This window comes from Cupressus sempervirens, chromosome 9 (genome assembly GCF_028749045.1).
Source record: "Cupressus sempervirens isolate cs-2001-9-10 chromosome 9, ASM2874904v1, whole genome shotgun sequence".
In the NCBI taxonomy this organism is placed as follows: domain Eukaryota; kingdom Viridiplantae; phylum Streptophyta; class Pinopsida; order Cupressales; family Cupressaceae; genus Cupressus; species Cupressus sempervirens.
In genome coordinates, this window is record NC_143126.1 from 154,347,005 (window position 1) to 154,419,093 (window position 72,089).

The window sequence follows — 72,089 nt, forward strand, 5'->3', positions numbered from 1 at the left end:
GACATATTTAAATAGTTCTCCATTTTTAACATTGCTTTACTTCCTCCAATTTATTTGAATAGTAGTTCCAAATAACTATTATGCACAACGATAAATAAAGTGAAATAATTTTAACCTTATTTCATCCTTCAATACATTCCCTTCTGATGTGAGCAAAATTGTTATTTCTTGAAATCCTTCAAATGATTGAGGTTGGTTATAATTCTATAATTGTAGAGTTTCAAAGTGCAATTGAAGCACTCACTCAAATAAACTATTGCTTGAAAATTTACGTATCCGTCAATTATGGATCATTTTGGTCAAGCTTTTATCTAACAAAATATTTTAAAATATTCGTATATGTCTCCATTAGACACATTGTTTGAACATGAATATGACCAAACAACTCATTCTCTTCTATCAGTGTATAATATAGTGCTCTTTTGATAATTTAAAAAACTTGAAGGGAAACATATTTGACTATCACACATCAAAAGTGAAATATTCATCTTTCAATACTTCAACTCACCCTGATGTATCCATTTAGATGAGACCCACCAACAAGCATTAGCATGTATTTGATAAAGATTTATAATATCTTCAAAATTGGAAGTATTAACTCGTATAAAAGCATTAACAACGATGCACTTCAAATGTTAAGATGCATTGATAATTATGCATTATTAATTTAAAACACCTCAAATATTTGAGCAATTTGTAAATAGTTAATGTGACATCACGATCAAAAATGTTTGGTAATGCTACATGTAACACATATTGCACAAGCATTGATGAATAACTATGTTAAAATATGCAGGAGCGAATATTATCACTTGCATATACAAATTTATGATTATGTTTTCAATAATTGTAACATACTACAAAGTTACATTTATCAAACTATGGCAATCATGTGATTTTAAGCCTAACAACCTTGATCCATCTCTTGTGAATAAGTTTTTTAATAGCACACCAAATTTAAATGGAAATCTTATCATTTTCATTGTTTCGATGATGTTTTCTTTCTCTTTTGACATAAGAATTCATAGAGCATGACCATGATATTGACAACTTACAAGTCCTTTACCAACTTTTGTGTGCTTAAGGTTTATTATATTTGAATGTTTACATAAGCATTTTGTCACATTTTTCTCAATCTGCATAGTATTAAATAAGTGAGATATTGGCATATTATCAAAATATGCTTATATTGTAAAAAATTAAGCATCCTCATTCCTAGTGAAAATCTCATTTTTTCCTTTTTTCATACATTGTTTTCCACCTAGCAAGATTCATTCTTCTTGACTTCCTCGTTTTCACTTCTCCTTTCAACTTAGGTTTCTCATGCAGTCGATAGCAATGATTTTATAGTAAGAAATAATTATTCATCATATACAATTGTATTGAAACCTTTTGACTTCCTATACAATGTTTTCAGCCAAAATGATGGACACTCATGTTTCCCCTTTATTAGGGGCCTTAAAAATACAAATGAAAACTAAAGTTAGTAAATGGTACAATGAACAAAATAATTACAAAATATAATTCATCATAAATTACGACATCAAATAGAGAGTCTGAGGGCATCATGAATTGTACAAATAAGAATTACATCAAAGATAAAGTTTCTATCATTGATAGGTCTTAGTACATCATACATATTTACACCATTTCATAATTCACAAAGCTCACTAAAAAGGGGCACCATGTATACATCCATATCCTTTCCTGATACTTCAGGAAGTAAAATAACAAAATTATTAAGGTTTAATAGAATTGAAATATTTGTATATAATCTTCAAAAAAATATTGCATTCACATGTTCTAATAACCAATATGCTAAGAGTTAACATTGCATGCTCATTTTTCATTGTCATCCCATGGCGTAGATTGTTGTTAATGATTTAAAATGGCCACACAAAACATGTTGTTCTAAGAACTCCAAAAGGATTGACACCATCCATTGCAATAAAAATCATTCCATTCATTGGCTCATTTCTTAAATGTGACCATTTTCCTCAATCCCTTTCTAATATTTACAATATGATGTTAGATAATTGAGAGAAGATGAATCAGTTACCAATTTTCAACAACTTAAACTCCCGATAAATAAACTTGGTTACTAGATTTAAAATTCACAATAATATCCAATTCAATCTTAACCAGTAAATTGTTAGCTTATATCGATTATCAAAGAAAATAATTGTAAATTGTATACTTCGTGTACTAACTTGCAGCAATAATGTAAGACCCCTTCCCTGGTACCTTATTTCAAACCCTAAATGTTATGGATATGATTAGGTTTTAGAAAAAGCAAGGACATAAGATGATATGTTTTAGCTCTCGTAAAGAGGATGTGAATTATATATATAGTTATCCTTACATCTTATGATAAAATGAGGGTATGAAGGTTTTAGAAATTATGTATGTCTTGAGCGATAATTTACTTATCAATAATGAACTAGAAGATGTTGCTTGCTTGAGATGGATATAGATTTTAGTTATTGCTAGGTTAAATAACCTATTTAGTTGCATTAGGTTGATGAGTTAAGACCATATGGAATAAAGGTGCAAAAATTTATAATCTAGAAACTAGGTCAGTGGATTCATGGTATTTTATGATCTATTAGGATAATGAATATTTTTTTTAAGAAAGAGAAATCAACGCCACCCTTGTAAGAATTACCAATAATGTAGATGGAAATTGTTATCAAAATTGGATAAGGGTCCACACGATAGAACTCGGTGTAATATGAACATAATAAGCCATTTATTGTAAAAGTGGTATTAGATGGATATGTTAGGGTGAACGATAAGATATGATGTTTCATGTGGATAGAATATATTGACTAGCAGGACGTAATGGATGTATCCGATGATTGATTTTGAAACTATGTGACATGACTATGCAAATATCCTAATTACTTGACATAATTGATACAACTTATGGTGTGTAGTCTCATAATGATAACAAGATGTTGTTAATAATCACACTATGTTTAATTGAACCAAACGATACTAGCTGTGATGTTTTACATTTCGGTGATTTTCACCCAAGATATGTATCCGGAACTAATTTCCAGGTTGGCTGATTTAACAGTTATAGAATTAGTATTTCACCGTTATGATAGGAAATGGATTTTGATGTGATTTAGAGTATAAATTTGATCGTGATGGGGAAAGATTAATGTTGATATGCAAATTTTGATATCTTAATGTCTTGAATGCTCTTTATATGAAAATGATTAGAAAATAAAAATTGATTATGATTTATATGAAATTGTCATGCACCTATATACATGCATTTTATACGATTTTTCATTGGGCTACTGATGTTCGAGTTTTGTGTGTAGGCACATATCTTAATGTTTTGAATATCTTAATGTTTTGAATGCTCTTTATATGAAAATGATTAGAAAATAAAAATAGATTATGATTTATATGAAATTGTCATGCACCTATATACATGCATTTTATATGATTTTTCATTGGGCTACTGATGTTCAAGTTTAGCATGCAAGCAATTAAACCATGTAATTTATTTGGGGGAAACAAGGTCCAAACTTATGTGGACACAGTTTAGCCAAGGCAAATCTTTGGAAGATTCAAAAGCCTCGTTGTGATGTGTTTATTTCGTAAATGTAAGCTTGCATGTGTGTGGTAAATTTAGTCTCATAAATACATTAGGGACATGTAATGGTGATGTGTAATATGTTCTAAATGTGTCACTTGACACTTGTAATTATTTATGTGTTGATGACATGTCACCTAGGGTTTTGGTCATAGCAACACTTAACCTTAAACTAAATGCCCTTCAAAAGATTTAAGCAAACCCACTTGGAGAAAGGATAGGATGGGTCACCATCAAGGGGAAATTTCGAGTTCAAACTTGACAAGGATTTTAGAGGGTCAATATGTGGTCCCAAAGTGTCATTTCTATGAAAATAAGCTACCCATGTGTTAACATAACATGTTAGGGCCCTAAATTTGACCATTTTATTGCTTAGCTAGCCTAGGGGACCCCTTAACCAATGCATTCTTCCACCATTTCGAAAATTGAGTTGTTCCACCAGTTCACCCCCATCTTTTCACTTAGTCAAAAGTAGCAAATTTGGTGGACAAAGTTGTAAGTGATAGTGGCTTGATGTTTTTGCCAAAAAGAGATAATGAGAGAGTCTTTTTAGAGAACTTTGACAAACTAGTGGAGTGTTCACCCACTCTCTAATTTTAGAGACTCTTAGGGTTTGGAAGCTAGGAGGTTGCTCTGCTACAACCTTTCATTTTCATTTTGCAAAGGAATTCAAGGTTGGTGTTTATTTCCATGTAGTTAATTTCTTCCATTTTGAATTTGAATCTTGGTATTACATTCATGAGAATGTGGGTATTGAGAATGCCATTGTGAGAAAAATGTGTGGTATCATATTGTATCATTGTGTTGTGTTGTGATGAGCATGAAATTTGGATTTTCATTGTTCTCTTGCTTTTGATTTTCCATAAGTTTGTGCATGAGTGTTGTTATGGGTGTGAGGGCTTTACTCATCCTTTGGGAAAGGAAGAGAAATCCAAGGTGAAGGGGTTAGTTGGGCTTGAAAGTGTATTTTGAGAACCTTGGAGTGTGGGTACCATTGTATGACATAATCATTCATATCTTGTTGGGGGTTATAAGGGAAGTATGGTGTAGAAATGAAGGTTATGGAGTATGGGCTCCAAGGAAGTTACAACTGATGGTAGTGTGTTTGGAGGATGATTGTGAAAGCCTCGAAAGGGCATGGAATTTGTTGTTTTGTGATAGCCACGAAAGGGCATGAAATTTGTTTATTGTAGATATTGTTTGATATGGCAAGTCTCCATTTGAAAAGCACACTTTCACCCTATGTTCATGGTTCCATTGGTGAACATTGTTCAAATGTTGTAATGTGATGAATATGCATATGCCTAGGATGGGAGGTGAGCCTCCATGGTTCTTGGTTTTATGTTTTTGCAAGTTTGTGAGAATGGAATCTGTGAAGAAGTTAGGGTTTCCCCTTGACATTGTTGGAGAGCCAAGTTTGTGTTGAGGCATCTTGTAGATGAAGGAATCAATCATTCCCATGTTATTTTGTAATGTGTTGTGAAGGAAAAATCTCCATTGTGATTTTATGTTTTGTGAGGGGGGACTTACATCTTATTGCATATTAATGTGAAATTGTAAGTTGTGGTTGGATGTTATGCATTTAAATGACATTGTAGGAAGAGAGGATATCGTGTTCATAGTTGTTAAGAAGGAAGGAAATAGTTCATGTGTAAAGGAATATCCATTTGTTGTGAAGTCTAAGTTGAAGTTATGTAATTGAGTTACTTCTCCTCGTGCAAATTTATGTATCAATCGATAGTTAGACTTTATAGACTGCTTAAGTGAGTGCATTGTAAGATTACATGTTATGTATTTGGATACAATGGAAAGAAAATTCATGTGTTGCAATAGCCATTATTTTGCTATATAGGGAATGATCTAGTTGAGTTCATATTTGATCTTGACAAGGAGTATTACAAGGATTGGATTTATTCTTGCAAGTGATTAATATGTACAAAATGTTAAGTCTTGTTAATTTTAAATGACTACAATAGATCCAATAGAGTTTTCAATTGATGCATTTAGTAGAGTGTTAGTATTAACATCGATTTCCTTGACATAACCAAATTCCATGACACAAAATTTTAAGGAAAAATAAACTAAGTAGAAGCTACTGCACAAGCATGCATAAGCAAAATAAATCTGAAGTGTGTATTGTAGTCTCTGGATTTTGTATGGAGTTTAGAAAGTCAGCCTCTGTCAAAAGACCAATTCATGCCTATTAAAATAATCAAATATATTCCTAAAGATTCCATGTAATAAGAAACAATAACATGGAAACGAATTTGCTTAGCTTAAAGGGGGTCCATGGAAGAAATCAAGGAATTCACGTGACTTATGTCCTTTATTAAGAATATATATATATATATATATATATATATATATATATATATATATATATATATATATATATATATATATATATATATATATATATATATATATATATATATAATGTGCTTTACACCTAACCACCTACAAATAATCATGCCTCATTATTACATTAACTTTCTAAATGCCCCATCGATCCCCCTCATGTAACGACTCCTTCACAAAACAAGGTACGAAAATATTAATATTTTACGGACTTCAACCTATACCCATGAAAAAAGGGGGCGCCTAGGGAAATTGACCCATCTGAAAAAGGTGGCAAGCTTCAACAAAGGAACTAAACAAGAGTAATGGAAAACTACACCACTTTAAATCTTTTGGGAAGTGACCTCCTTGAAGGGACTAGCCATCAACCGCCCATCTTTCTCCTTATACAAAAGGACCTAAGGATCGACTACGGTGAGAAGCCCTAGGCATAGATTGGGTTAGCATCATCATGAGTCTGATGGGGATAGGCACATGGAAGGAAGTGATTTGGACAATGGAAGACTATACTTGGAGTTAGCGCTTGGGTTGGGCACTTGGAAAGGGGACCACGTGGAGTTAGGTGGATATGAAATGTGGAACTTGAAAAGAAGTTGGGGAAGGGCATAGAGATTAGGAATTAAGAAAAAATGTATAGCTAGGCAAGTAAGTAATTAAATTAGGATGTAAGTTGGGTAGTAGTTGGTAATAGAAATAGTTAGCCATTAATTAATGTTAAAAATTTAGTTAGTAAATAAAAGTAATAACTTATTTAGTAGTAATGGTTGTATATTAAATAGTAGTTAGTGCAGATTAGTAGTCAATTCATACGTAGTGGCATAAACTATGTAGGGAGTTAGTAGGGTTATGTGATAATAAATTGTTAGAGAGAATTAAAGGTTAAGTTGTACAGTTATAATAAGTAGATTATTTGGTATGAAACTATATATATATATAAGTAAATTTAATGTTTGTAAGTAGATAAAATTGACTAGTAATAACCTTGATAGTGGATTAATTGAAGAGCAAGTCGTAGATTGATCATTAATTAGAACTAGTGAATTAGTAAGATAGTAAAGTTAATAGGACGGTGGTTAGTTGATTGTGGAAATTAATAATTAATTATTAAGTTACTTAGAGATTTGTATACTAAGGATTTATTTATTTAATTGTTTGGACATTCAATTGTTAAACTCTATCATTGACACACATTTCTATACAATAATAATACTTAATATATATACATGCAACGTGATGAAGAGGCAATGTTGCCCATGTACCATGTATATGACAAAATCCAAGAGGTGTAGGAGTTATTCTTAAGAGTTGTGATCCAAATGTCTGTGTTGAATGTTAGGGTTACATTATATAGTGTGAAAGAAACCATATAGAGTTCAAAGGCAATATGGATAAATACTTTCCTATGTATACTCATTTTAATACAATTTAAATTATAAAGCTATGGTCAAAAGAGATCTTACAGATACAATATCCACCCACAAGGATAGGTTGATAATAGACTTGTATGATAAGGTCTCATAGGCAAGTGTACCCTTAAGGGATATGCTAATAACTAGCCATGTGTTAAAACTCAAATCCTAATAAATGTTAATAGAGCTTCCACTAAATTGTTATGTTGTGATACTAGAGTATTGGATGAAAATGAATCTTCAAACTCGGTCACCCAACTAGAGTTTTACATCCAAGTTGTTCACTAAACAGAAATGAGGGTATCCATGCCTATTGATGTTTCTGAATCCTATAGGTATATGCATCATAATTATCGACCACATGATACCTAAGACCTGGTTGAGATGTAATGCTCCCTAGAAAGTGTTAACTATTCTTCTCTATGATATCAATCAACTTAAAGGATCACTTTCAACTTATTGATTGAAGTATGTATTTAATTGTAGCTCAAGAATCATGAGTAGATGTATCTCAAACACATTATAGCTCGATAGATTATTCGTAACATACATGGATATGTATGTGATTTTCACAAGTTACCTTTCAAAAAAAAAAAAAAATAGTTGTGTTTTTGCCTGGAAATTTTGGGCATGACAAATAAACAATAACATCAAATAAGCATGAAATAACATGTAACACAATCATCCACACATTTTGACACAAAGATTTTAAGGTAGAAACTTTAAGGGAAAAAACACCTGGAACCAATAACTCAAAATTTTCACTCTTCTGGAGTGAGCTCAGTTAGGAGCCAACCTTGTTAAAGTTTACATGCACATGGCTAATATGGCCCTATTAGGGGATTTGTACCAAAGATCTTCAAGACCTTATCACTCCTTAATTGAGTGGCCTGAACTAAAGGACTTACAAATATTCAATGGAATGTCACCTTAAAAAGGATTTACAAATATGACTGCTAAGTACATTCAATTAAGAGGTTTTCTGCTACAATTAGTAGAGAGTAACAGTGAAATAATCAAAATGAACATGATGGAGTTGGGCAAAAGTGCGTGCAGTGGGCAGCATTTGAAATCAAGCACTAGTGCTTCGAGGGTTTCTGGAGTTAGCAGATCAGGCGTTGTAGGAGAGGAGTTGAAGGATGATGATGATGACCCGGATGGATGGTGGAGCATGTCGTTGCCGAATTCCCTTGGGCTTTTTGCTATATTTGGCTTGGAGGCTGATGAGGCCCTCATTTTGGGTCTTCCTTTCACATGACGCCTGCAATATTGGGCTGCTTGGTGGCCCGAGACTTTCCTCTCTCATTCTTTGTTCTACTACGAGATGATTGGATGGTTTATCACTCCTAGACTAGATGGTTTATCACTACAAGATGACCAAAGATCTTCTAGACCTTATCACTCCTTAATTGAGTAGATGATTGGATGGTTTATCACTACGAGATGACCAAAGATCTTCTAGACCTTATCACTTCTTAATTGAGTGGTCTGAATTAAAGGACTTACAAATATTCAATGGAATGTCACCTTAAAAAGGATTTACAAATATGACTATTAAGTACACTCGGTTAAGAAGTTTTCTGCTACAATTACTAGAGAGTAACAATGAAATAATCAAAATGAACATGATGGAGTTAGGCGAAAGCGTGTGCAATAGGCAACATTTGAAATCGAGCACTAGTGCTTTGAGGGTCTCTGGAGTTAGCAGATCAGGTGTTGGAAGATGGGCGTTAAAGGATGATGATGACGACCCAGATAGATGGTGGAGCATGTTGTTGCCGAATTCCCTTGGGCTTTTTGCTATCTTTGGCTTCGAAGCTAATGAGACCCTTGTTTTGGGTCTTCTTTTCACATGTAGCCTACAATATTGGGCTTCTTGGTGGCCCACATTTGGACACTTTGTCTCCGAACACAGTTTGACTCTTTTAGACTCTCTAGGAGATGCTTTGTTGTTCCCCTAATGTTGTTTAAGGGGTTGCTTTGTTGCAGGACAATCCAAATCTGGGGGCATGACTATGTTTTCAATAGGGGGTATTATGGGCTTGCTCATCCTGTTATTTCTCTAAGTTTTTTTTTATTGATCTACTTGTCGTTTGGTTGCTCCTTGGTTTTGGGTGGGCCTTGGATTTTCACTAAGAGGGGATTTGGTGCTTTTTTGGTGATATGGCTATGCTAATCCTCAGTTGTTATAGATTTTCCATCATTTTGAGAGTTTGGAAGTGTCATTCTCGGGTTCTCAAGTGTGATTTGTTAGTCCTTTGTCAGGTGGATGTTGGAACTTCAAAAGGGCCATCCATGGATCCTCGTTGTTTTTGGTTAAGGAAAAATGCTACTAGTGGGGGCTCCCTCTTAGTAAAGTTCGAGGCTTTTTCATATCTATCATTCGGTGGACTTTGATCTATCTTTTGTATCCTCCCCATGATACTTCTATAGAGATGAAGTTTCCCAAGCCTTATTGGCTTAATGGGATGGTTTCAGAAGTGGTGGGACCCCTTTCTATTGAGGTGGAAGGGTGTTTTGTTGGGAGAACTTGATTGGAGAACTTTCTCTCTTAATGGGTTCAGTTGGTTAAAGAAGGTGTATTCTCATATGGTTGATTAGGATGTTCTCAAAAATTTCTACCATGTTTTGGGATGGGGGTAATTTCCCCTCTCTACCCCATGGTTTATCGGACCATGTAGGGTCTTGATTTGCCCAGTTGGGCTTCTGAATGCAATCCATGTGCTATTATTTTTCTCTTTCTATTGTTGTCCTCATGTATGCCTCTAGATGGCTTTTGTCTGAGGATATGTTGTTGAATATCTTTTTACAGCATTTTGTCTTTGAGTTGCAGATCCCTGTCAAAATCTATTTGTAATGGGTTTCAAGGCCCCATCAAAACATGTTTTCTTAATCAAAAATAGTGAAATGAATCTCATAAATAATGCAACTACCTCTGTTACTTCAAATCTCCATTTCGCTTATCCTTTGTCCTAGTTTATTCATCTTCCGCTAATCCAATTACATAATTCACACTCCACTTCTTTGATCTTGCAATACAATTTTGCTCAGTATCCTCTTATGTCTTCACCTTCACAAATTACTCCAATCAGCATCTGTAAACATTTCATTCATCCCTTAAATAGACAAAATATTGTCACTTAACCAAATATTTTGTTGTTTAATCACAACCATCTGATCATTTTCCATCTTGGATACCTTTAATCTAGACACTCAGTCAACACGATTTGTCTTTGAACTTTGAACTTATCTTTTGATGATTGAATATCCACCCTCAGATCATGACATATTCAATCCCTTTACTAAATTTGCACATTTACTTCATCCTTATCTTAAAAACTTCTTGATCAATCCATATTTTTACCAAATGTCAATCTTAAATCAATTCTTCCAAAAATCGTTCATCTTTCTCTTGTTTGGTTAATACTACACTCGCTTGGTTCATACTAAGCTCGGTTAACATTATACTAGCTCGATTAGCATTGTTCATTCTTCAATTATTTCACATGTGTTTAGTGACTACTACTCCTCCATTTACTGACCTCATTGACTAACTCGGTGCAACTCATTGTTCTTTGTCTTTCTACTTCATAACTTATTTCCTTAATTTCTAACCAAAGTAACATACTTGTGTATCATCTCAACACTTGATCAAACCATGTAATGCAATCAAACCAATATTTTCTTGCCAAAGTCTAACTCATCAAGTGCCCATTCAAATTCACATACTCATCAACACTTTCCTCCATTTAATTTCCTCCTCCATCATTCAGTCATCAGTATATTTACCAAACTCTTCATCAATCAACACTACATCCTTCAGATGATTCGGCACCTTATTGAATTAGCATAATGTCTTACCTTTTTCCAAGCTTGACATCAATGACAACATAACAATTGATCCAATTATTTCACATACAGTATAGTTATGTTATTGGTGCTAACAATCTCCCTTACCTTCACATGAACAATTGGGGCTTAACATAGGTAGTCATATGCATGACACCATCTTGGCTTCTCCCATTTTGTGTGATAATTCATATATTTCGCTAACTTCTTGCATTTAAACATTGTCTCAAACCTTGGCTTTAGTGGAACATATTGTAGTACTTTATATCATAACCTTTTTGGATACTTGATCTTGGTGTTACCTACTTGTGTGACACACCAAACATTGCTTCAAATTGACATTCTTTCTATAGTACAATATATAGTCACTTGGACACACATCATATGTATTGTACTTCATTCCAATATCTTTCATTATTGAAGATATCTCTCTATGAAAAGAGGTAACTTAATGTTCTTTGAAAGTATTTTGTTTAGACATGAAGCAAATGATTTTCATAAGTATACAAAACAATAAAAAAAACTAAGACATCAAAGAGAATTGATTTATAGAAATATTAAATCCTATCTTAATATGTCAATAAAGCACATATTTGTCAATCCATGTGTAACCTTCAAGATCAAAAACAACACAACTATCGTCAATATAGAAGCATCTGCATTTAGGAAAAGAGACATCCTAATTTGTTGAGCTATGGTTGAATCAATAACTTGTTTAGAAGTTGTATAGAAGTCTTGGATAAATTCATTAACACCAACCTCATTAGTCTATGAAGTGGTTTCTCATTCATAATTGTGTCTTTCTCTTCATCTTGGGATTGATTATCATTAGTATCATTCATCAGTTCTTCAACAATATTGAGAATTATAAGCGAACTTTCATCAAAAAGTCTATTGAAATGATCAATAATATTTATTAAACAATATGTATATGAATTATTTATTATAAAATATGTTTATTATATTGTACCTCTTCTATATAAACTCTATTTCAATCTATGGATACCAACAAGTTGTCGCTTCTTTCATTTCATGTTTTGCCACCTTGTCCAAGTGCACTATATCATTTCATTGAAGTATGCATTTGTACCTAGAGCAAGTCTTGGTGCTCATTTAAATGATGAAGATGTCGTATTTTCATGAATGCACCATGTACTATCAACAATAATTGTGCTTTTAACTTACATACCACATATTCTTCAAGAGAACATGATTACAACTTGAAAAATCAAAACTTGTTAAAGCTAGTACGAATAATTGTATGTCTTTACATAATTCGAGATAATATGTTGGAACAGTTTGTGATGTCATTTAACACAATTCTACAACAAAAAAGAGGATACAACCATAGGTAATCAGTCACTCATAATATGACCTTACCTAAGCACCATCTAACAAACATGATTCTCTTCAAAATCTTTCACTCAAAACTTTATGATTTTCTTGGCTCAATATCCCATTAGTAAGATTAAATAATTTTACTTATCTATTACCCCTAATGTTGTTGTATGGTAAGATTTTTTAAAGGTGTTTTCTAATTTGAAGGGTTTTATCAATATTTTAAAGGCATCTCATAAATAGTGTAAATTATTCTAAGACATATATATTATCACTAACTAGTTTAATATTTTAATCATATTAATGATGCTATGAAACAATACTCTTTGTGCTAAATATTAAATAGTATTTTAGTGTTTCATTTCATTGAAATGATATAATGAGTACAAAAAATAACTTAAATACCTGATCTCTCAATTTGTGTAGACTCTAAGAAGATATCCCAATAGCAAGCTGCAAAAAAGGATTGTAGATGTTAGTTAGAATCATTACATAAATAGTTGTCAAAATATAAGAATCGTGTAAAAACCAAACACTACTCAACAAGTTGTGTCATATTTTGGGAATCTATGTCAAGAAAAATGTCATGTCCCCATTTTTGGTGACAGTTCGATTTAATTAATTTAATTAATCTGGTTGTCCAAAATAATGAATATTTTAAGGACGACTAATTAATTATTTTAATTAAATAAATAAATATTAAAAGATAACTTTATATTTAATAAAGTGACTTGGATTATAAAAATATTTAATAAAGTCACTTGAGGGATAAGATCAAAAATGTTCTAGAAGTCTCTGGAGAGGATGGAGAGAAAAGAATAAATAGGCACCCCGGGGCTCCATTCGAATCAGGCAGTTGTTTAATCTCTCTTGTTTTTAGATTGTGATTCAATCACAGGTGCTTTGTGGAACCTAGGGTTTTCTGCAATTGTCACAGTTGGCCATTGAGAACGATAACTCTCAATTGGTACGCAATTTTGAGGGTGTGAAATATCATCTGAATTATTGCAGATTGGAGGTGACATTCAGTCATTTCATCGGGGCCGAATTTGTGGCCTAAGGCCAAATTTGGAGGATCATCCTGAGAATTGATTTTTAGGATTTTAGCTATTCGCAAAGGTTTGGAGTTCAGCATCTTATCCGAGCGAGATCTGCAGCATCTAATTTGGATTGTCGAAGTGACTTGGAAAGGAAATCGCAGGGTTAGCAAAGCAAGTGATATTATTAAGTTGCGGCAGAGAGTTAGGAGTTAATTCCGAACCCAAGCCGGAGCTCACTTAGCGGCAATTTCCCTTGAGAATCAAGGCACTTTTTCTTTAGGTCGGGTGAAGGTAGTAAGAAATCTGGAAACGGAATGCGGCTCAGATTATGATCTTCACCCCCGAGCCGGACAGGAGCGATCTCTTCAACAATTCATGCGGGAAGTACAGTTGAAAGCTTCTAAGATCTTTGCCAAACTCATTGGACTGGACGGCATTATTCATTGGGTCTTCATTTAATTGAGAGTTGTGTGGGATCTGCCCTCTCAGCCTCAAGAGACTGTCTGCTAGAGCATTGTCTAAAATATGTATATGTCCTGGACATCATTGCTCATAGCTGAAGCAATTCATTTATGACCAGCATTCGAGCTAATTGGGAGTTGTTGGTGATCGAAGGGGCAGTGTTTTCATTGGATAAATCTGCTGCTAGGTAATTGGAGGTTTTGCATCTCGTCTTAGACCATCAGCTTTTCAAATTAGGCTGCTAACAAGGATGCAGAGGATTCTTTGATGACCATCCCTCTGACTGCGATCTCACCCGCCCAAGTACCTGCTACGGATCGAATTATGCATCCACATGTTCAGGACGGTTCATGGATAATCCGCAAACTCTGGGGCTGCGCTTACATAGCAAGGTCTGTGATCGGTATCTCGGTATTGGGAAATGAGGGGTGCATTTTCTTCATATCTGTTATGGCAGTGCTTTCCAGGTTCTTGATATTTGATTAGGAAGTTAAAGAGTGCCATGTTGTATTTTCCTTGTCAATACAATTCAATACATTCCTTAATCAATCACTGTTATTCATTAATTTGATTGTTCTAGTTAAGGAATTGATTATAAGGGTTAATTATTACCATAAGACATTGTATTGTAATCTGCAATCGGCATGAATGTAACAGTCCAGTCATTAGTAGCAGGTGGTAATAGGATTTACTGAATATTGCTATTAGTACTAATATTGTTAGTTATATTTCACTACCTACTGAATCCATTGGGAACACTACAAAAAGTCTTCTACTACAAGCCAAGTGTTTGACGAAATGCTAAACCACTAAACGAGTTTTCTGGTGTTAAAAGAAGCAATAACACATGGGGGTTATTTCAAAAAATGTCACTCAACCTACTATTGAAAATTTTAAGATATCAACCAATAAAAATTTGGAAGACCATACTTTAAATAAACAACATAGTACTAAAGGAAACAACTCTTTTATTCTAGTTGATCACATATAACAAGGTTTGATTGGTATGGAAACAATGAGTCTTTGATTGAAGAAGTTGGCTCTTGTTAAAGATTTTGGATCAAAAATTGTATTTTAAACAGCAACTAAGATAAAAATTTGTAGATTTTCTACCATTGTGGTAATGCTTAACAAGCAGAGGATGCTTAACATTAGGGACTCTTATGTTGTTGAGATATTTCCCAAACTCGGAGGAAAACTACTAGAAATCTTGATGATTTTCAAAGAAATAGAGCTAAGATTCAATAGCTACTCATACGGATTGGGCCACTATACCTTGAATTAGCAAGCATCATCTCTTGAAGCCTTTTGATGCTCCCATACTCAGTTGGCAAAGGAGAATACATTGGATTGTTGTCCATTATAAAGTATTGGAGGCTTTGTAAGTTGGCTACAGTTATTGCTTGCTTTTTAAACACAATTATCCATTACTAGAAATGCAATGTAGTAGTAATCAATTTCTTGTTCTTATTTTAAATCTTGTTTATAGTTTTGATTACTAGTTGTTATTTAATCAAAGATGTTTAAGTCTGTTACAAACAAAGTATTATTTATTATTGTACCATGTGCCACTGAATACCTACTCTCTTTAGTATAAGTACTTTTAAATCAATTTATGGTCAAGATAATACACACACACACACACACACATTTGTTTTTCTGTGAGTTTCCCGGTTTGGTTTTTTCTTCCAATTTATTTTCTATAAACTATTACCATTGTTTATTAGTTCTCATTTTTGGCTTCTATTTTAATCATATTTTTTTATTGTGCTTTCTTAGTTTATATCTTTTATTTCTCCCACCTTGGTTGTTCACTAATTCCTATTGACTTTTGCACCCCTATTTTACTATTATTTTATTTTTATTTATTTTTATTTTTATTATCTTGTTTATATTTCATTTATTCTTCTCTTATAGCTCTTGAGCAAGGCTTATTCTGCATCATTTTACTATTTATAACCTTGCACTCTCTCGTCCTGATCATGGATCATGTAGTGTGATCTGAAAAAAATTGATGCTAAAAAATACACAATCGAATCCAGTGGATTTTTTGAAATCTAACAATGTTAATTGTTTGCTTCTTAAATGCAAGAAGCCATTACTACAAATGTAATGTAGTACTAATCAATTTCTTGTTCTTATTTTAAATCTTTTACAGTTTTGATTACTAGCTGTTATTTAATTAAAGATGTTTACATATGTTACAAACAAAGTATTATCTATTATTGCACCATATCCCACTGAATATTTATGATCAAGATAAAATTTATTTTGTGAAGCTTGAAATCAAGGATGTAAACAAATTAATTAATAAAAATTATACATTTGTTGGTAAACAGATTGTTCTTTCCAATGTAACTCTTACACGCCCGAACCTGTGAGAAACAATTTGATACCAACAGTTGGATAATCTATCATGAGATTGATAGATTTCCTCTGAATTGAAAGGTACAGCTCCCTTATCAATGATATTCAATGAATTTGTTTGTTCCTAAACTAATTGGGTATGTTCTTAACCCGAGAACGGAAGAGGAAAACCAAGCCAACCCTAGACAGAACTAACTCAGGCAGATTTTAACTCCTAAATCTAGCCAATGCCAAGAATCCACAATTCCTATGACTTCTTGATATCGGTAATGCAATATAGATGAAAATTATGTGAATGCAATGAAGAAATGAAGATTTAATATTCATATTTATGCAATAGGAATACGTGTAAATACTCTGATCTACAACACATTCATTATTTGACGCAAGATGCAAGATAATGTCCAAAACTGAACACAACAATACTCTGATTGAATATATTCAGAAAATAATACTCAAATTCTCTGATTTGAAGCAAAAATCTTCTTTGTTTTGAACACAACAAATACAATGCTCTAATTTTTATTTGCCTGCAACTCTGGCCAAATCTATTACAAAAATCAATGCATGAAATGAAATGCATAAAATAAACTACTGTCTTCCCTCTACTCTAGCAATACCTACTCTTGCAGAAAAGAAGCCCCTCTCAATGGAAAAGGTTTTACAATAAATACATTCTCCAGCAACCGTTTGGTTTCTTCCAATGACTTTTCAATTCTATAACTGATCTTGTCTCTTCAACTTCTCATATTTTTCCTTTTGAAAACTGATATGCTTATTAACTTTTAAAGTTAATAATAATAGATATTAACATATTTAAATTATATGTTAACAATTGACATTTAAAAATGTTAAATCAATCTCAAAATCTTTCCTTCATTGAGTGGACAGCAAAATAGATAGTTTTGCCAGGTAAAAATGAGTCATTTTTCGTAGGGCATATATTTTTATTCCACCGTTGGATTGAGCTCATTTTTGGATATGTTCTTCCAAACTTAGTTATCTTCATCCTGACCGGAGCGATCGAAAAAATAATCAATGAGTAAAAAGATATGAATTTCTGAATTCTACTCTATATGACTGCAACAAAATCAGAATTAATAAAATAAAATTTCCAGCTATTGTTCTTTCAATGCTCTATAATCCATGTCTTCAATCTGCAATAATGTTAATTCTCTGCTAAAATTTGGGAGAAATTCTCTGGAATTCTTATAGCGGAAATCTGACTCTTGTCTTCTCCCTTTGGTGGAAAATTCAACTTTGACTGCGAAAGTCCCAGTGGAAAATGAATTTTCCATTTTCATGTAGTGGGCACAATTTTGATGTAGATTGATTCACAAATTATCTTTCTGGAGTAATCTTGATGCTAGACCCCATATACCTTCATCTTGGATTGAGATTTGTCGTTTCTCTCCTCATGTGGAAAATTGGACTTTGCCTGCGAAAGTCGTAGTGGAAAATGAATTTTCCGCTATGCATTTCATTTTTCCTTTGGTGGAAAATCCCAAGTTGACTTCTCCATTGCGGAAAATCAGAAGAGTGCTTCTCCATGGAAAATTAGAAAATGACTGCAAAATGCGAAGCAGAAAATGAGTTTTCCATTACACATTTTTCCTTTGGTGGAAAATCTCAAGTTGACTTCTCCATTGCGGAAAATCAGAAAAGTGCTTCTCCATGTGGAAAATTAGAAAAGTGCTTCTCCATGTGGAAAATTAGAAAAGTGCTTCTCCATGGTGGAAAATTAGAAAAGTGCTACGAAAGTCGTAGTGGAAAATGAGTTTTCCATTACACTTCATTTTTCCTTTGGTGGAAAACCCCAAGTTGACTTCTCCACTGTGGAAAATTAGAAAAGTGCTTCTCCATGGTGGAAAAATGAACTTTGGCTTCTGTTTGCTTCCGCATTTGTATATTTGGACCCAGAAATAATTCAATCCTTCATAGAAACTTTGTTAAGCATACTGGGAACAATTTTTGGGAAATTCTTTATGGTAGGCAACTTTAAAAGTTTTTAAAAAAATGGCGTACTGAAAGTGCACCTACAGCTGGCTCTGAATGGGGATTATGTGCTACAAAGTGCATAAGGAATCCAGAATCTCTAGCAAAAGACAAGTGCCTATCCATTGGGTTACAGAGTCTAAGCACAAAGAAGACCATCAAAGAATTGCTTGCCAGGAGGGCGGAGGGGAGTAAGGAAAAACCAAAACTGAGAAAGCAGGAAACACTAAGCTATGCACACCAAAACTGTGTAAACAAAAGCTTATTTACAAATACAGGTGAGGAGACCTCACCAAAAGAAGAGCAAGCAGGAAGAAACTCACAGATGGCCATTAACCGGAAGGGAGAAGTATGAACCTTTCCAAAAAAGAAAATTCCACTCCAACAAGCTGCAACAAAACCATTTCCTTTCCATGACTTCATCATTGTTGAAAGTGAATCTGAAAACATGCTGAAAATATGTGACCCAAAAATATTTTCCAAGTAACCATGCTTTGCCATAAATTTCTGATTCTTCTTTATCCTTTTGAATGCAAGATTTAGAATCATTCCCAATCTCAAACTGAAACTTAGACATCTCCATGAAAAATATATTATAATCTTTATTATCCAAGCGCTTGAGACTACCATAATCAAAAGATTTTCCAGCATCCTTGGTGCTCTCAACATACAAATTTGCTTTTTTAGGGTGAGGATAAATCTTGACTAAGATAACTTTGTCACCCTTTTCTTTCATCAAATCTAAAAATATTTCATTTAAAACAAAGATATAGATTTGATCAATAAATAAAATCTTGATAGGAACATTACCATTAATTGGCAAAGAGAAGTATGAGCCTCTCTGGTAAAGTGGGTTATGTTTTGCAAGGCTGAACCAAAACCAAGACCTCCAGGAAAACTCTTCATGTCTAAATGCCACACTAATATAGTGTTGGAAACTAGTGAGCCAAAAACATTTCCTAAACAACTGTGCTTCATCATAAACTTCATCATAAATCTCTGATTTTTATGTTCCCTCTTGCACATCGTTGATCATACATTCTTCCACTAGTCCTTGCTGAAGAGGAAAATAATCACAAACTTCTGAAAATAGGATTGTAACATATTCACTCTCACATTCTTCAACTTGATCATTTCTAATAGAAACTTCAGAAGATAAATCAGGTTTGACAAAATCAGAATTTTCAAGTAATTCTGGAAAAATTATTGCATCATGTTGACATTCACCATACTTACTTTCAGGGGAAAACTTAGAACCCAAACCAAAACTTAAAAAGTATGGATCTTTACCACACATAGGATCATCCCAAACTGAATTAACTTCTTCATTTTTTGTAGCAATCAAATCTAAAAATTCTTTATCCAAATTTAAAACTTCAATACTTGAATCGGTTGTAGAAGAAGACTTACATTCAGCCGGCACCAAAGATTGATTAACTTCCATTTCATGACAAAGAAAAATATAATCTGGCTCTTCATCATCTTCATGATGCTGCAACACATTGCAAGGTACTGAAGATCTTTGTACAAAATCTGTTCTTACACCCTTTTCTTCAACTAAAATTTCAGACTTAATTTGATAATCATGGAAACATGATCCAGCCTTTCCGTCGATACATAGTTTGTTGGGAACGTTTAACTTTGTACTTTCATCAAAAGAAAATGATTCTAATACAGGATCATCATAAACTTGAGAAGATCGAAAATCATTTTTAATATCATCTTCTTCAAACTTAAAAGTTTCATATTCCGCTTGTGTGCAAACCAAAGGATGATTTTCAAAAGAAACTTTATGTAAAAGATGATCATCATTTTCATCAAATTTGAAACTTGTAACCTCGAGAACAAAAGAAACCATAGACAAATCCTCATTTTCTATTTCACTTACCATTTCCCAGCCGCTATCAAGAGTGTCTTTGCCCATTGGAATTTGTGCCTTTGGAAGCTGGGGTATCTCTTGCTCTCCAAGAACTGAACAATTAACTGACATTGGTTCTTGATTTACTGGTTTTTCTTTAGGCACATTTGCTGAAACATAACGCCCCTTTCTTTGGTCTTGGACATTAAAGTACCGCTGGTATACACACCTTAACAACATAGTGGATTGATGATCTTCGGAGAGACTTAATCTCTTCTTTTCAGCTTCAGCAATGCTTTGTTTAAACGCAGTCCAAAGAAATTGTAAATTGAAATCACTTTCAGCTTCTATCTCTTTGAATGTGGGTTTTCTTCCGGTTTTCTTTCTTGGTTGAACCTCTTGTTCGCTCAGGACCGAAAAATTATAGGAGATGTGATGGTGCGGAACTTCTGTAATCTCATCATTATCTACCTTCAATTCTTTTCTCAGTTGCAACACCCTCTCTCTACAGTGGTGCAATAACTTTGATTTTATTTCCAGCTCCTTTAATTTGTGATACCTGGCACAAACACTTTTCCACAAAAGGACTGGTGCATGATCTTCTTCAATGCTCAAATTCATTTTTCTTCCATGGGTAATGCTTTCTCTAAAAGTATCAAAAAGATCACGCAAGACTGGATCTTGAGTTTGATGAAGTTCAATCAAAGAAGGATCTGGCCTTCTTCCTTTCACAACTTTAATGGGCATGGTCTTTTAATAACAGAGTCGCCAATCTCCTGCAAGTAGAGATAATAATAATTCTGAAAATGAAAGCACTGGACTCTTCAACCAGAAATGATGAGAATCAAAATAGAGTCACCAATCTCAAGTAGAGATAATAATATAATTTGAGGAAGTAAAACTTCAGCACTAATCTTCTTTTCCGCTTCCCCAGCAGAGTCACCAAAAATCTATTGGTAAACAGATTGTTCTTTCCAATGTAACTCTTACAAGCCCGAACTTGTGAGAAACAATTTGATACCAACAGTTGGATAATCTATCATGAGATTGATAGATTTCCTCTGAATTGAAAGGTACAACTCCCTTATCAATGATATTCAATGAATTTGTTTGTTCCTAAACTAATTGGGTACGTTCTTAACTCGAGAACGGAAGAGGAAAACCAAGCCAGCCCTAGACAGAACTAACTCAGGCAGATTTTAACTCCTAAATCTAGCCAATGCCAAGAATCCACAACTCCTATGACTTCTTGATATCGGTAATGCAATATAGATGAAAATTATGTGAATGCAATGAAGAAATGAAGATTTAATATTCAGATTTATGCAATAGGAATACGTGCAAATACTCTGATCTACAACACATTCATTATTTGATGCAAGATGCAAGATAATGTCCAAAACTGAACACAACAATACTCTGATTGAATATATTCAGAAAATAATACTCAAATTCTCTGATTTGAAGCAAAAATCTTCTTTATTTTGAACACAACAAATACAATGCTCTAATTTTTATTTGCCTGCAACTCTGGCCAAATCTATTATAGAAATCAATGCATGAAATGAAATGCATAAAATAAACTACTGTCTTCCCTCTACTCTAGCAATACCTACTCTTGCAGAAAAGAAGCCCCTCTCAATGGAAAAGGTTTTACAATAAATACATTCTCCAGCAACCGTTTGGTTTCTTCCAGTGACTTTTCAATTCTGTAACTGATCTTGTCTCTTCAACTTCTCATATTTTTCCTTTTGAAAACTGATCTGCTTATTAACTTTTAAAGTTAATAATGATAGATATTAACATATTTAAATTATATGTTAACAATTGACATTTAAAAATGTTAAATCAATCTCAAAATCTTTCCTTCATTGAGTGGACAGCAAAATAGATAGTTTTGCCAGGTAAAAATGAGCCATTTTTCGTGGGCCATATATTTTTATTCCACCGTTGGATTGAGCTCATTTTTGGATATGTTCTTCCAAACTTAGTTATCTTCATCCTGACCGGAGCGATTGGAAAAATAATCAATGAGTAAAAAGATATGAATTTCTGAATTCTGCTCTATATGACTGCAACAAAATCAGAATTAATAAAATAAAATTTCCAACCATTGTTCTTTCAATGCTCTATAATCCATGTCTTCAATCTGCAACAATGTTAATTCTCTGCTAAAATTTGGGAGAAATTCTCTGGAGTTCTTATAGCGGAAATCTGACTCTTGTCTTCTCCCTTTGGTGGAAAATTCAACTTTGACTGTGAAAGTCGCAGTGGAAAATGAATTTTCCATTTTCATGTAGTGGGCACAATTTTGATGTAGATTGATTCACAAATTATCTTTCTGGAGTAATCTTGATGGTAGACCCCATATACCTTCATCTTGGATTCGGATTTGCCTTTTCTCTCCTCATGTGGAAAATTGGACTTTGTCTGCGAAAGTCGTAGTGGAAAATGAATTTTCCGCTATGCATTTCATTTTTCCTTTGGTGGAAAATCCCAAGTTGACTTCTCCATTGCGAAAAATCAGAAAAGTGCTTCTCCATGGAAAATTAGAAAATGACTGCGAAAGGCGAAGCAGAAAATGAGTTTTACATTACACATTTTTCCTTTGGTGGAAAATCTCAAGTTGACTTCTCCATTGCGGAAAATCAGAAAAGTGCTTCTCCATGTGGAAAATTAGAAAAGTGCTTCTCCATGGTGGAAAATTAGAAAAGTGCTACGAAAGTCGTAGTGGAAAATGAGTTTTCCATTACACTTCATTTTTCCTTTGGTGGAAAACCCCAAGTTGACTTCTCCATTGTGGAAAATTAGAAAAGTGCTTCTCCATGGTGGAAAAATGAACTTTGGCTTCTATTTGCTTCCACGTTTGTATATTTGGACCCAGAAATAATTCAATCCTTCATAGAAACTTTGTTAAGCATACTGGGAACAATTTTTGGGAAATTCTTTATGGTAGGCAACTTTAAAAGTTTTTAAAAAAATGGCATACTGAAAGTGCACCTACAACATTTTAAAGTGGAAAAAGACATGTCCATTAGACACTAGGAATTTTGTGAGCTGAACTAAATATATTTATAAAAAAGCTATAATGGAATTTTGTGAGCATATTTAGTGGATTGTGGAAATCTAATAATGTTAATTCTTTGCATCTTAAATGCAAGAAGCCATTACTAGAAATGTAATGTAGTACTAATCAATTTCTTTTTCTTATTTTAAATCTTTTATAGTTTTGATTACTAGCTGTTATTTAATGAAAGATGTTTAAGTATGTTACAAATAGTATTATCTATTACTGCACCATATGCCACTGAATATTTATGATCAAGATAAAATTTATTTTGTGAAGTGCAAAAAGACATGTCCATTAGAGCTTAACTAAATATATTTATAAAAAAGCTATAATGTAATTTTTCAAGCAATATCAAACAACTTTTCCAATGATTATAAGATTGTACGAGTTTTATTCTCCTAATAAATTCATTAAATATAATTTCAAACATTTTCAATAAAACTTAGAATAAAACATGATGAAATCAAATTTGTGATGAATTTTTACCTGGAGTGGAAAAAACTGAAAGCAAGAGCTACTTGGGAATCCAAAACCACCTTCAAAGTGATTGAATGCTATTGCAATCTTGAGTATTCTTGTCATTATGACTGAAGAGCATCACCTGTGTAAAACACAACAAATGAATTGGGGTTTATGAGTGTTAAACAATAACGAATTAGTTGTATTTTTTATTTTTCTATGTTGGCCTGCCGAGTCACGTCCTTTTGTTCTATAGCTATTGAATAAAATATTTAATAGCAAACGAATGACTTTTAAGTCTAAATTTAAAGACCTCTTTGTGGTTGCAATATTGTATTTGACTGCACGCATGGCTCAATAGGCAGTACCAAATTGTTGAGTCATTCTGATTTGTTTGTTTCTTCTTTATACTCCCACCCCTCTGACAGCAGAGACCTGCCCACTGTAACCCTTACCATGGGGGTAATGAGTTGGAGGGGAAACTGGACTGAGCTGGGAGATAATATATGGTTGTTGAGGGAAATAGACTTTTCCTATGTGCAATCTAGCCAAAACCTATATCAATTAATCGCTTAAACTCAGCATAACTTAGACTAAATATAAAATTCAATATCTCTGTGTAAACCCCTTAAAGTTGTGCATATTTCCAAACATGAAAGTTGCAGATTTAATGGAAAGATTGAGTGTACTCCCGAGAGCTTGGAGTGCATGCACAAGATCCTATTCAATGTTTTTGACAAGGAAATTTGTGCAACTTTGATCTCTTCCATTCATGTGGGCATATGTGGGCATATGTGGCTCTGTATTCGATGCTAACATACTGAAAATAAATGGAAGGGGAAACTGAGCTAATTTATTTTCAGTTTTTTCCCTAATTTGAGTTGAGTGTACATGTCAAACATTGGACACAAGTTGTAATTTTTTTCAGTTTTTTCTCTGATTTGAGCTGAGTGTAGCAGGCAAGAACCAACCAATTTCTACTAATATGCTGTCAAGTTTACTCTATAGATGGTTTTGGAACACAAAGGCTGCTAACCCTTCCATTTCTGCTTATGTGCTTTCATGTTTACTCTGACACATATAGTTTAGATTGCAGATTTCTATTTTATTTGCTTTATATTAATATTTTAAAACTACCAAGTAGGATGATCCACATGGTACCTATATGCAACAACAAAATCGTTCTCAAAGTACTAGTGTAACCTAACAATATCTAAATAAGGAGTCTTTTCCTGAAAATATCTAAAGAAGAATCCCCACAACTGATAATGGATTTTGATCCGGTAGCACATGTAGCCACTATTATTAAGGCTAGTAATACTATGCAAGATTGTCAAACTGTTGTGCTGGCCAGCTGATATACAAATTCATCTTCAAGAATTCCAGAACATAATCCCTTATTTCTTTTTAGAGATATCTACTTCATATTTAGAACAATTTGGTTTTACTTTTCAAGACTACTGGTGCCTACTGATGGCTCATTGACTTGTAATGAAATGGCTGCCCAAGCTTGGATTTTTTGAACAAATAAAGAAATGGGGTTTTAGAATTCATGGAGAGAAAGATGATACAAGCCATGGAGAGAACGATTGAATAAAGATTCTAGGATCCTCTTTGAGCTACAACATGTATGCTGCTTTGTTTTTTAATTTTTCCTGTACAAAAGAAGGAACTCACATTTAAGTCAATTTGATTATAGAGGCATTATTGACTAGGATACCTAAATCATATACATAAGCCTCCTGAAGTTGTGCATTTTATGCAAGATTTTGTCTTATTAAAATAACATGAATCAATCTCTTACTTCTGAAGATATTGAAATTGACTGGCCCAAATACCCAATAATTGATTTAAGAATCACTTGCCCAGCTTAAAACGATGTAAATGCCAAAATATGGGAAAGAGAAAGCTGTCATAACTCCATTGATGTGATTCTTTGTAACAATTTGAAGAAAGGGGGTGATAGATATAGGTTTTCCTGTGCTCATGTGTATGTGAGAAACTTAGATCTGAGCCTTGCTACAGGGAATCGCAGAAAATGGGCTGAAATAATTAAAAAATAAACAAATGAATTTTTATGAGAAAAATAATGTTATTAATAGAGGGGGGTTATTCTAGTCGTGCTCCAGTCGGATGGGATGAATATATATGCAGTTACTTATATAATTACCTGTTCTCATAGCAGCAATGATTAGAAAGTATGTACAAAATGGATACCTTATTGAAGGTTTGGAAGCTTACAATTAAAAAATTAATGTCCACAGTCAGCAACATTTCCACTACCCTTTGCGGCACCCTCCATGTTTTTGCATCTAAGGGAGTCATGAATAGAATGGGGATCTTCATTTGAATGCATAAAGAAAGAACCATTCAAGATGTTACACACAAAAATAACATTGGAAGGGCTTAATGAAAGAACCATTCAAGATGTTACACACAAATATAACACTGGAAGGTCTACTAATAGCGGACTCACAATAGTTTTGAATTGATTCATGAGAAGTATATTGAATATGGTAAGCTTGGTCTTCAAGATAATGTTGCACATATTTGTGTTATTGTTAAAATATTTGAGCATTGGTCATTATTTGAAGCTAGCTATGTGTAGTAATCTGTAACATTCAGATACTTTTTGACCCAAAGGGAGGCAAAGTTAAACTAAGGTCAGAGTACTTGTGGAGTGTGCACAAGTTGTTTCAAAGAGGCAGGGTATAATCTTGTTGTGATTGCCGGTTATTTCATCTCTACCCTAAAGTTTTCATTTTATGGATATTAATCTAAATATGTGTTGAATATACCTGCCCTGACATGAAACAAAAGTCACAGGACAGATAGAGAGCAAGCTCTCTTTTAGACACAGTCCTAGTGTTCAACTGTTAAAATACCCTGAATAACTTGATAGATACATCTATTAAATGCCCATCTTTGCCAGTAGGGAAAGATCTAGTGTCAGCTGGCAGTAAAAGTGAAATTATTCCAACAATGCCACAATGCACTTTAGAATGTAATCAAGTTGTTTCAAAGAGGCAGGGTAATGATCTTGTTGTGATTGCAGGTTATTTCATCTCTACCCTAAAGTTTTCATTTTATGGATATTAATATATATATGAGTTGAATATACCTGCCCTGGCATGAAACAAAAGTCACAGGATGGATAGAGAGCAAGCTCTCTTTTAGACACAGTCCTCCCAAAAATATTCTAGATCTTGCAGGCATGTCAGGTATAATTCCTCAAAATGTGCTGGACAATGAAGTGGTAGCCAGTCATGAAGTTGACACAAATTCTCCAGCTTTAAGGGATAGCACCTAGAAGAAAATACCCTGGATGACTTGATAGATACATCTATTAAATGCCCACCTTTGCCAGTAGGGAAAGACCTAGTGTCAGCTGGCAGTAAAAGTGAAATTATTCCAACAATGCCACAATGCACTTTAGAATGTATAAATATTTCAATTATGGATGCAAAAGTCACAGATGGAAGGTTAAAAAACAAGACAATGTCCAAGTGTACTAGAAACTGTTAAGGGAAACACGTCACAGACAAAGGCAGGTGTTGACCACAGTTCTTCAAAAGTGAAAGGGACCCAGTATAAGAGATAACCCTCTAAATTTGAAACACTAAACATGGAATGGTCAGTCAGTTCCTCGTGGGGAAATTAAAAGGATGTAACTTCTATAGGATATTGCCCTGTGTCGAATGCAAATTAGGTGTCAACTATGGATGCTTGGAAGGTCCAGAAAAGGAAGTCACTAGATTCCCCTCCACTGACAGACTTCTCACAGGAAAGAAACCAAGTGTAGCATCAAGTGATGCACACCAAAAAAACAGGCATTTACTTAAACAGAAGAATGTTAAAGAAACTACAAGCAAAGAGGAGAATGAGAACATTTTAACCATTTCAAAAGCAAGAGCATAAAGCAGCAGTAAGGAAATTTGAAACAATAAACATGGAATGGGCAGTCAATTCCTTGTGAGGAAATCATATGGATGTAACTTCTATAGGATATCGCCTGAGTCGGTTGCAAATTAGGTGTCAACTATGGATGCTTGGAAGGTCCAGAAAAGGAAATCACTAGATTCTCCTCCACTGACAGACTTCTCACAGCAAAGAAACTAAGTGTAGTATCAAGTGATGCACACCAAAAATACAGGCATTTTGCTTTAACAGAAAAATGTTAAAGAAACTACAAGCAGAGAGGAGAACGAGATCATTTTTACCATTTCAAAAGCAAGAGCATAAAGCAGCAGTAAAGAACCCCTATCAGAGTACTGTCAGGGCGTGAATGCGGTTACTTAGAATATTGCAGTTGGAATTTTATCAAACAAAACTAACTCTCTGTTCAAGAAAGTGGTTATTAAATTATTTTGGAGGGCAATCGAGAAAATTATTGACCTTAATGCAAACCATTCTGCAATACAGAGAAGTAGCTATTGATGCTTCGGATGACTGTAGCAGGCACTCAATAAGTGCAAATTTTGGCTTACTTTCAGTTGTGGAACCAATAGTGACATCATCACCAAGTAAGGAATAGGAAACAAAAGATCTTCCAAGCCAAAAAGAGATGCTCAAGAAGAATTTATGTGTGATGGGTGAGGTATGGCATTGACCCTTTGGATGTAACAAACACCTTTAAATTCAGCTTGAACAGTGTCCAAAAGAAGCTGGGAGAGAACATGTAGGACAAACGGCTTCCCAAGATAAATTTCAACATGTTGCAACAAAAACTGAGAAAATTCATCTTTGTTAAGTGACAGTACAAAAAATAACACTACCACCTTTAGTAGAATGGGATGAATGTAGGTACATACTTTTGCAGTTGAAAATAGAACTGCAGAAAGAACTCTAGCTAAACCATTTGGTAAATGCTGTCTAAACAGAGGCATCCACATGCCAGCACTTACAATTTTGACTACAATCCATGTTTTATGAAATTTGACTACATAGTAGTGTGAATCCAATGGCATTGAGCTATCAAACAAATCATGTTCTAGAAGATATGAAAATTGATAGAGATCCATGTTAAATAATTCTAGTAATCAAACCACTATGTGAGCTCAACGATAGGTTGTCGAATGGGACTCTTAAAGAACAAAAAGAAAAAACTTTTTCTGTACAATATCTCTATCAAACAATTTGCATACTCTACTTGTCAGGGTTATTGCAGCTACAACTATCAAATACATCATTTTCTCAATGGAGGCTTCTAAATGTGTATCACAATCACTCTAGTCCTTGTGATAATATTCTATGAGCTGTTTTATATGATAGTTTATTTGTTTCCACATCATGCTTTCATTTGACAAAGCCTCCTTTTATGCTATCAATGGTACCCATGTCCTATTCCATGGCAGCACAAGCAAGTGGAGTATTTGTAACAGGCTAAAACAATTTATGGGAACGGAATGAATTATAGTTCTCAATCATGAAATGTATGATAGAATTGAGCTTTTACCAAACCACTTTAAAATATCATCAGCAACTAAGTTACCAGTAAGAAGCACCCCTTAACTAACACACTGTTAATGAAATTTGAATTAACACTTCAAAAAATGGTTGGCATTTGAAAAAAGCATACAGTTTATGGGCTCATGATATGTTTCCAATATACACTATTGTATCTTATATTTGTAAGAACACAAATTAAAGAAGAGTTCTTATTGAATTAGCTGTAGAATACCTATCAATTGACTTGTAATTCTAAAATTCTGCACTAAAATATTAACTTTGCCTCTTCCTGTAACAGTACTCAATTCTAAATGCAAATTGAAATCAATCATATTTTCTTCTTCCCATATTCATGCCTGTGACCTTGCCTGTTCAGACTTGGAACCCTCAAACAATTTATGCATCATTACCTTCCCCAGAATCTGGCAAGATTTAGACAGCATTACTCTTCATTGCATATTAGATGGCACCCGTGTCTTATTGCATCACAACATAGACATAAAGAGTGTAGGAAAGTGGCTAAAGCATTTTAAAACAAGAGACATAGCGCGTCAAAGTTCCTTCCTAAATGTGACGGTAGACAAAAGTAGAGATGAATATAATGGGGAGGTGTAGGGGGAGAGAGAGAAAGAGAGAGAGAGAGAGAGGGAGGATGGAAGAAGTAATATGTCAATGAAGATGAGATGAAGATATAGATGGTGTACATGATTATAACTGAATTCTATCAAACCATAGAAATTTTATCGATTTGGTGGGTTTGTGCACAACATTTATCCACCATTTTCCCCAACCCATTCTACTAGTTCAGTCTACATGCCACCACTAGGTTATAGCCATAGGTCACAAGCAAAGACATTCAGAACGCTGATTCTGATCTGCGCCACTGGCATACACATTAAGTTAGTCATTAAAGGCTCCATTAACATATGAATAGAATTTCAACCCCTTTCCTTTGACAAGCTTGAATATCCATAGTGATCTCTTATAATGTTCAGGTAGTCAATGTGGTTTATTAATTGCTCACTTGCTGATAGCAATGCCATAAGGGCCACTGCCCAGAGAAAAGAAGTTGGGTGTTCATGATAAATCTTTTCCAGTGCTTGCAAGGACTGAGACGGAGACCATGCTAGTTAAAAATGAAAAGACTCTGGTTATGATGATTAGAAAAACAATGCAGACTCCAAATATTCTATTTCAAACATCTCCATGATATAAATCGCATTCATTTAGAGTAGGTCAGATTACAAAAATTACTTGACATAACAACCTTTTATAGGTGCAGATTTGTTTACTAAAAAATCCATTTAATAAATTAAGGTAACAACAAAGAAGCACCCAATAGTCTTGTAGACACGAGAAAATTATACCAAGTTAAGTGAAGTTTTAGACAAAAATAGTCAGATTTTGGGAAATATTTTGAATTTGACCAAAGCATCATTTTTGTTTTTTAGAGCAAATAATTTCTTATCAGTCATCAAATAGATTAATTTAGCCCTTAAATTTTGATATTGAGATGGAAATGGTAAACTAGATATGGTCAACTAAGTTACCGATTCAGCTTCAGGGTCGTATTCAAGTTCGAGTTCGGGTTTGTGGGTTTGGGAAAAAACAAAATTCCCATTTGGGTGCATGGGTGGCTTCATGGGTGTGTCTACACACACAAACACAAAACAAAAGAAAAAATGTGCATAATTGCAAAACTTAGTCATTTCATCGTATGAATATATGTTGCTTAATCATTGGTCAATGCCAAATGTCAAAGATAAACATTAATGCCAGCTCATTAATCTATGTTCATAATTGTAAAAAAATCATACACTGAATTTCTAAATTGCAAAATGACATTTCAAAACATAGAGTAGTTCATTAAATAAAGTTTGAAACATAATGATAAATGGCACGTGTTTAATAGTTTATCAATGATCATAGCATCAAATGCCCTTAAGAGTCAAGTGGGTCATTAAACAATGAGGGATCAATGGCTTCATCTCCGGCCGCAACTATATCTAGATCCTCATCATTGGAAATAACAATCTCTACAACCTTCTCTTAAACTTGCAAATTGGGCACACCAAAATGAGAGATATGAGTAAAATGTTTTTTTACTAGGCTCCTTTTAGGGTACCATAGAAAAAATATTTAAACAAACATTATTTTAAGTTGTTTTATTTCATTTTTGGGACCTTACTGCTGCGGGTCCTTTTGGGTTTGCCCGAATTCGTTCCAGCAAGGACCCAGACAAACCCACAGTCTGAAATCCGGACCATGCCCGGACCTGCAGTGAGTCTGAATGTGAATCCGGACCCGAATCCAGGCTGCAAGGTGCAAACCAGGTAATGTAGATGGTCGACTATTGTTGAAATAAATGGTCATAAAAATAGACTAATAATAATGTTCAAGCATTGGAAATTGTTGAAGTTTGTAGCTGCGATAGAGATCTTCATCTCTGATTTTATGGGATAGAAATATGTTTGTTATGACCATTATGGTCATCTTCAGCTGAAAGAGATATTTGTGATTATATTTAAATTAATATTATGCAAAAGACATGTGTCTTACATCATGCGAAGAGGCATCCATATGGAAATGTGAAATGTTAAATATGTGGAAATATAAAGGGTCTTAGTTTAGGGACTCAAAGTGACCTTCGTGTGAAAGATGAAGAGTCTTATGCAATCTATTTATACGATTGTTTGGTCTATTATAAATAAGTCAAGTGAAAGCCTTGTACTATGAATAATTCAAGTGATAGGGTTTTCCATGGATAAATGTTTTGTGTCCTTTGTGTACTGTCTATGCTCTGTTATTGTTGTTTATTTTTAATTCTGGGTCAAAACTTTAAACATGGTATCAGAGCCAGCTCATACAGCAATATATTAGTACCAATGGTCTGAGTAGCTGAGAGTATATTTATATATTTTAAGGATTCAATTGGCATCACAAGCATGAATCTCTGGAAATGGAAAGCAAGCCTTAAGCGTTTATTGCAGGAACCTGTATTTGGAGTCTGCATCTGTTCAAATTATTTGCAAATATTATAATCGATGTCAAATAATTTTTGTAGTATCTCAGAAATCAATAATTGTCTGTCGATTTTCGTGTTTGAGCCCTAGTCTAGGCAGTTACATTTGTGAAGGATGAGCATTCACAGGACGAGAATCAGCATATTGTGATTAACATCTAGGCTGTGCATTTTCATACTATTCATCACATCCCCAACATGGGTTTCTTGCTGGGGATGCCATCAAATTGCTTGCATATATTGTTGATAAGATCATCAAAGTATAAGTCAGTAGCAACTGAAATATTGTCAGCTTCAGAATTGTTCTTGATTCAAGATCTCAGAAGGAGAGATATCATTCTGCTTGCATCTCGTTGTTCGTGTTTAGATAGATTTTGTTAGTTGGTAAAAAGAGGGTAAAGAAGTTGGTCACCAATGGTAAAGAGCAATCAACGAAGGGCATATTTCCAATCGTCATCCTTGGCTGTGCTTTCCGGATCGCTTTCATTTTGGTCAAATCATGCTATCACCATACCAAATATTTTTTAGTGTATTTGGCTCACAGGGTGTTACAAGACGGAGGCAGATGGCTGGGAGCATTTAGGTTTCTCCATCTTATGCGAGTCTTGCCTCAACAATAACTCCTATGTTAGATAAGCTTTTATTTACACTATTTTAATATTATAAAAGATTGAAGGATATACGTTTTTTAAACGTAACAGGCAAAGTATCTTTCGCTTCCTCTGTATCCAATTTATAAAAGTTGTTTCTTTCAGATAGAATTTCTTTGATAACTAATTCATCTGCTTATGTACTTGTGGTATCACAATGATGGTATTCTTTTCTAAGCAAAAAGGATGTGCGCTTTTTGCGTTTTATGATCAAAATCACATATACGAGTTTTTTTTTTGAAGAGCTGCAAGTGTCCGTGTTGATCAATCAAGAGCTATCTTTTGTTTAGATTCTTCCTTATGTTGAGCTGCTTGACTCCCTTCCCATCGGGAGCTGCTTGGCTTATTTTCAGCGGTGCCTATGTTAATGATGTTGTGGTATCCTTGTCTTTCACCTTAGCGCAGCAGATGTGTTTTATTTATTGACAGCATCAAGTTTGGCATCCACCGTTGTAGTAATATTCTCATTCAAGGACCTTTCTTACCATCAAAAGTTCACGGAAAAGATATCGCATTTTATTCTATGGAATCTATGAAGCGTCAACGACTCCTAGTTATCGGTTTTAAAGGCTGTGACCGGCAATAATGTCTGGCGGCTTGGTGTAGCTCTATACTCTTTCCATGAGCTCCCCTTTCTTGTCTATGGCCTATTTTCTGTCTTGCACTACCATTGTTTGGGGTACTACCATCTTGGCTGCTACGTGGCATCAAGTTATTACCATCTTGGACTTATTTTCTAATGTGTTTGCTCAACTCTTTTAATCACGTGGGTTTATCTTGTGTTTAATATACAAGAAGAAATTGTTGATCTTGTTCTCGTTAATCCAATTAGAGTGACCAAATCTCCATTGCTGATTGACTGGGAAGCAGAACTCATTGCTGGCTGGCATAAGGATTTGTTTGAACCTTTGGCTTCAGCTTGAGGAAACAATTCCTTACATTTGAGATGCAGTCAATAACTACCTTCTTGCAGCAATTCTTTCCCAGACTAACAGCAAAGAGTCTGTGCATCTGTTTCAGATTGTTTTGGATATTTTGTCTGAAATTTTTGAAATGTGAAAAAGGATTCTCTGTTAAGGCAGTTGTGAAGGGGCATCAAGAGGATCATTTGACTGTTGGCATACCATGAGAAAGTGGTCAATCCTTTCAATGTCACGGATCACGGGCTCTTTCAGCAAAATCCTTCTCTTTAAATTTTGTTGTGGTTGAAGGCTTGAATATGGAAGACATTTACAGACATATCAAAGGGAAATGAGAGATGCTTGGTGGTGCAACAAATCTTGTAAGAGATCATTGGAGGCTCTTATACAAGTATTTTTCAGGCTAGTACAGATGCAGAAGAGACCACCTTGGTTTAAGAACATTTTGCAGCATGGAGGCCCATAATCTTATGGAGGGTCAATACCAGAAATTTACATTGGAGAAACATGGAATATCAGCTGATTTTGTATCAGTTAAGTCATGTTGTTTGATTAATTTTATTCATGGGAGAACTCTGTTAGAGTAATGTTGATGTGAGTTTTGTACCACTACATAACATATTAGTAATTGAATATCCGATACGGGGTATCAAACATACAATTCCTCTCTTGAAAACTTATTGCTCATGAGACATGAGAATAACTCCAATGTTTCTTACTCTTGTAGATACTCGCTCAGTTTTATCGATGTGATTTGCTAGTAATCACGTAGGCGGCCTTACGCTATTCATTCGAGGATGACTTGGGTTTTTGGTGAGATGGTGATGATTTTGTATGAGTTCCAAGTGATGTTGATGGTGACAGTGATGGTGGAGGATGTAGCGCCAAATAATGTTGATTGCGCAATGAGGAGGCAATAATGGTTCTAATGACTTCTACCTTCCTAACTTTCTTAGAGTGAAATTCAACTACCCAACTACTCGCTATTTTGCTCCTACTCCTTCAACTACTCACTATTCTACTCCTACTCCTATGAATGGAAACGTTAGCAAATGGACAGGAACCAAATCTAATGAAAGCTTACCAGCGGCTCCACCCCCATAGATGCAGTGATTTAAAGGAAAAGAGAACTAGTTTACCATACAAGGCTCCCTAACTAGCGGCTAACATGCTAGTGGCCTAGTTGTAGATCCCTATCAAACATTCACTAACATCACCATACAATTAGCCATCTACTTCTACTCTAACAATATGAAATGAAATCCTACTTTAATTTGAGAGATGAGAAGAACCATGCAATACACCAAAATGATCATGTATATCCACCATGCAAGTCACAACAATAAATAGAGAACAATTTTGATAGTATTTTGGCAACAATCCTCCAACATAACTCTCTCACAAATGAGAGCAAAATGGCCTTATATAGAGGCTAAAATTACAACTGACGGTAGAGATCAAAAGCAAAATAAACGATCTAAATTGGATCCTAGAAACCCTAATTAGGATTGCCACACCATCGGCCAATGAGAAGATGTCACCTCGTCGATGGACCAATGAAAAAGTGGAAAAGTGGCAACCAATGAGAAGGCACCAAAATGGTGGCCAATAAAAATTAGACACTTGTCCTATCCTAGAAGAAGGAGAAATTGCCACTTGGGCTTACATTAAATGATCTAATACAAATCTCCCTTTTTCTTTCATTCTTTTAGCTAAGGCAATGAACCTAGCTAGCCTTTTGTTAACTTCTTCCATGGGAGGACAAGATGTATGTTTTATCTTGAGCTCAGTAGATTTCATCATGCTGCTTGCTGCTTGTAGTGTTTTCTCATGGTCCCTCTCATACTCTTTTGCAAATCCGATAAAAGCATTGAGGGAGGAAAGAGTGCCCAAATGTTTCTTCTTGATAGTAGCCTTTCCTAGCTCATCCAATCTTGATCCAAGTCTTGTCTCCTTGATATCCTCTTCTCTGATGTCTTCAAAATCAAGTGCTGCTCCGATGTTGCTCACCATGGTTGTAATGGAAGTGTCGACGCCTAGGTTGTGATGTGCAACCGCCTTCTGTATCTCTTCTTTGCCAAGAGGGATTGTCCTTCCTTTAGTTTGTCCTTTACTTGTACCATGTTTATTGTACCAACATTGGTATCGGTTATTCGCTTCATTTTCGAGAAGAAAGTTGTTTTGGGCATCATATCCTCTTTGTCTTTCTTAGTATTTGTTCCCTTAGGATTCTTGCTTGCACTACCATTCTCCATCTCGTCGCCCTATTATGGGATGGTAAAGTGGTGGACAATGAATGCAAGAAGAACCAAGGGAGACAATATCTAGAGAAGAAAGAAAGAAGGAAGTCAGCTTAAGAGCCCCTTTCAACTCTAAATGATTATAAGTCACCTCTACCAATAGCTGGATCTGTTATTCGCCTCATTTTTGAGAAGAAAGTTATTTTGGGCATCATATCCTCTTTGTCTTTCTTAGTGTTTGTTCCCTTAGGATTCTTGCTTGCACTAACATCTACCATCTCGTCAACCTATGATACGATGGTTGAGTGGTGGACAATGAATGCACGAAGAACCAAGGGAGACAATATCTAGACAAGAACGAAAGAAGGAAGTCAGCTTAAGGACCCCTTTCAACTCTAAATGATTAAAAGTAACCTCTACCAATAGCCGGATCATTCTTTTGGAAACTAGAATCAAACCTTGAGAATTTCAATTCCCTTGAAAATTAGAATTTTACTTTTTTTGAATTGTCCACCTTTGGCCTCAAAAATCAGACTTTCATCATGTATTTCTTCTCCAAATTAAAAATGCCCAAGTCTGATGTAAAAAAAAAGGGTGCAGCTCTAATGGGGAAAATCAGACCCCAACAAGAATTATTTAGGGCAAGAAAATCGGAACTAGCATAAAGTGCAAATCTGCCCCTAAAAATCGCCGAGAATCAACAAAATTCCGCCCTTGCAATAGCTCGCCAAGCATGAGAAAGTTCAGATCTGCAAGTAAAATTGCCAAGGAAGAAAACTACTCCCTCTAGAAGAAATCGCCAAATATGAGAATCTAGCCTTTGCCCCAAAAAGAATCGCCAAGCAGACCAAATCTGCTCTTGCAAGAAAAATTGCCCAACAAGGGAGAAAGTTGCCCTCAAACCAATTCACCAAACACACCAAATCTGCTCTCAAAAAAAAATTGCCCAAGCATGGAACAGAAGGAATGAAGAATGAGGGAGAAAAGGGAAAGAGTTTCCTCTTATACCCAATTTGTTTGCTCTCCCCAGCCGGCCGACTGGGACCTTGGGAGCAAGAAAAACAATAATTAATGCACAATTATGGCCCCCAATTAAATGCTTAGCTAAATATTAACTTTTGCCACAATGAAATTTGCATTTTAAATTGTCAGTTAGACCAAATTGCAAAAATAAAATAAATAATGCCTTGGAGATGCTAAATATTTCCATTTAATGATGATTTCGTAATTAATGTCATTAAAATCGGATTTTGGCTAGCCAAAAGCCATTTCTCAATATTAAATTACCAATTTCATTAAAGATTTAAAATTTTCAAGGCAAATTTAACCCATTAAAGCCAATTTTTTTGCAATTCAATTCAAATCGATTTTGCCAGGCAAATTGAATTTTTGACCAAAATAAAATCATTTCTAGAGCCTAAAATTGATTTTGCAATTTGCTTTCATCATAACAAAAATTATTTTTCTCACCAAAAAAATTTCAAGATATTCCAAAAAAAGTTCAAATCTAACGAAATTTCATTTGCTGTATTATTTCTAGGCAGATTGTGTGAGATATATATATATATATATATATATATACCATTCATGCTATTTTTATCTTTATTTTATTTTCATGAGTAAGTTTGTTTCCTTATTTTTTGCTTAGTTCTTCTCATATTTTGATTTTTCTTTTCTTTTTTCTACCTATACCTGTGATCCTTCCTTGATTCACCTTGCTGCTATACCTCAAAACTCTCCTCGACTGTTGTGCACCCTAACAACCTCACCCTCTTTTCCCCATCCCCCCTTTTTATCCACCCTGGGTCTGTAATCTTACCACATTTCTACTTTAGCTCTTTCATCCTGATAATGGATCACAGAGTGTGTTCCGAAACGTTTTTAGATGCAAAAATTATCACACAATCTGCCCAGAAATAATACAGCAAAGATTTCTTATGGATTGTGGAAAACTAATATCTACAAAATTTCATTTTTTGAAACTTATCCAAATTTTCAAAAGAAATCGTCTAAGTACAAATTTTACAATTTTATCCTGCCAAATGTTGTTTTTGAAAATTTTGTCCAACCTAAGGATGAAATTGGTTGTTCTGGAAAATCAAGTTGGAACAGGGTGAAAATAAGCTAAACCTCTCTCCACTAGCCTGAACGTATCCAAGGCTTAAAAATCTCAAAAAATCAAATCAAAATTGTTGGACAATCCAAAAAATTTGCCAGGGCAATTAAAAAAAAGGGGATCCCCAAAATTTTTGGGGCGATGGTGTGAGAACCTTACATCAAGTAATAAAGTATTTTCTTATTAATTAAATCATATTGATTTAATTATTAAGTCACTTATTATCTCTATTTTACTTAAGCTAAACTTTAGGCATATAATAATTAATTATTTTATTAATTATTATCATGCAACCAAGGTTTTAACCTATTACAATTTTGATCTCTTTTTATAAGGATTGATCTCTTTGTAATTTTACTCATTCACTTTTGATAATAGCAATTTCTATTTTTGTTCATCAAGAATGTCTCATCTATGGATCTGGGAATTCCAGCCTCCATAGCTTTTGTTTATCTTTCTGTGACAGGTGTTTGCATGCAGGCAATTCTTGGGAGCTGTGGGATTGAGCATTCATCAACTTCAACATGGTATCAAAGCTCCAGATCTTCACGCCCTTGTTTTGTTTATGAGAGGTTTGGCTTGGTTTTCATATATGTGCCTTTCTTTTAAAGGGTTTCATTTTTCAGAGGATTTTTGTATTGGATCTAGGGGGTCACTAATTTTTGGTGAGCTTTGAGCCCAAACAAACATCACCGTTAAGCTCGAAGCACCAAAAAACTCCTATTTTCATATAAAATTTGTCCAATTTGGAGATAGATGAAATTTGAAGCAAAAAATTATTGCTCCCACACACAAATCGAGAATTCTGGCACACGAATTGAAGTTTTTACATGCAAATCAAGACAATTTTGGTGCAAAGTAGAAACTATTTCTAAGTCATTTTGGCACGGATCCCAAAGCGGTAGTTTTTTTATTTTGCCTTTCCAACGCTTTTTTTGACATACTTGTGGTTTTTTGGCCGTAACTTGCTCATCCAAACCCCATTTTTCACAAACGAGATATCACCAAAAAGCTGGTTCCAAGCCCATTCCAGTGGCACAGGTTATTTTTAGTTTTGTTGCCTTTTTTATAGTTGTTTTGGCTATCAAAGTCACGATTTCTATTTTGCACTCCGGGAGACATCTTGAGACATTCTATTTTCCAGATTCTACTCCAAGCACATCCCATTCAATTTTTTGTTTTTTTGCATTCTAGTGGATATCTTGGTTGTTTTAGATCTGGAGATTAATTTTTTTGTTTCAAATGATTTTTCATGGGTTGTATCTCTCTTGTATCAGCCTTATGTCTCTTTTGATCTTTGTTGACCTTTTTCTGTAGTATTTTTACAAACACACTGAGTGTTACATCCCAATTTTTGACCTAGCTTGAAATCTAGCCGTTGAGGTTCGCATGAAGTCAATTGGTAGATTAATTTGATATAATCTGGCGAAATGGTAAGATAGTTGGTCTTCATGATTTCAAGTGAAGATGATATGTTAGTTGATCGTTAATCGCGAATTCATGGAATTAAGATGAAAGGTTAACTATTATGATTATTTATGACTATATAATTTATAATTTAACTATGGAGAAATTCCTTGCAGGGAGCATCTCGAAGGGGTGGAAGCATTGTCAAAAAAGAATTAGGCAAGGCATCACCATCACTGGGCAGACAGGTAAAGGACCTAGCGATTTGAATCAAATTACATCTGTGGAACTGCATGAGTTATTTAGATAAATAATTTAATTTTTTTAAAAAATTGAATTAAAACATAAAACGTATCTTAAAGGATTTTAATTTATCTTTCATTATATTGTTTTTAATAATTATTTATAAACGTACATTTAAATATAAAATGATTTAGCACCATTATAATTTAATAATTAATTAAGTGATGTTGCTTGTTCATATTAATTTAAATAATTATAATAACTTTTAAAACCTTTCATCTTCTTTCTTTCTTTCTTTTCCCTCCTTTCTTTCTTTATTTTCTCTTAAGTTGATTAGAGGGTATTTGAATTGAATCTTGTAACCGATGGTAGCCGAAAGGTCTGGCTGTTAGGAACCTGTGTGTTCCTTCTGTTTATTTTGTTAGAGTAGTGTTGTTGGACGCATATGCTTTGTAAGTCGTCCCGTGAGTATATTTTATTATCCCACATGCATAGGTAGTATTACTTTTCTAGATCGTACCCAGTATATAAGAATAGGTTGAGGCCCTTGATGGGCACAGACGAATTTATTGTATTGAGCTTGCTCAAAGGAGGTTACCCCCTCGAAGTGGCCTGCGATCAGTAGATTCATTCTGAGTTCTGCTATCACTTTGTATTCTGTTATTTCGAGCATTCTCACGATATTGCTATAAGGAGGTTCTTCACATCTGGTATCAGAGCACTCTCTTGGGCTCGCTGGGTGGAAATTACATCAAATTTTTTTTTTCTGTCGTGGCCTTCAGGTTCCTCTCACTTCTAATATCTCTTGTTATTGCAATAACTCTTTTCAGTTATTCTGTCTGTGAGTGAATTTTTCTAAGTCGACTGTTCAAGAAAAAAAAAAAAAAAAAAAAGAATAAAAATTTTTCTGTTTTTTAGTCGTAGCTTCCTTGTTTGCTTTCTGTTTCTGCTCATACTTCCGCAGAACGTCTGCAATATCATTTCGCATACTTCCTTCCTTGGCGACCCAACCCCAAATTTTACATATCAAAGCCCTAAATCCCTCATTTATCTAATTTTAGGGTTTGCCCTATCTTTTTCACCTCTCATCCAATCGCCACCAAACTGAGCCACAAGATTCAATTCCTCATTTTGCTCCCTTATCCCTCTTGGACTGTTCGCCTCATTTCGCCTCCCTACCCTTGAAACCCTCATTTTTCTTTTTCCCTTGTCCCCAGATAGTCTCCCATCACCCGTCGAACACCCATTTCCTATATGAGTTTTACCCAAATCCAAGTTTGCCGTAACTAAAAAAGTTTTTGTTTCTCATCTTCTACCCATTCCAAAAAAATAAAAATAAAAAATAAAAATAAAAATAAAAATAAAAAAAAACCTTGTTTTATGGTTGTTACGCGTACAGGAGCAAAAATCATGGAAGAGGAAATTGCATCCCTCAAAACCAAACTTCAAGATCTGGATGACAAAATTCTGGGTCTTAACTTTCAGCAATCAGCCATGAGCCGAAACCATTCAGGAGATACTGGGTCCTCTTCTGGCAATTTCCGTGGACCAAAGCTTGATTTTCCACGCTTCGATGGTTCTGATCCGACTGGATGGATCTATAGGGCAGAGCAGTATTTCAGCTTGCATAATACTTTGGATAACCACAAAGTCCCCCTTGCATCTTTTCATTTGGAACATGAAGCTCTTCAATGGTTCCGTTGGTACATCAAGGCTAATGTAGACCCAACGTGGAGAGAATTGTGCACCCTCATTTTGGAGCGCTTTGGCCCTAGTTCCTTTGATGATTTCACAGGAGCACTAACTAAACTGCGTCAAACAGGCACTGTTAGAGAATACCAGACAGAGTTTGAAAAATTAGCTAATCACACAGAGGGCTTGTCTGATGAATTCTTCCGTAGTTGTTTTGTCAGTGGTCTGAAGGATGCACTTCGCTCAGAAGTCAAAATGTTTCGACCTACTACAATGATGGAAGCCCTTGGGTTGGCTAAGTTAGCGGAAGACAAGATTAGTGCTCTACAACGCTCCAGATCTAATTTTGTTCCATTCAGAAATACAGGTTCTCACAACCCTCCAGTCATACCAGCTCCCAGAACTACTCCGATCAAGCACTTGTCTGAAACAGAGATGCGAGTCAGGCGAGACAAAGGGCTTTGTTATAATTGTGATGAGAAATGGTCTCGGGGCCATAGATGTGTTCAGCAAAAGCTCTATCTCTTGGATGTGGATTCTCCACCGGAACTGGAAGAATATGTAGATGCTCAGGAAACAGTGGATGATGAGGTTGAGCCTCACCAGCCTGAACCTCCTTCACCAGAAGCTCCACCAGAGATATCTGTCCATGCTTTGGCAGGAGTCACTACTCCACAACCCATGCGGGTCCAGGGTTTCTTCAAGAAGATCCCTCTTACTATACTCATTGATTCTGGTAGCACTCATAACTTCATTGATCCACGAATAGCCAAACAGGCTGATTGCTTTATCCATCCCTGCTCTAGCTTTGAAGTCGTGATTGCCAATGGGGGCACTTTACCTTGTAAAGGGAAATGTCGCAATGTGCGTCTCTCTATTGGAGATTATAACATGCGCTCTGACATGTTTGCCTTACCCTTAGGTGGCTGTGATGTGGTTTTGGGTGCCCAATGGTTACGCACTCTTGGCCCCATTCTCTGGGATTTTGCTGAACTTTGGATGCAGTTTTCAGCCGAGGGGCACCAACACACTTTGAAAGGCTTACAACCAGGGTCTCTCAGCATCATCAGTTCACACCGTATGGAAAAACTTCTTAAGAAGAATTCACATGGTGTCATCGCTCAGCTCCATTCCATTCAGATGCAGCCCTCAGCAGTCTCTAGCACTCCTGCCGATCTCCAACACATTTTGGACAAGTATTCTGGTATATTTGCTGAACCTGTGGGATTACCTCCTTCTCGTCCAGAGGACCACCGTATTCAGCTCCTTCCTGGCAGTGTTCCGCCCAACATCAGGCCCTACCGCTACCCATTTCATCAGAAGACCGAAATCGAGATACTTGTCCGTGACTTACTGAAGCAAGGAATTATTCGCCCTAGTACCAGTTCCTTTTCTTCTCCAGTTCTGCTTGTTCGCAAAAAAGATGGGTCATGGCGACTCTGCATTGATTTCCGAGCACTTAATCATCTCACTATAAAGGACAAGTTTCCCATTCCAGTTGTTGATGAACTTCTTGATGAACTTCATGGGGCTCATTTTTTCTCCAAGTTAGATCTTCGTTCTGGGTATCATCAAATTCGGGTTAATGAGGAGGATATACCTAAAACTGCCTTCCGCACACATGATGGTCACTATGAATTTTTAGTCATGCCCTTTGGCCTCACGAATGCTCCTTCAACATTTCAGGCAGTGATGAATAACATATTTCGACCATACCTCCGGAAATTCATTCTGGTCTTCTTTGATGATATCCTCATATATAGCAAAACTTGGGCTGAGCATCTCCATCATCTGGAGCTTGTCTTGCAACTTCTCTCTGATCATCAACTCTGTGCAAAACTATCTAAATGTGTGTTTGGCCAGGAGGAAGTGGAGTATCTCGGGCATATTGTTGCACACCATGGAGTGCGGGTGGATCCTACAAAAATAGATGCCATGAAAACTTGGCCGCATCCTAAAACTCTCAAGAGCCTTCGGGGTTTTTTGGGGTTGACTGGCTACTACCGCAAGTTTGTCAAAGATTACGGGAAAATTGCAGCACCATTGACAGCTCTGTTAAAAAAGGATGCCTTCTCCTGGACCCCTGTTGCTGAGACTGCATTTGAACAACTGAAACAGGCTATGTGCAGTACACCTGTTCTCGCGATGCCAGATTTTTCCAAACCCTTCACTATTGAGAGTGATGCTTGCGGCAATGGATTGGGTGCTGTTCTCCTGCAAGATGACCATCCTATTGCGTTCACTAGCAAAGCCCTCTCTGGTAAGAATCTAGCCCTCTCTACTTATGAAAAAGAAATGATGGCTATTTTGCATGCTGTACAGAAGTGGCGACCATACCTCTTAGGGAGTCATTTTTGCATCAGAACCGATCACCAAAGTCTGAAATACTTCCTGGAACAACGGGTATCCTCTCCTACACAACAGAAATGGGTCAGCAAACTCATGGGGTATGATTATGAGATCACCTACAAGAAGGGTAAGGAGAATATTGTGGCAGATGCTCTTTCTCGCACATTTGATAATCAAGCTTCCCTTTCCGCTATTTCTATGCCCATTCCCAATTGGTTAGCGTCTGTTCAGCAGGGCTATGACAGTGACTCTTCTTTATCTCAAATCATTCACCAGCTAGCCAATAATCCTTCTGCTATACCACATTACTCTTGGGATGGTGCTTCTCTTCGATACAAGGGTCGGCTAGTGCTTCCTCAGAACCCAGCTCTACATCAGGCTATTTTTTATGAACTCCATGCGTCTCCTTCAGCAGGGCACTCAGGCTTCCTCAAAACTTATGAGCGAGCAAGGAGAAACTTCTTTTGGAAAGGGATGAAACAGACGATTCAACAGATGGTGGCTGAATGTGATACTTGCCAACGCCACAAGGGTGAAACGACCCTCCTTCCTGGCTTGCTCGAACCATTGCCCATCCCTACACGGATTTGGACTGATATTTCTATGGATTTCATTGAAGGGCTTCCTAAATCCGGTGGCAAGACAGTGATCTTGATTGTGGTTGATCGTCTCTCAAAATATAGTCATTTTTGTGCCCTCAGCCACCCCTATACTGCCTCCTCTGTTGCACAAATCTTCATGGACCAGATATTTCGTCTTCATGGACTCCCTTCTTCCATTGTCTCTGATCATGATGCAACTTTTACCAGTCATTTTTGGACTGAACTGTTTCAGAAAACTGGCACCAAACTGAAGATGAGTTCGGGCTATCACCCACAAACTGATGGTCAAACTGAAATTGTCAATAAATGCTTGGAAACTTATCTTCGTTGCTTCACTTCCGAACAGCAACATCAGTGGGCCAAGTGGCTCCCTTTAGCTGAATGGTGGTACAATACCTCTTACCACACTGCCTCTAAAATGACTCCATATGAAGCAGTCTATGGTCAGGCACCTCCAGTGCTCCTTCCCTACACTCCCAACAGCTCACCAGTCCAAGCAGTTGACATAGTTCTCCGCAGCAGGGATCAGATTCTTCGTACCTTACAGGATAATCTTCACATGGCCCGTAATCGGATGAAACAGCAAGCAGATCAACACCGTTCTGAGCGCTCATTTCAAGTTGGGGATATGGTTTTTCTTCGTCTACAGCCATACAAACAATCCTCCCTAAAGCTGAAAGGGCGTCATAAGCTGGCCCCAAAATTTTATGGGCCTTATAAGGTTCTGCAGAAGATTGGTTCAGTTGCTTATAAACTGGAACTTCCTCCTTCTTCCCGCATTCATCCAGTCTTTCATGTTTCTTGTCTAAAGAAAGTTCTGGGTACCACTGTCAGAGCACAAACTACTCTCCCTGAAATGGATACGGAAGGATCCATTATCCTGGAGCCGGTGGCAATCATTGACCAGCGCACTCGCTAGCTTCGCTCTCGCTCCATCTCTGAGGTCTTGATTCAGTGGCATGGCATGCAACCGGAGGATGCTACCTGGGAACCCCTTCTTCAGATTCAACAACAATTTCCACACCTTAAGCTTTGAGGACAAAGCTTTTTTCTAAGGGAGAGGGGATGTTAGGAACCTGTGTGTTCCTTCTGTTTATTTTGTTAGAGTAGTGTTGTTGGACGCATATGCTTTGTAAGTCGTCCCGTGAGTATATTTTATTATCCCACATGCATAGGTAGTATTACTTTTCTAGATCGTACCCAGTATATAAGAATAGGTTGAGGCCCTTGATGGGCACGGACGAATTTATTGTATTGAGCTTGCTCAAAGGAGGTTACCCCCTCGAAGTGGCCTGCGATCAGTAGATTCATTCTGAGTTCTGCTATCACTTTGTATTCTGTTATTTCGAGCATTCTCACGATATTGCTATAAGGAGGTTCTTCACACTGGCCCCATTCTATATTATGGATTCCTTATGGTCTTTCGGCATTCTTTTTCCTGTACTTCATCGGCTTCCTTTCTCTTGGCTTCCCGAATTCATTGTTAGCTGTTTGCAAAGGCTGAACTCGGCTCTGATTGTAATTCTGCCTTGAATCAAATCGATATTGTTTCCACAATTGCTAAGCTAGGATAGACAAGTTGATATCAATGCGGGCTCTTCTCAGGATTTGGATTTAGAGAGAATCGTCTAAGATGATCTAACTTTTGTAAATCGTTTTATGCCCTCCTTAGTATTATGACTGTAAAAACTTAATCCTTGAGCCGGTTGTTTAATATGGGAAAATAAACCTCGTTTTAGTACATAAGATTACTGTACTTCAATAACAGTAAGTCGTTTTCCTTGTGGTTACGAATTAATGTATGCATGTTTGACTTAATCATTGAAGTTTGTCGTGTTTCTAGTCTGTCGACTACTTTCTTTTAATATCATTGCAATAATATGTATTTAATCAAACGTTTTCCTCCATTATCCGAATGTGTAAATTATCTAATTTTTCCTTATGTGATAAGTTACATTGATTTATATGAGTTTGATGATTTTCCTTTAACCTTATACATATCTGAGTATGAATTCTCTAAATCATTTAAGACCAATGACTAGAAGGATTATCATCCAACTGGATGTCAATTACAAGATATTAGGTCATCAAGTATGTTCATATCGTTGATTGTCTCTTAACTATAAACTGTCTCAATTTGAAGAATGGAAATGCAATGAAGTTTAGGATCTAAACTCTTCCATTTATACTCATTCTGGAGATGAAAATGAAATCATGAAAAATCCAATGTACTGAAACTAATATTATCACAGACTGAATCATGGTGGACAGTAATAGATTTCTAGTTATTGGAAATTGTTCTCATATCATAGATGTTTCTTAATTCATAAGAGTGTATCAATCATGCATATAAGAGATTGAAAAGCAATGAAAGTTGTGAGCAATTAAATTTAGCTTAGAATGTTATACATTCATTCATAACATACAAAGATGAAAATATTATCATGAATCCAAACACCATGGAACTCACCAGGCAATATGGTGGAGTTTATTTTTTTAGAGTCTAGACATTCAATTTTGAGATCTTTAAAGAACATAATTATGTAATCACAGTTTGTGAAATGCTGGATGCATGTATAATTGACAAAACTGGTTGTTCTGAGAATTCCTAACACCTGGGATTCACCCGGCTGTGTAGCCAAGAAAAACGGTGATGAGGTGAAAGAGAGGAATCTGTAATGATATGAATCAATATCAATTATGTCATTTTAATATTTATCATTTAATATGAATTAATTAATAGCTCATGCATATTCTTGTTATTGTGATCTCCTGCTACCAAGTTGTATGGTGAGTTAGATTACCAAGAAGCCCAGTAGATGGCAAGATGACCCCTGCCTATTCCGAGTAGGGAGGGTCTTTCTCATTAGAGATCGTGTGGGGATAAGTTGTGGTCTGAGGTTAGGTGCTTAAGCCCCTGACAATGTTTCACCTCTCCCCAAGATGTCAGATGTGAGTCAGACAGAGATAAGCTATGCAATCAATTGTTAAACGGAAATAGGTAATATCACTTTTATTTATGAGGAGGTAAGATTAAATTGAGTTATTTCATTGTTACCGTCATTTTACTTTCATTTATATGAATAACGAATATAAGTATATTTTTTAATCTTGAGTTACTGTCACAGTTAAGTAATCGGAAAGAAAGGAATCCGAAGCCCTAATTGATTGAGTGACAGCTAGAACCCTACATGATACAACGGTATCAGAAGCCCTAATTGAATCCGTGGTGGCGGAAGCCCTAAGTGATATAGCAGTATTAGAAGCCCTAAACGAAGCGATGGTAAACGATGCCCTAATTGTTACAGTGGTATGCGATGCCCTAATTTTAATATATAGTGGTATTTAATTGTGATCATCATTTGATTTTGAGATAGCAGTTTTTAGATGATAGTCTTCATGTGAAATTGTTATAGTGTATTTGTGGACTAACCCGGGGTGGTTGTAGAAGTATCCCTAGTTTGATTTCAATCTCAGTTTTCTGAGGTATGTAGTTTTCAATTTTTGTAATAATTTCCATTTGATGGTACTTCAAGTTTTTAAGTTAAGAAATCTTGTGTAACTGATTTTAGCGGTAAATCTTATTCACGTGAACATGAATGATATAATTGTCTTCCAATGAAATGAAGTAATAACTGTATTCTTTGAGTATGTTAGATGTTAATTTAGACCCGGGAAAACGAGGTGTTACACTAAGATTAAGTGTCATTTGATTGCATTTTGGGATCCTGCACATCTTCGTGTAAAAGTTGTACTCGCACTACATTATAAAGTGCCTTGAGGGGTTTCATGTTGGCCATATTTGCCATCTTCCTTTATCAAATGAGTGATCCTTCCACGACATTAGCCTCATGATGTATTGATGACACGTGTCATTATAGGTGTTTGTACTTCTTTTGCACTCTCAATGTTGTTGGTTCTTTCTGCAGGAGATATTGCATTCAGTTTCAATGTTCATGTCTTACCTCTCAGTATTATAGGGGGCTTATGTTGGTTCTATTGCTTTCTTGGTTCGATGGAGTGATCTATGTATTCTTTATTTGATCCTATCTACTAGACGATTGCAATGGCTGGATACCTATGCATTTCAGTGAGATGGATCATTTACCATATAAACATTTTTTCATTCCTATTTTTGGAGGCCATAAAGATACCTTCCATCTTTGATTGATCAGCACTTCCGACTTAGTCTTCTCTACCTGGTCATGTTCTATATAGTGGAGGTTCTTTAGATCAACAGTTTGGCAGTGTTTGCAACTTCATGCTTCAGTGGTGCTCTTCATGATCATCTTTTGTTCCTATCTTCTGGGACATTCCCTAGTTTAGAGGTTTATTCATTCCTTCACTAGTTATTTTTAGCATTCTTTCCATCTCTTTTTGGAGTAGGATTTTTCCTATGTGGTTTTCTCTATTTCTCCTCTTTTCAGAGATTTGGTTGTGTTTGGGTACCTCATTAGACTTTGTTTGTTGGGAACCAAATTTACTTTCAGTAGTCATTTCTAGGTTTTTAGCTACTCCCTAAGTTTATCTTAAGGGGGGGTGTTAAACTAATAAAGTATTTTCTTATTAATTAAATCATATTGATTTAATTATTAAGTCATTTATTATCTCTATTTTACTTAAGCTAAACTTCAGGCATATAATAATTAATTATCATACAACCTAGATGATTATTGTGCAAACTTTTGGCATTTTACTTAACTCTTTTATTAATTATTATCATGCAACCTAGATTTTACCTTGTTAGGGTTTTGATCTCCTTTTATAAGGATTGATCTCTTTGTAATTTTATTCATTCACTTTTGATAATAGCAATTTCTCTTTTTGCTCATCAAGAATGTCTCATCTATGGATCTGGGAATTCCAACATCCATAGTTTTTGCTTCTCTCTTTTTGTGACAGGTGTTTGCATGCAGGTGATTCTTGGGAGTTGTGGGGTTGAGCTTTCATCAACTTCAACAAACTCTTTATATGGACAATCTAAGAGGTTGTTGTGTTGTTTAGAAAACTAGTTGTTCTGTCTGGGTTACACAGTTTCCCGCAATAATCATTGATTCCAAAGTTCAATTTTTATTTTTTAAGGTGTTCTCATTACCTTCATTGTTGGAGGCTTAAGAATGAAGACTCATACTATCCTGTGATCATGACATTTAGAAGGTGCTTGAGTGCAGAGGGAGAGTGTCAAATCCTTTTCCTAAGTATCAACAAGACCGTGTATCAATGTAACTGCTTGTTTGATTTGGAATCAGCTCTATTTTGTTATGATTATCTAAACAGTGAGAATACTGCCCTTGTTGAGAGGGAGTCTCCATTCAAAGGAAGTCTGACTGACCATCATAGGAAACCTTGCATGAGGAGGTCAGGAGATTGATATCTATCTCTAAGAGAACCACATTTATCGAAGCATTCTTCTCTAGGAGAAGTTTGAGGTGAAAGCCCTCATTTCACCCTCTACGAGTAGACACAGTGGACCACCCTCTACTAATAGTCATGGTGGAAATGTATTCTTCCCTGGGAGAAGTCTAAGGTGAAAGCCCTCGTTCTACCCTCTACAAGTAGGTATCGTGGAACACCCTCCGCAAGTAGGCATGGTAAAAGTCATGTTTGACTTCATTCTATGTGCTTTTGAAGTAGCTATGGTGGGTTATGTTATGCTGAGATAACATATGTTATGTGAACTTATCATCTTTGGTTGCAGCTATGTGTGCATGCCTGACTAAATATATCTCTCTTGCTAAGAGGGAGTGTTGAAGTTTGTAGTTGCGATATAGATCTTCATCTCTATTTTATGAGATAGAAATATGTTTGTTATGACCGTTATGGTCATCTTCAGCTGAAAGAGATATTTGTGATTATATTTAAGTTAATATTATGCAAAAGATATGTGTCTTGCATCATGCAAAGAGGCATGCGTATGGAAATGTAAAATGTTAAATATGTGGAAATATGAAGGGTCTTATTTTTGAGACTCAAAGAGACCTTCGTGTGAAAGACAAAGAGTCTTATAAAATCTATTTATATGATTGCTTGGACTATTATAAATAAGTCAGAAGCCTTGTATTATGAATCATTCTTGATCAATAATAGAAATATTATGCTGGTGTGGCTGGATTTTTACCTTCAAGTGGAAGGGTTTGCCCAAGATAAATATTTTGTGTCTTTAGTGGATTGTTTATGCTCTGTTATTGCTGTTTATTTTTAATTCTGGGTCAAAACTTTAACGGAAATCTCCATGACTTCTCCTTACTGCTGGCATGCCTCGAAAACTATAATCTGCAAATGGCATGCATGCTATGCATTTATCAATACATTTTGCCATCTGTCATTATTTTCTCTCTCTTGCTTGAATATATGTCAATGCCTTCTCCCTATCTGTTTTTATAATCTTCTATGTGGACAGAGATGGATCTATTATTTTTATTAAGAAAGACATTGACACAACATTTGTTTCATTCTCTTATGTTCCAGCCAAGACTGTACATAGTTTGGAGACTTTGAAGACAGATGCCACAAATATTTTCTCAAGATTTCCCTTGCTTTGAGTTCAGTCTAGATTGGTTATTACAACTTCACATTCGATCATAACCATGGCTCATATACGACTTCAATGGTTCCTTCATTTTTGGAATTCCCTGTAGTTTTGGAGAGATGATTTACTTACATGTATAGTAGAAACTATCCTTCATTTTTGCTGCTGTGAGTAAAAATTCAACTTCCACACGTGTTGATTCAAGCACTCACCTACAGATTCACAACAGACTTTGACTGGAATGTAGAGAAATTTCTGTGGTAATTCTTCACAACTTCAACCATGCCTCATATACGACTTCATTGGTTCCTTCATTTTTGGAATTCCCTGTAGTTTTGGAGAGATGATTTACTTACATGTACAGTAGAAATTATCCTTCATTTTTGCCACTGCGAGTAAAAATTCAATTTCCACACGTGTTGATTCAAGCACTCACCTACGGATTCACAACGGACTTTGACTGAGAAGCGTAGCAATTACTTCTGACCATAATATGACTTTAGCTGTTTCAATGCCTATTCTACGGTTCTAGATCCTCTTCTCCGGATTTCTCTCACAGTAGGCAGTCTTCCTTTCCGATTGAATGAATATTAACTTGTAAAGAAGCAAGAACTAATATACCTACAGTGGTAATAATGGTAGAGGTGTCCTCCATGGTGTAAACAATATTAGGGCAAATCCAACGGTGTGGTGTCTGTGTGGCCTCATTTCTTCTCAGTACGGAGATGCTGGGACAAGTGTAACGATGCCAGATGGAACAGAGCTGTCTGTTAAGCATGGGGCTTGAAATGGTGGGGGTTTGTTGTTTTATTTGGCTTCTTTTATTCACTTGGGAATCAATTTTTTGAACTTTTCAAAAGTGGTAGATCAGATTATTGGAAAATCTGATTCCAAACAGGTTGCCTTATAATTGAAGGTTACCTTTACAATCAAGCTTTTAATTTGGTGGCCCTTTGCGTGAGGGGACATTTTGAACAGTATTAAAAATGATAAAATCATAATGGTGTGATGCATCATAATTTGTCAGTGTACTAGAATATAGTATGTCATGGTTTCTTGTCAAGATAAATGGACATAATGTTCATTTTCCATTTCGTATCCCTTCACCAAGTAAGAAATGTCTACTGCTTCATAACTAGATTACCTTGTTGTTTACATGCAGGCCGTGAGAGTCCAGCATAAGTTTGGAGAATGGAGAATGGCTGTGCATATGATGTCAAAGCATAATGGTGTCTTCTCAGAGAAGAAGCATAAAAGATAAAGACATCAATTGAGGCTAGACTACCCCGAGTTCAATTTGGTCAAAGGCAAGAGGAGATATTGGCAAATTCAATTACAAGTTCAAGTTTTCTTATTAAGAAAATTTATTTAAAGGTGATCTACAAAATGAAAAGTGCTTCAGAATCAAAAGCTAACTAATAGGGTACTGCTATCAACATTCATAAAAATAGTAACCGTCAAATATAACAAGGTGTAAACAAAGTAAATGAAGCCCCATATAATGCATCCACAAAAAAAGTCATAAGTAAATGAAGCCTTATATAATGCAACCATAAAAAAAGTCATAATGTACACTTCAGAGAGCAAAGAGAACAACTTTTGTTCTTTCTACGATGATTTAACAAACTATCTTACTTTCTTAAAATAATCTTTATCTATTTGTCTGTCTCGTGGAACCGTCTGCAAAATAGAAAACTTTTGCAGAGTAACATGTCACAATTAAAGGCATAGCCAGCTATATATAAAGAATAGAACTCCTGTTCTAAATTTTGGTCCGAAATCTTCTTGCACTGGTAGATTTGGAGAAGGGGATGTCTATTAGAATAGACACATTTGTCTCCAACCTTTTGTGTCTTGTCACAATTCAACCTTGTCTCACATGCCAATGAAGCAATGGCTATTTAAGACTTCAATAAAATAAACAGCAGGTTGGAGAATGCGGATATGCATTACCCCAAACACATCAGTGAACAAGGATTGAATGGTAAGCACATACAAAGCATTTATGACAATGAAGCTAAAACGATGTCAAATTTCATAATGAAATGTTGAAAGCAGAATGAAGCTTCTAATTGCATACATAATGCACATATGTGAGCTGAAACACTAATAGAGATCAAGCCTAAAATAGCAGAGTATTCTGTAAGCACAGAATGTCTCAGAAAACACCTAACATGGATCATTTTCCAAATTATTTGTTAACAAAAATATAATCAATACCAAAATATGGAAATGAAATGCCTCAATACCTAAGCATGGGGTTCAGCGCCTTAGCTTGTCTTCTGACAAACTAAAGCACTGAGCAATTAGTGGTTCATTTTGGTGATCATAAACTGTCTGTATTTTTTTTAAATTGCCTACAGCAGAAGGAGAGTTTAGACACTTCTACACACTATATCAATATTGATGTCGTTATATTATCAAGGCCTTGGCCGTCTACCGATCAAAAAATATATATATTGATGTCGTTGCTTATAGCATTTAAAGCAGCGATAACCCTCTTCGTATATACCTTAGAAAATAGTGATGTGCGGTTCCAATCAGAAAGATTGAATAAGATAGGAAATACACTAGACTGAACTAGTAGGGTATGGAATAGGATGCACCTGGATCCAACAGCCATGAGGACAAACATGGGGTAAAGACTGAAAACTTGAGCGGTTTGGAAAAACTAATCCCTTACACTTCTTCAGCTTCGATGATAGAGGGAAATTAATAGCATCAAAAAAGGAAACGAATTGAAGCGTTTCAAACATTAAAAATTAAAATGAAAGCGTTTCTTCTGTTGCATCACCCAGATAATGAACTGCGCCAGAGATAAATAATTAACCAACATTTATACAATACCCACATTACAAATATAAAACACTTGAGATTTAAAGGTTGGTGGGGAAATTGAGTACCTGTTTAAAGTACAGATCTAAGAGCTGAATCGGTTGAAAGCCTGTTCGAAATGATCACTCTGCCTGGTCATAAATCACATGCACAACGGTTGAAAAATGTAGCTAGGGCAGAGAAAACAAAGCTATGATGCCGTGATGCAGTCGAGACCTCGTGATGCCTTTGCAACCCTATATTATGCAGCCGATTATCTTTAATAATATCAGCCAATGCCTTGAGATGCCTTGAAATAATGTTGAAGAGTATCATTTCCGCCATTGATGCGATCGATGATGGCTGAGTCCTTGCCCTAATTGCAAATGTAAACAAGCAGCAGACCACCAGTTCCCACGGCAGCACTATGAGTTGAGGACCTGATTCTCAAGGAATAATAGACTATAGATACACCGATCGGAATTATAAACTAGCGCATCAGGGAAAGGTGTATAGCCGATAGTTGCATGTTGTTAATAATGTCGAAAATGTGGCTCAGCTCTAGTTAGATCCTGCCATAGGCAAAAATACTAGTGCAACCTCTTCCAGCATCCATATGCATAGTTATACCATGTTGTCAGAACTGTCAGAGAACTGAAATATTCATTACAAATAAATTAGATTCAGGAATGTTTTTTAATAGAATTTTCTTTCTATTTTTTTTTGCCTTAAAACAATATAACTGTTATACTTATTATATTTTTCAAATAAGTTTAAGATTCTAAATTTTATTGAGAAATCAATATTCTTACTATTCTAATATTATAATTTGAAATGCAAAATCGTTATAATGTTTTTTATCAATAAAAAATATATAATCTTTTTACTAAAAACTATTTTTAATTATTTAAATATTTTTTCATTAGTTTTATAAAAAAAAAGGTATAATATGTAATAAGGTCAACATTCATTTTTTTAATGTTTTTTAATTTTATTATTTGATATTTATGTTATTTAAATAAAAAAATTAATAACACTAAGGATAAAACAAAGGAAAAATATTTATAGGTTTATACTAGCACTTGTACCCCAAAGAGTCAAGTGTCAAGCAAATTGCAATTCTAGCATAGTTATAAACTTGTTTCAGAAAAACTCTCTTTTTAATCATCTTACGAGTCATGTGAAATTCCTCCATAAAATATGGAATACAATTTTTTAATAATTTATTTTATATCATGCTAATATATGCAAAACAAAATGTTGCTTATGTGACATCCACCTGGTATAAGTACTTCACAGCTACGTGAGCAATATTCCACACACAGTTTGATAAAGGCGGTGAAATAATACTTAATGATTTGTATTTTATTATTGAATTCAAAAAAGAATTTTGATATCTAGACTACTAATATTTGAATTGAGTGTGTAGGAAATTCAACCATGGTAATAAATTGGAGAACCAATGACCAAACCTATGTGCAATCTGTGAAAGCCAAGGTTTAACCTAATGAATAGGTTAAATCTCATTGTTACGTATTTTATTTGTTAATCATGAATTGAATGTGTGTGATAGATGAAATTCATTTTATGGAAGATGTTTCACTTTAAATATGTAATGTAATTTTATGGTGTCGCTTGACACTTGCAATTTTTAACTGAAAATGTTATGTGGGGAAAAGTGTTGACAAAAGACACCTAACCTATAGCTAAACCCATTAGATGAACCCAAGTCAATCCCACTTGCCAAATAGTGCCATGAAAAGTTTCATAATCATGATTTTTGAATTCCCGCCTAATAGTGAATTTTGAGTGCTCATTAGTGGCCCTAGGATTGTCGTGTTAGTGGGAATTAAGTGACCATATGATAAACCTATGGGTGGAGAACAAGTTTTAGCATAGGACAACTTATTTTTCACTTTAGAGGCCCATTAAAAATAAGAAAGTATCTATGTGGTGGCCTTCGTTGGTTGGTAGCTCGCAGGCTTTGTGCCTCGTTGGGCTACCTCACAGGTCTAAACCCTCCATAAAAAAAAATTAATAAGAAAGTATTGATGCACGAAATTACACTTATCCACTTCCATCTTGAGCCATGTGAGAGATTAAGACATTTGGAAGGAGACTAGGAAAGGAAGCTTGGAAGAGAAATGGGAGACTTAGTGAAATTCATTACTCACTCTCTTGTTTTGGGAGATTTTGGGGGAGAGGTGTTCTTGAGGGTTGAAGCAAGATGAAGGATTGGGCTCTTCTCAAACATCAATTTTCCATAACACATTGTGAAGGTTGGTGATCTCCATTACCATGCGTGTTTGTTTCATATTTTCAATAGCTTAGTATGTCTTTGTAAATATATTGCATATGAGTATTATGTGTTTTGTAGCATTACAATGTGAAGGATGAGATTTTGGGTTTTGTTTGCAATCTTGTTCTTGTTTTTTTTTTTTTTTTTTTTTGAAGTGTTGTTTGTGTGTGTAAAGGACATCACTCACTCTTGGGAAGGGAAGAAGTGGCCTTGTTGGGTGAAGGGGTTAGTTGAGACTCCATGGAACTGCAGAGTCTCTTCTCGTGGAGAAGAGGGATAAAAGGCAAGGTGTATGGGGCCTTGCTTGCCAATAGTCTTATTCTTTAGTGGTGATAAGGGTATATTATGAGCCATGAAAAGACCATAAATAGTCTATGAAGATGCGAATATTATGAGCCTTGTGAAGGCATGAAATTTTATCTATTGACATTGACATCTCCTTCCTAAGTGTTCCACCTTCATCCTTTGTTATAGGTTCAAGATGAATCCAATTGTGCAAGCCTTGGATGGGTGTTTTTGTTGTGTTTCATGTTTGGCTGTGACACATTTGGCATTGGTCCTCCTAGTTTGGTGGGTGGTCTCGTAAAGACCTAGGTTGGGAGGTGAACTCTCTATGGTTATGTTTATTCTTTTGTAGGTTATGATGTGGAGTAAAGTTTTGTGGATCAAGTGGTAGTACTTAGAAGTTGGAGAATTCTCTTTATGTTTATCTTGTAATCTAGATTTGATGTTGGAGAATTCTCCACACATGTGTACTCCTTGTTTTTCATTGTTACATATCTTGTTGTATTGTAAGTGTTATAAAGAAATAAATGATTTTAGCTTCATTTTTGGAGTATGGTTGTTGAAGAAGAGTGAATACATACTTCGAGAAAAAGTAATGTATATGCATTATGAAACTTGGATTGATAGTATATGTAATCACCCTAAAATGGTCCTACAAACTAGAGACCTATTCACTCCTAATCAAGGGTATGCCCCTAATTATGTTGATATTCTTACTAGCATAATTCACCAAATTTATTCATCAATTCTTGAATCAAATGATCAAATAAAGCAATCTCCATATCAAGCATTAATTACCTAGCCTATTTGAGGAATTGAAGATAAATGATAACTTAACCTATTAAATGTAAATATTTGAATTTATCCAAATGTTAAGCATTCATGATCAAGAAATAAAATAAATCAAGAAGGTTTACTATTTGAACCCATTTGAGGAAATACACATGAATATTAATTTCAAACAAAATCAAATGAGCATTTATCTTCAATAATCAATTTTATATTTGAAAAGCCTCATATACCCTTAATTCAATTTTTATTTCAAAGTGGTTTCAAGGATATTCATTTTATATTCAAAGTGGATTCAAGGAGAGTCATTTTATATTCAAAGTGGATTCAAAGATAATCAATTTTATAGTCAAAGTGGATTCAAGGATAATCATTTTATATTCAAAGTGGATTTCATATATTCATTTTATATTCAAAGTTGATCCATAATGCATTTTTTAATCAAAGTGCTCATTTTAATATTCAAAATGCTTACTTTAATATTTTAATATTCAAAGGGGTCATTTTAATAGTCAAAGTTCTCAATTTAATATTCAAAATGAATCCTCTATTTTGAATAAAATAATCATAAATGGACCCATCCACTCATCTTTGAATCATTTTCCACCCTTGATTATATTTGCATCTCAACCATCCATTTTCCTTTAAAAAAGAGGCTCCTCCTCTCTCAATTACATCTTAACTTTACTATTGTTATGTTGCAAGATTTGGAGAACTTTGCTTGCGGGGAACTTCTTGCTTCTTGTCTCATTCTTTTAGCTTATCTTCATTTTAGTTTTCTTTCATTGCATAGTAGTTTAATGACATTCTAATTGAGCTTTCTTTTCATGCTCTTATCTTAAATAGTCTAGTCTAAATAGGGATTTTGTAATCTCTTTCTAGCTTAGATTATCGTTCATTTTCATAGTTCATCCTACATTCCACATTATTAATTTATCTTTGCATTTCTAGTTGCATACTTGCATTGCATCATTTGGAAATCTTGGACATTTGCACTCTTGCTCTTGCTCTTGAATCTTCCATTTCATGGTGTACCTTGTGATGTCATTGTATGTTTGGTTCATTTGAGAGCCATATTTTCATACCTCACATGTCATGGATAGGAAGCTATAGACCACGATCTAAGTTCTCTAATTCATAGATTACCTTGCATATAAGGGTCTATAGAAGTGTGACTCACTTTTATACACATATTTTTGGCGCCCACTGTGGGGTCAGACATCTAGTTTTGCTCTATTTTTGTTTTGCTAATCACTTGTTTTCTTGTTGGACTAACAATTATTTTGGTAGATTGCTCACTTACTAAAATGCATGTCAAAGAATGGATACTAACATTTTCTTGTAGGGCTTCCCTATTGCTGAAAAACAAAACAAAAAAGAAGAAGTCTCTCTTAGGCTTCATTTCCTTTCTTAGTGTATTTCTTAATTAGGATAATTCATCTTTTTTGCATAGGCATTTAAGCTAACTACTTTGTTTTATTTCCACTTGATAGGAGAGTATGCTCTTCACCTTTTAGGTGAATCATAAATCTTGACTTGTTTGGTGAGCTAAGAAGGATAGGGGTATATTAACTTGGTTAGCTTTTTTTTGCTTTTTTTTGCTTTCTTTTGTTGATAGAATTTCTAGATTTTATGCTCTATTTTACATGCTTTTCTAACCCCTTGTTTGGTTGTTGGACTAATGATTTCCTTTTGTAGGGTTTCTCTAAATGATTGAAAATTTTTCCTAAAAGAACACATGTCAAAGCTTCAAATGCAAAAAGGCTACTAAAGGTTGTTTGTAGGGCTACCTAAAAGTATAAAAACAAACAAGTTCTTTTATTTCCCTTACTTTTGTGTGTGGAAATAATACTAATTTCTTATCTTTTATAGGCACATAAGACTTGTGATTGGGGTCTCTTGGTGGTAGGAAAGTATGCTTTTCACCCTTGTGGTGAACCAAAAATCTTGACCCTGATGGAACACAAAATTTTGAAAAAAATTAGATTCCCAAATGTCTAGCAAGCAGGAGAATCTCCATGTGTAACTATGTGAAATCTCATCTTGAAAACTTTCATGAAATGTCAATGCTTTCTACAATATAAGCAACCTAACAACAAAGTTTTGCAGAGTTATGATGACTATAATTGCAAGTTCTTGAGGATGATAGCAACAAAAGAAAAGACAAGACATGAAGGATTAAAGTTATCAATTGCAAATGGTGCTTGTGGTGTCTATCTTCATATCTTTCTAGACAATGCATGTCGTGTCCTTGAAGATGCTTTCTGATGGTCTTGATCTATATTTAAATATGACTAGAGTCTAAATCATCACAGATTAATATTGCCATCAAAACACCTATTTTTTGCCAGAGTTTTAATGATTCCATACTATGTTCACTGCATGTGTGCGATCTATTGTGATAGTTGATTCGAAGGCAAATAACAATCGAGTGGTACAAAATTATCTCATGGGAGACTGTTTGAAACACACAAAGGGAATTCTTATGCACAAAAAGGAAGACCAAAGGCTATCACGCAATGAATAACAAATTATATATATCAAGGTAGTTAAGGGGTGAAAATTCGCAGAATATAATGAGGCATATTCAACGAAACTTAAAAACCCCATATGTTTTTCAGAGTTTGTGACAGCTTGCAAACAAGGGAACACTGAGTGCATGTTTCAATCCTATAATTGTGTTCGAATGCCTTCAACTTTGGATTCTCTAGTATCGTCAAATTTTGCCTTTAAAATCTGAACACAGTTGAGGTATGTTTATATCAACGACAACACTTCTTCATACACAATAAAGTTTGAAGTCATCAAGTATAGGAAGTCATGAGACAAATGTGATGGTCGATTCCAGAGCATGTGTTGATACCAAAAACCTAGTGAAGAAAGGTTGTTTTATTATCTTATGCATTCACAACAATGAGATATCTTGTATGGAAGACGTTGGCCCTAGTTCAAGCATATATGCATGAACAGGACCTGAGGGGATGACTTCAAAAATATCCCCACGAAAGTATTTACGGCATACAAAATGGTCAGGGGCAAATGATGAGGCACAAGCATGCATTCAAGAATGATAACCGCAAATGCTTAGGTTGTGTGAGAATGCTTATACCTGTCAGAGTTAAATCGATGAAGAAATGAGTCTCAATGCAAGATTCAATTTTTCAAAATAATCGCCAATGAATTAATAATAATTATTCCTCAAAGATTTTTGTTAACCAAAGGATTAAGGAGAATTATTATTAAAAGGGCGCAATCATTTATTTTCAATTATTTTTAATAATATGACTTTCCACTTTGAAAATTCACATCCCTATCTCATTAAAATATAAATAGGGAGATACTCAAAGGAAGATTAGAACAAGACACATTCAGATATATTCGAACAATGACATTCATATTCTAAAAAAGTATTTTTATATTACTTGTACGGAGGGATAAGAAGTATATTATGACTTTATAATGTAAATTCCATTATTTTATTTTAATAATAAAATAAAATGTGTTTTGTTTATTTTTAAAGGTGTGGAGATTTGAACTACAAATGAATCATCCTTTATAATTAATTTTTTGAATCCTCTATACAATTTAAATATCAAATAAGTGGACAAGGTCATTTAGCATTTAAATTCGATCATCGTACATAGTGTGAAATATTAAATTGTTTCCATATCTGTGTCTAGTTTGTCTCTTTGCCAGAGGAGTTAAAATTCAATGTGGACTAATTTAATATTGCATAATATTTGGTTTGTCGCATCTTGATTATTTAAATTTTTGCAATAAAGTGTGTAAAGCATTATAAAGTTGTACGTGATAATTCACTGAAGTTGACTCTATTGCCCGAATAAGCAGAGACATTGGTCTTTTTATTATTAAGGTCAGAAAATCTATATATTCCTTATACAAGCATCAAATTTATTATTATTCAATTATACAAAACATTTAACCATTATCTAGCGTCCAGCTTTCAATATGATCAAGTTCGAGGACCTTGCCAGCCAAAGAACTCCAAAAGTTTAAATTCGCTATAGAAAATCCTTGAACCAGATAGTTAGCATTTGAGGTGAAGGTTTACCCGCCTGGATGTAGCAGAGCCTAAAGTGTAGGGGAATCGAGGAGTATTTTGTTTGTTGGCTAGAACCGATTGAGAAAGTCCTATTGGAGAAGTGGCAGGCTCTTGGATTTCCAATCTGCGACTTTGGGAACCAACAGACCCACCTTTAGATTTTGAAAGCAAGAGGGTTAATTGAACTTTTTTCACGTGTTTGAGGGAAGCAATTAGGATAGGAAAGTATGCTCTTCACCCTTGTGGTGACTCAGAAATCTTGACCCCCAAGAGTGGATCCAATCTATTGTAGTCTAGAATCCTTTAGAGGGTATTCTCTTGAGAAATCAAGAAGAATGACCCAAGTGGGGACAAGCGAACCCGGCAATTTTGACCCCCTATAAACTCAAGGCTATCAAGGACACAAAACCTTGATAGATATAGTGTTTATCTTTGCTTAGTATGAGTACTTGTGGGATTGGGACCATGAGGAAAATGTTGGGCAAGAATGCTTAAGGTACTCTTATGGCCGTGAGGCCCATTACTTGCCACAAGGTAAGGTGTCCCGTAATTGGGTGCAAGAGGAGTGCTATGAATGAAAACCCTTTCTAAACACCATATGATATGAGCTACCTTATTTATTTGTTCAACATCTTGGTGCAAGGATTGATCCAAGTGGATTACCTAGATTACCCCAAGATTGTACACTTACCATTTGTGTCCCTTTGGGGCATTAAGATTGGGCTAAGGTTTCAAGTAATGAATAGTATCCTTAGGTAGATATTTCTTGATGTATTCTCATTTGTGCTAAACCTATGGAAATCATTTATACACATACACAAATGTTAGTTCTCATTAGGACTTTTGTTTTAGAACTAGAAAATTATTTTTTCTTGTCAAGGTTGTTTTGTCCCTTGTTCAAGTGCTTGTTCACATAGGCTTGATATCAAAATTGTTGTTTTCTGGAAACATACACTATTGTTCCAACCTTTGCAAATTATCAATTGAAACAAATAAGTTGAAACTAAGGTCCAATTGCATTCATGAAGTCTAAAATACAACCTACTAGAAAAGTATCATTCACAGTATCATTTTGCAATACCTAAAACTATTGTTTGGTTGCTAAGTGTAGCCCTTCTATTGAGAAAAGTGTCATACAAAAAATTTTGTTGATAAATTGTCATCCTAATTCCTCACTAAGGTTGGTCTTGATTCCATGTTTTGTTATTTTAAGCATTTCCTATCTCTCTGGTTCATAATATGTATGTTTTAAGTTATTATGCGCTGAAAAGACTCCCTTGATGCATAGATTACACTCTTAAGTTGAGAAATTGTTCATTTGTTGCTCTACTTGTTTGCTTGGCTATGTGACTATCTTGTTGCTTTCTTGGATTGAGTCCTTGGTGTTGTAACTTGCTTGGATGCCATGGAAAAACTATACATAATTCTAATATCAAGTGAACATTCTTCTCTTCTTGGTGCAGACTACTAGTGATCTTGTGTTGTCCAATTGGCTGAGAGTTGTGTTTTTTTACATGTTAGCTACAACTAGGTTGCAAATTAACCAAAGAAACCACCCTTACTTCAGATTTATAGAGTTACCTTTTCCTACTAGGCATTCATGTAGACAGAACCCTGATTCTCAACCTATTTTTGACGTAGAAGAGGGTAACCACTACCCAAATCAGTTTGACCCCCTTATTTGTTTTGGAAATACTCTCTAGAGACACTCCTCTCACTACTCCTAGGTTAGAAAATAGTGTGTCTCTCACAATAAATAGGTAGGAAATTAATTGATGACTCGAAGAATTTTTTGCAAATAATGAAAGGCTACAATGATGAGAGAGAGAGAGAGAGAGGTTTATATGGATGAACAAGATCATCTCTTTGCCACAAAAATTGATGTCAACATTTTTGGAGGGCCAACTACCAGTGAGCCTAGAAATAATGACAGCATAAATCCTTTTGCTAACTATGGGGGAGATGGAGGCAAGTCACCCCCTAGAGCTCAAAGGTCATGTCACGATGGATTTGCATCACCCTCTAAATCATCTCAACATGGGCGTTGATCCCATAAGTCCCACCACACTAGTGATACAGAAGTTGAGATAATTGATGAAGATCTCATGAAGTTCCAACAAGATGATTTCTTTTAGAATTTGATGCTTAAGTCACTTGAACAAAACGTTGATCAATAGTTCATGCATCTTGCTTCCAAAGGGGTTAAGCTACTGCCTAACTTCAATGTGAAAAATCTAGTTCAAAAGAGGGAACTCACTCTCCTTGAAATGGTTATGCAAAGAATACAAGATTTGGAAACACAAATGTCTAAATTAAAGAAAGAACAAGAGAAACTAAAGACCTCTTTAACTATAGAGTTGATATGTGCATTGTCATTTGACAAGAATTTGTACATGGTACCATTCTTGAGGGATGTTGAAATCCCTAAGTATGATAACTATGATGGTAAGGAAGATCCTCGTGACCATATAAGAAAAATTTTATGCACTTAGTATGGAATTTATGCATAAAGATACATATCTCATGTAATTATTTCCAAGAAGCTTAAATGGTCAAGCCATGGAGTGGTTCACCGAGATCACCCTCCTCTTAAGTCTTTTGATGAGCTACTGAAAAGATATAAATCTCACACCCTATTACTATACTAGACTTGTGTAACATGAAACAAAAGATGGGAGAACCCTTTGTTAGTTATTTACAAAGGTGGAGAAAGTTATATTCATATTACCCACAACAACTGCCTGAGAATGAGAAGATTGATATCTTTGTGTCTAGTCTCTTTCTAGAATTGCATTATGACTTGAAAAAGAAAATCTACCTCACTTTTAATGATATGGTTGAAAGTTCTTTTTGTATAGAAGATGTTACCATTAAGAAGGGTGAGATTACTATCAATAAAGATAAATATAATGACAATTGGAAAGATAAGAATAAGCTTTGGAACAAGAACAAGTATGTGGTAAATGATGGTGTTATGTGCATTCCATAGACTAAAGAACCCATCTTTAACTTGGATAGCACTCTAATAGCAACAAAGGAACAAGGGGCATCCACAAAAAATGATTCTAACAAGGCCAAGTTCATAAAAAAAGCCCAAGCATATCTTGACTCCACTTAGAGATTCATATGATATCATCCTCAAAACCTTACTTGTACATGGGATCATTACATTTCCTAACAAATCTAGACCATATGATCCCATTTTCAAGCCTCTTTGGTGGAGAAATGACCACTATTGCAACTATCATAGAAACAAAGGCCATACAACTAATAACTGCTTGAAGCTAAAAGACATTATTATAGATCTCATTGAGAATGAGAAGGTTGGTGTGGATGGGCTCATTAAAAAATTAGATCACAAGGATTTCAAGGAGCCTTTACCTAAGTATACCCAAGGAGAAAGTTAATGTACTAACATGAATGTAGGAAAAAATAATCATGATTCTAAAATCAACTATACGTTTACTAATGTCGACAATATCATTTCTATGCTTGAACCTATTTATGAAAGTGTTAATATGATGACTATGATACTAGTGATAAGAGACCAAAGCTTATCTTAAGAGGTGTTGGTTCTATGGAAATGCAAGATTCTATTAGATATGAGCCCTTGGTCCTGTTGAGAGGAGCTACTCCCTTGTCTCACGGTGAGAAACTAAATGTTGTTACTAGGAGTCAGCTGAAAGTTTTTCTTAGAGGAGCCAATGTTCCTAAGAAACCAAGCACTAAGCCAACTAGTTCCTCAACTACCTCTACATTGACTTATGACCTTGTAAACCAACTATAGAAGACCCCCACACAAATTTCCATTTTTGAGTTGTTAGAGCTATCACCCTTTTATAAGAAGATTCTAGAAAAAGCTTTACATGCCACTAGTGTCCCCAAAAACATTGATGTAGATAAGTTCCAGACTATGGTCAACCTGTTGGTGTTTTAAAATGCACTAAAACTACTAAGCAACGAAATGCTTAATACCAAGATGATAATACTCATACAATCTAAAGACTAGCCAATTCTTGTTAACAATTGCATGTGTAAAACATTTGGATCCAACTTCTACAAAACCGAAGGTGGTTTTCTACTCTTTTGGCTCTGCAAAACCAGCGTGGGTATACCCAGGGATGATTCAAAACTGGAACAACTGTATGAGGATTATTCTTAGTTTCATTCTGATTCTCATTTCAAAATCCTCAAACATATACATAATTCTTACTAACTTGATAAACACATCCCATAAAACAGATATGGCCAAGAATTCTTCTATAGATCTGCAAATGTTCTTAACAATAGTGGCTAATTGAAGCTAAAACATTCCATGCAGACAAGTGCTAGCCAGCTTTGAAGATCTATAGGAAATAAAAGTAAAATTTGATTTGATGCTACATTTTGATAATCATTTATGATATATTTCTCCTTCAGCTAAATCAATTTGATCAATGCCTAATCCATTGGGGTTCAGAGTCTATAGCAAGTTCTCAGATCTAGTTTGTTGCCTTACAACAAATTCTATCAACAATTCTTATCAGAATTCATCATTCAAATCCTTTCCACTACTAAAGAAACCTTATCACATTCATCAAAGATTTTATTTAATCCATTGAATTAACAGTAGTGATAAATAGATATACAACCTAACTAGATTGCATTCAATCGCACAAGCCTTTACTTATACAATATCAAGACAACCAAGTAATTGGAAGAAGACAAGATTCAGAAAGAATTGATATGGGGACAATTCACAATTTGTATTCATTTTCTTTGAAAATGGTATATTATTTACAATAGACTCAAGATGACCTTCAGAAAGAAACACAGCTCATTCTATATTCATGTATTCTCAAAGAATTGACAGAAAAAATATATCATAAACTTCCTTTCAAAATTTGGACCAAAAACAAACTAAGCATATTACTTAGAAAAATAGAATTCGGACCCATCTTTAGCCTTGGAATCTCACTTAAATAGTGTGAGATGCAACAAGCTTTAGGCTAAAAGAAAGTGACAGGTGTCCTTTACAAAGAATATTTACATACACCTACCACAAAAAGACAAAATGTGGGTAACAGAAGATATCTAGATCAAAACATTCTTTTAAGTTAGTCAGCTTTTGTTATACGTTCCAATGTTGCTTATTGGTTATTGATCTGTTTTCCTTGCATAAGTAACTGCCAAATTAACCAACGATGAAGCTTGTTCTGATGATGGCACATTAACTTCCACATGGAGGCTTTCTTCATCTTTATCTTGAGTGGTAGGAACAACTTCTATCTTGTCCTTTTCTCTAGCTGTATTAGCATCCTGTGGTCCTGGGTTTGTAACTGAAAATGACAGGTTTTTCTTGTCTTCTTCTTCTGATTGGGTTTGAGAAATGATAGTATCAATGATTTGGACTTCCTCATCCTGCACGTTATCACTGTCAGTTTCATCTGCATCCAACTGTTCACTAGAAGCCATTTATGCCATCCACCTATCAAATAATGCATCATCTAGCAAATTGAATCGCAAAATATCCTTCTTCTTTTTTATTACATAATCAGCCACATTATTAATATCAATGAAATCCTGTTTTAAAGAATCAAAGAATATTTTGGCTTTCACCATCTCTTCTGTTGTGGTGGCCCACCATGCATGCCTGGTTTCATTTACTACTTGATTCATTCTTAAACAGAATACATCATCAAGTTCTTTCGCCCATTCCTCTTTGCTTTTTAAATTATTTTTCTTATCTAGGGCATGAGGAAATAATTTTAAATTTTGACTCTTATATTTATCTAAGTGGCTTATTGTTATCTTCTGTAAATGTATCCTTTTACTATCAAAGTCAGCAAGGTCAGAAACAATATCAAAGATTTTTTCAATCTGATTATGAGAACTATCTATAATAGATAAGCACAAAAAGGTTACTGCTTTTTCCCTTCTTACCCATTTGTTCACAATAGGCTTTAGAGCCTCATCATTTGTTTTTAACTCCTCCCAAATGTTAATCACCCTGACCAATTGATGATGGATTAGTGGCCATTCAACTTTGTCTCCCAGATATGTAAGAGCTTTTCTTAGTTTATCTTCATACTTAGATTCCAACTCTATATGTAAGGCCCATAGTTTAGCCTTTTCTTCTTCAAAATCCCCAGCAGTGTAATATCGTGGCCCCTGGGGTGTATCTGGCATTTCAATGAGGGGGGTAGACTTAAAAGGTTCTACTGGGGGATGAGGGTATGTTATTCTAGGTCTGGTGGATTGTTCCAATAGCTTATTTTCAAGCTCAATCCTCCTCTTTACCTCTTTGTTGTATGCATCCACCACTGTCTCATACTTGCTTTGTAATTCAAGCATGACCTGTTCCTCCTTCTTAGCAGTGGCCAAAAGAAACTAGGAAGAATCCACATTCCAATAGGCTGCCTGTACATGGGAGGTGTCAGCAACCCTTCTTACAAGTATGTTGCCCATCAATCCAGACTCATCTGGTTGCGATGATGTAGCTCTAGATCCTCTTTTCAATGACCAATTGACCAATGCAGCTTGATCCTCAATAAATGTAGTTTCCTTGGAAATCCTTTTTATTTGGGTCTTGCAATTCCAATTTACTTGAAACAGAATTGAAAATTAAGGCATCTGCAATATCCCAATTTGGCAACAATAATATGTTAGAGGTCTTTACCATTTGCCTTCCTTGTTCAGGAGTAATGTTTTGGAATTCCTTCATCATTTCTTCTTTAATCTGGTTTTGTATGGAAGTTTCATCCATTTCTGGATGCTCTATCTTCATCTTTTTACATTTCTCCTCAAAGATGTTCATGTTTGTCCTCCATGCAAATTGTTGAAAAGCTCTTGATTTTACAAAATTGTCATCAGTCAAAAATTGATGACTTGCTTGTTCTAATACAGGGTCCAATTCTCTGCCTCTATAATCAGCTCTTGTCAGATCCAAACTTGGGAGAGGAGGCTCTGGAGGGTTACCTTCATCCAATTCTACTTGGGTAATAAAAACACCTCCCTGTGATCCAATCTCTTTAACTTGCTCACCCGTGAGCTGCTCTTCTCCAATTCTCAAAGGAGATTGGGTGGGTGAATATTCCTCAGTTTGAGGTCTCCCTTCTCTTATTACCTTTTGCCTCTTTGGGCTAGGCTCATCAGGTCTCTCCTCTAGAGCTATGTTGATGGATCCCATTATTTGCTTGCCCTTATCTATAGGAGCCCTTTTATTCTGAATTATAGTGTAACCAGGTTTTTTATGTACAATTATTTGACCAACCCCTATATTAGGAGTGAAAACTAACCTCTTCATGACTTCTCTGGCCTTATCAGGAGAAGAATTAATAAAAAAATGTTTCTTCTCATTCATGGTTTCCATTATTACAGGGAAGTTATTTATGAGCTTGTTTATTTTGTTAGCCTCTGTATTGGCATTGTCTAAAGGACTATAATTTTGATCAAAACAATGAACAAATTCTAGGACCCAGGAGTAAACTCTCCATTTTTCTTTTTTAGTTTCTTGTTCTTGTAAAGAAAATTCATTTCTTATAATGTCTTCTGGGTAATATGAATCATGCTTTACCGGTCCCAGCTTGATCCTATGCCTTAGAGCCTAATTGAAAAATCCCTCAAAATCACAAAAATGGGGGTGGGAGACAGCCATCATATACTGATCCAAAATTTTGTACAAAAAGAGCCATCCTCCTTTAGTCATCACAAACTGATGGGCCACTGTGCAGGTAGGGAAAATCAACCCTAGTTGCCTTTTTGACAAGAACATTTCCTCTACTACTCCTAGTTGCCATAAGATTTCTGCCATTCCTACCTTTAGGGGCACTTGGTAAGGCAAGACATGAGGACTCCCTTTAAAACCATAAATTTTGAAACTTGTAGAAACAGGGTAAGGAATAATATCTCCCCAATTGTGTGAAACTTTCAAATTATGGGGGCTATCCATAAGTCTAATGAGATTCATCAATACTTTAGGGATCCTGGGATTATCACTCAAAAATAGACATATGAATTTAGAAGCAAAATATCTATCAAATCTGACAAAACTGGCTTTATTTGCATCCCAAGTCATATCTGCACTCCACAACTGGACTATGATGCAGGAGCATCTTGCATGGGAAAATTATTGAAAAATTCTGGAGGAGAGAGAAAAGTGACAAAAATTAGAGGAGAAATAATTAAAAAAATAAAATAAATGGAAAAAAAGGAGAAAAGGAGAAATGTCTATTTTCGAGGTGCATAGGTGGCATAATAGAAAAAATAAAAAAATAAATGATTGTCATTTCATTTATCAAGGTGTGTGGGTAGAATTCTAGAAAGTTATGAATATTGTAGAAAGTTGTGAATATTGTAGAAGGTTATGGAAGTTGTAGAAGGTTGTGGAGGAATTCTAGAAGGTTGTGGATAAGTCATGCATGGGGTGGTAAGTGCCTATTTAAGCAAGGCCTATGAGCATTTCTAAATCAAGATCAAGGAGAAGCTTGAGGAGTGGAAGCTCAAGGAGAAGCTCAAGGAGAAGCTCGAGGAGTAGAAGCGTGAGAAGTGGAAGCTTGAGGAGGAGAAGCTTGGGAAGTAGAAGCTTTGGAAAGAAAGCTTGGAAAGCTTGGAAGGCTTCAAGGTGTGAAAGAGAATGAGGAAGTGAAGAGTGAGTTTTCCTGAGTCTGTGGACAGAGCGTCGAATGTGAGGTAGTTTATAGAAGGATTGTAGTAGAGTTGTGAGTGTGTAGACAAAGCACCGAATGTGAGGCAGTTTACACTTGGATCTTGGATAAGGTTGGAGAAGAGCTAGTGACTGCGGTTTAGAAATAAGGAGGTTGCTTGGTGGCTTGCGTGCACAAGTTGAGATCTCAGAGGTTTCTACCAGAGTGTGGATTTGGGCTAGCTTGGATTTGGATTGGATCTTAAGAGATCTTGTTGCATTCTTTGTCATGAGTTAGTAAGGGTGGTGTGGCCCTTTATTAGTGGTATCAGAGCGTACCTTCATTAGTAGTATCAGATCGTACCTTCATCAGTGGTATCAGAGCATACCTTTGTCAAGTGGTATCAGAGTGGTCCGTCATTAGACCGGCAATGTTTCCCCATTTTCCTCTCTCTTACATTTCATCTCATTACCAAAATATGTTATTTAAACAAGAACATATGCATTAATAAGGAATAGTGGCCAAAAGTTTTCTCCACCTTACCTCTCGCAATTCCAACCAAACCGATGTGAATTTCTTTAGCTAGAAAGGAGGCAAGATCAAAAATGACATCTACACCGAAAGAGGCAATTTGAATCATCATATACATAAGGTCAATGGGCATGAAATCCTGCTCATCTTCACCAAGAACACGACACAGGGTCCTGTATATCTCTATAGCTTGGGAAGTGAAAAGGCTCTTCTTAAAAGGTTCTTTAGAGGCTGCAGTTATTATTGGCAGAGTTCCTATGGTACCAATGTGTGCCCTCAATGCACCTCCCCTAATTATATCTCTCTTTGATTTGTATTCCTTTTCTAATTCTAGCAAATTGATTGGCACGTGGAAATCTGATAATGGTTCTAAGTGAAAAACCTCTCTAATTTCTTCAGGGCTAATTGACACTAGAGGCACACCATCATTTCTTCTCACAACCCTAATGGCTTGGTCATAGTTCTTGGCAATGTCTTCTAGCAAGTCGTAGTCCATGAAAACACTAGGAACTACTAACTTTCCCAAGTCAAAATTCCATATATTAGCGTGAGGGGCAAATAGATTCCTCTCTGAAAACCACTTTTTAAATAGAACAAGGCCAGTCTGATTGGTTATTGCATCCCTTACCCAATTCCCCTTGTCATATAAGCCATCAGCAATTTTAAGCCTAGGATTTAATAAAATTAATCTTTTGACCTGTGCAGACTCTGTAGTGGATCCTGGGTGTAATTCTAAAAAATTATCGTGGATATTCCTATTCATATAGTTAACTTGCCCAGAGAATGATTTCTTAGGAGGCATCTTGATTGTAATAATGGGAATTGGAATGTTACAGAGGTTATGATCGAGTACTTACTTGATTTTACCAAAATTATCCTCCTTTGAACTTTTGCAACTGCTTTCAAACAGATATGGAATTGTTTTCGCGTCTTCACCAATGCTTAATCACAACGTGATCGACGGGTGCTTATGCTCAAAGAAAATGAAATCTTTGCTGGAGTGGACTGTAATGAATAATAAAAGAAAATCTTATAGATTATACTCTGCTTTTTTCTCACACGCGAAGTCTTCGTTCATCATAAATGCGCGGGACAGAATGTCACCACACTCCCCTTTTTTAAAAAAAAAATGCACCGTCGATTCTTGGAAAATCTTGTGATCTGGTAATGACAAATAAGCTGGCTCATTTTCTTATTAACATATTTGCAATCAAACCAATAGAATAGCTCCACCTGCACCTTTTCTTCAATGCTAGCGCTTTATACTGGGCCCACGGATGACCACGGACACATGTCATCACGTCGCTAACTTGCTATACTTATATCTCGAGCATCTTTCCATGGCGAGCTAGCGATAACCTTTGATCTTATGTCAATCGTGTGGCAGACATTTGAAACGACTTTTCAAGGAATCAATGGTGGGCCATCACTCGCTAACTCGCCATGTTTAACTTCTAAGCACTTCTTCATAGTGAGCTAACGACAACCCTTGATCTTGGCCCAATCTCACGGTTAGATATCCTTGTATTACATTCCTGGGAAGTGGGTCCACGATACCGCTATTGCTGAGCTGGCGCAATGCGCTAGCATACATATATATATTTTAATCATCCTCAATCTTATGTTCTGCCATATTTTTTACTTTAGGATC

The 72,089-nt window shown here is 35.3% G+C and overlaps 1 long non-coding RNA gene across 3 annotated transcripts; it reads right to left on the reverse strand.

Moving 5' to 3' along the window:
- Window positions 1-1,061: 1,061 nt before the first annotated feature.
- Window positions 1,062-54,554, reverse strand: LOC149537969 (uncharacterized). Of its 3 annotated transcripts, none has more exons than XR_016355954.1 (4): window positions 54,085-54,554; window positions 23,843-23,957; window positions 12,970-13,017; window positions 1,062-1,457 (listed from the first exon to the last, which is right to left on the reverse strand). It is a non-coding gene; the product is annotated as an uncharacterized LOC149537969 (long non-coding RNA). The 3 variants fall into 3 exon arrangements; XR_016355956.1 differs by having other exon boundaries at window positions 53,937-54,549; XR_016355955.1 differs by lacking the exon at window positions 1,062-1,457 and adding an exon at window positions 10,181-12,548.
- Window positions 54,555-72,089: the final 17,535 nt, after the last annotated feature.